The sequence below is a fragment of the Spinacia oleracea genome, chromosome 1 (assembly GCF_020520425.1).
Source record: "Spinacia oleracea cultivar Varoflay chromosome 1, BTI_SOV_V1, whole genome shotgun sequence".
Lineage (NCBI taxonomy): Eukaryota > Viridiplantae > Streptophyta > Magnoliopsida > Caryophyllales > Amaranthaceae > Spinacia > Spinacia oleracea.
In genome coordinates this window covers 108158730-108229594 of record NC_079487.1, presented here as the reverse complement: position 1 = coordinate 108229594, position 70865 = coordinate 108158730, and the positions used below count along the sequence as shown (strand labels likewise).

The window sequence follows — 70865 nt, the reverse complement described above, 5'->3', positions numbered from 1 at the left end:
GAGTTCCCTAATAGGTGTCCACTTTCTATTTTTAGACATCCACTTTTCCCACTTTTTCATAAATCATGATTGATTTTTCTTTCACATTTTGCACTTTTTCCACTTTTTCATCTCCACATACACATTTAGTTGTACTTTTATCAATAAACAATTATTTATTTTATCCTTTCCACCAGAAAAACACTCTATATCATTATTTTTCTTACACACTTTCAATTTTTCTTAATTATCGCGAATTCTCTCAAAGGGTTCACTTATTTAGGAATGGAGGGAGTATTATTTATCATTTATTAATTACTACTCTGTACGGAGTACGTCTTGATCATTTATTATTTATTATTTACTATTTATTGTATTATTTACTAAATTATTATTATTATTATTAATTATTATTTTATTATTCTTATTTATCGCTGCGTACAAAGTACTCCCTGTGTATTACTTTGTATTTATTATTTTATTCTTTATTATTTTATTATTCATTATTTATTATTTCTTATTTATTGTGTAGTTATTTATTTTTATTTTTTCGGTGAACAGATGTAGAATATAAAAAACAAACTCGAAGCATTACAAAAAGTTAGTGGAAGACAAGATACTATTTTAGCCCCCACTCCCTTGGCAATGGAAAAACTAATCTGTAATACCCCGAATTTTTAAAACTCGATTAATTATGCTTAATTATTTTTATTTGGCTTAAAATCGTTCTAAATCCTAAATTCGAACTTTATTTTAATAAACGAAGTTTTATTTCGCTTGAATTTTTAATATTGCTACCCAATTTATTTTTCAGTTTATAATTTAATTTCATATTTACGAGTTTAACGACCTTTTCAAATTTTTATTATTTTCGGATTTTTAGTAATTTCTAAACGTTCTTATTTCATTCGGAAACTAAATTTTATTTTTATAAAGAATTATTTCAAACTTGATTTTTAATTAAACATTCTATTAATTTCCTAAAATAGCACCAAGTTTCAGAAATTTGCCAAGCTGATTGAAATTACTAAAATACCCCTAGAGGACAAAATTGCAATTGCCTTGCCTTCCCTTCCTTGCTCTTCACGTATACAAGGAAGAGACCTCTTTCCCCTCTTCCCTAAAATCAGTCCCCATGCATAGCCAAGTCCAAATTTGCTTCTTTTTCTTCTTATTACAAATTCAACATTTCAGAATTGAATGACAATATCAAAAAACCAAATATTTGTTTCCCCTGCTTGTGCGAACCCCCACCACCATCAGTGGCTGCCGCCACTGAAACCACCACCACCACTGTTATAACCACCGACCAAAAACCCCTCAGAACCACCCTCAAACACCACTGTCCACCACCTTCAACCACCACACGCACTCCACCGTCTTCCCTGCTCCCTCTCCTCTTCACACTCCCCTGCGCCCGGGTTTCGCACCCCTTCCCTGCTTTTTCTCTCCTTCACGCCCAACCGTTAGCACCACCGTGCTGCCGCGCTCCACCCTCCCTCTCCTCTGCGAGTTTCTCGTAACCCTAACCACCCAGAACCACCACCGCAACACCTCCCTTATTTCTCCCCCTTCTTCGCAGCCCACCCTTGCCTGCTCCCCTTTCTCTCTCCTTCGACGTGCCACTAGGGCCGCAAACCACCACACTCCGGCCACCTCACCACCTTTTAAACTCAGCCTCCACCCTCACCGTCGCCTTAAACGACACAACCCAGCCCAACCGCCCAGCTCACCCAAACTCCCCTGCTTTTTCGCCCCTTTTTCGTCCTCCCTCTCCTTTCGCGACGCGCCGTCCATCGGCCACCACCACCTCTGTCTCCCTACCGTCACGATCCGGCTCGGTCTCAAGCTGCTGCAACACCTAGGCCGCCGCTCAGCCGAGCCCAGCCACCCCTGTTTCCCTTCCTCTCCTCCCCTGTTTCGCACCTCTCTCTTTTTGGTCGACTTCCAGAAACCCAAAACCAATCCTTGGAAACCTTGATTCTATTTTTCCTAAACCCATAATAAGTTGGGCTATTTCATTTGGGCCTTTTGGTGAGTTAAAAAGCAAATTATATTTTTAGATTTTCTAAGTTATCATTTTTATGTTTAATAATTCTTATTATATAATTATTTACTAATAAAACGAATTATTATTTTCAGGTTTAATTATCGATTTTACTAAAATAAATTACTAGCTTGCTTTAGCAAAATCGAATTTATATAATATTTTTATGTAAATCGATTTATGAAATTTATAAATATATTTCGATTAAATTTCGTTTAATAATAATATTCTCATTAAAATTCGAAATTTATACTTTTTATTAAAATTTGTTAATTATGAATTCATTGCTTATAAAATTTATTATTTATAAAATATTGATTTCAGATTATTTATCGTTGTAGTACTAATTCAATAATTTAATATTCTGAAAGAAATCGGACTTGGAGTTCAGGAAGAACGATCCATCAGACGGGAAGTATAAAACTACGGTTGAGGTAACGGCTATTGCTAGTACCCGCAATCCCCTTATAAAAGTATTATGAAATCATGACGTTATGATTGAATTTAAGAATTAAATGTTTCGATGTGTTTTATGGATTGTGGGATGAAATATGATTTGTTTGGATTGTTTATTATAATATGATTTGATTAAGTTTTCTCGTAAAATTATGTTTATGAAATGCTTTGAAAGAAATGATATGTTTATTGATCCCAGGATCAAAATGATGTTTTATGAGCTAAATGAGTTATGTTATTTCGAATTGAATTACAAGCCAAGGCTTGGTAAAATTACATACAACATGATAAATGAAAGTGAAAGACCCGGTTTGTCTGGCGGTATATAAACTACCATCTTCCTATCTACCGGTCATGCATGCACCACGGACACCTGTCCACCCATGGATTACGAGCCCAAGCTCCCATGGTTTATGAGCCCAGGCTCAGGGCCCAGGCCCCATGTTACGATGAGCCCAGGCTCTTATGGGCCCAGGCCCAGTGGAGAATTCCTTCACGGTTCGTACTTGCCGACAATTAGCATGTTAAACTGCAAAGTTTATGAATGAATTAATTGTGATGTTTTGTTAAATGTTTTAACCATTCTACTCTCCCTGTGTTATTAAATAAAATGAACTGAAATGAATTTACGTTGCTAGGGTAGTCGTTACTGAGTCTTCGGCTCACCGTTTTGTTTTCCGTTTTAGGTACTGCGAGAATCGATGGAAACGCGTAGAGGCGAGGAATTTCACTTTTATATTATTCACCTAGTTTATGCTTGATGTTTATAATAGTTTAATTTAAAGACTTTTAGTAATTTATGTACTTGTATTTTGGGAATATAAATGATTATTATATTAATTTGGAGGTTTTTATGGCTTATGTATGATGTTGCCTTGTAATTTCCAAGAGGGAATTACGGCAGGTAATGTCCCGACCAAATTAGGTTAATTCCGCTGCTAATTATGCTTGAATAAGTGATTTAGAGGTCGGGGCGTTACAGTTTGGTATCAGAGCAAAGGTTCTGGACCATAAGTGCTAAACCTTACGGGTTTTTGCGCATAGTAGAATTTAATAGGCTTTAAGCAAAGAGTTTTAAGGAATAAGTTCAAAAGAATATGTTAAAATCATGTTAAGTTAAAATGGAATGAGTGTGAGCGTAGGAACGCACGGGATCAAAGGGATTCATTTCTCATGTTATATATGTTTTTCTGATTGAATATGTTATGCAAAATATCGATTATCGAGGTTACTAACGATGCCACGAACGAAGCTCACAACAACCGCAACATTCACGATGACGTCATCCACAATTATGTTTTCCATGATGATTCCTATGACGACCAATCTATACAAGACCACAAGGAGATGATGGAACGATTAGGAACGGAAAGTACGATGTCAACTGAATTAGTCAAAGATTCTCGAAAAACGAAAGTCACTAATGCAAACGAAATTGCGTCACTATTCACCCTCGAATCCACCAATCTATGATCGTAAGCCGATTCGATGGAATTTGAAGACTAGATCAATCATATGGACCCACTATTCGAGACTTTCGAAACGCTCTAACGAATGGAAGTGAATATCATGCTAAAACGAATAATTGTTATCGATGTCGAGGAAAAGATCATTTCGTTAAAGATTGTCATAAACCACCCCAACGAATACCAAAACATCAACATCGACCAATCATGAACGAAACAACAACAATGCTAAGGATAAACCTAATCCATCACCCCCCACCAACATATGTAAGCGCTTATATAATGAAAGGCGAAGACGACGCCAATGCTGATATTATTTTGATTTAGCTCTCTCTCTCTTTAGAGCCAAACTTCCCTTGATTTCATGCTTATCGTCACATGTCATGTTATGAGTTTCCTACCTAGATAGACTAGGCAAAGTTTAAGCATTTCCTTGGAAGAAGTTAAGTTAAGCACGGTGCGAACTCAAAGATTTTGTGGATATGAATGGTTTTGAGGAATTTTGATGGTTATGAAATCTTTAAGGATAGTATAAACGTTAGGAGTACCAAACAAGCATAAGGTTGTATTTCATCAGTGGTTGATCACTAATTAAGTTAAGATTATTCGAAGTTTAAAGTGTTAAAGTTATGAACAAAAGTGATTCTTGGGTTACCTTTCCGATGAATATTCTGATGTTTATAAGTACTAAAGTCTATTATCTGAAAGATTATTAAGTAAGGAAGCTAAGAAGTTATACAGAAAAGTTATGAACCACATGAGTTTTGATAAAGGACCAAATTGAGTTGACACATGAATAAGATCTTGAGGAGTTTACCAAAATAAGCTATCAAGAATTAGTCTGTCAATAAGGTTAAATGATAGAGTACCGAAAGAGCATGAGTTTGTATTTTTATAAGTGGCGAATCACCAATTAAATTAAGGTTATTCAAGGTTTAAAGCGTTCAAGTTATGATTGATTTATGAATTACTTTCCCGCACCCTTGATAATGATTGTTTTGTTATTGTAGGTACCTAAGTGTGTATTCAGATACGTTAAGGAAGCTAAGCTAGAACTTTTAAAAGTTATGCAAGAATATGATTTATGGTGGAAAGATGAAATTGAATTTACACATGAAGTTTTAAGGGTTATACCAAAAGAAGTTATCGGGAATTAGTCTGTTAGTTAGGTTGATGGTATTCTTGGTTTACCTTTCCGCATCTTTGATAGGGATTATTTTTGTGTATTTATGTAAAAGGATTCTTGATAATCTCCATAAAGGAAGTAGAACTAGAGAATTACAAAGATGTTATCTATGATTTATGGTGGAAACATGAAACCGAGTTGGCGTAAAGCTTTAAGGATCTTACCAAGGTAAGTTACGGAGAATTAGTCTGTCTATCAGGTTGATGGTATTAATGAATGTTGTGAAATTCGAAAAGAATTATGAATGATTGAGGAATGCAATGGAGTTGAGAATAGAAAATCGGCAAAATGACATGTCTACAGGACCAGGTAGTCTGAACTGAGTTTTCTAGGAGCTAGATTGTTTCTGATAAAGGCACACTTGGTGGCTTAATGTTATCCGCAAAATACGAGATTCACTAACTTAAAATATTAAGGATAAGTAACGAAGTTCTATGTCTGACGATGTATTCCTAGTCGCGTGATTTGACTCGAACCCCTGCAACGAACGCAGTTAACGAAGTTACTCAACGCAGAAGAAAGATCGGAGATCGAAATCAAAACGTATCGAATAATTAAAGTCAGCAACAAAGATTTCTGCAGCAAATGAGCCATAGAAAATGAAAGTGAAATGTCTCTAATTATTCGCCCATGAACGATATGATGTATGAATGACTATGTTCTCTATGAATGATTATATTATGGTTAATCATGCTCGTGTGTTATATCAAATGATTATGAATGTTATGCTTATGTTGAATTTGAAATTTTCAATTTATGAATTTTGTCTCTATGATATGGATTATGTCTATGCTGGCATGATTGTACTGGTAATCTAATTGTTATACATGGATGCCGTCGTCGATGGAAGTTCTCCTGAGCTCAGAGTACGAGATTGTGAAAATAAATAACTTTTACAATTGTTTAAGTATTGCAATTTATAGATAAGTATTTATTTTCATTATATATACATATATTTTCAGAATTATAATTTTGCATTAAATGTTACTATTTTTGGTAGAAAATATTTTCAAACAAGATATCACAAAGTAAAATGGGAGCTTAGTCTATGCTAACAAGTTTGCCCCTTTTATGTTCTTTGCTCCTCGATCCTATTATATGAAATCAAGTGGAGATACGATAGACGATGGCGAAATGTAATTGACCTTAATGACGATTAAGGATCAATATATACTTTTTGCCCCTTTTGTATTCTTTACTCTTCGATTTTAGGTCTCGAGTTGAAGCGAAGTCCTAAAAGATGATGGCGGAATGAGGGCTAGACATTGTCGGGATTGAAATGAAATTGTGAGATCTTGGTTTTAAAATAAAACATCATACTTTTATTCGAGCGTTTTCAATTTTTCCACAAACATTTTATAAATATAATTTTCAAGTTTCGAGGACGAAACTTTTTCTAAGGGGGTAAGAATGTAATACCCCGAATTTTTAAAACTCGATTAATTATGCTTAATTATTTTTATTTGGCTTAAAATCGTTCTAAATCCTAAATTCGAACTTTATTTTAATAAACGAAGTTTTATTTCGCTTGAATTTTTAATATTGCTACCCAATTTATTTTTCAGTTTATAATTTAATTTCATATTTACGAGTTTAACGACCTTTTCAAATTTTAATTATTTTCGGATTTTTAGTAATTTCTAAATGTTCTTATTTCATTCGGAAACTAAATTTTATTTTTATAAAGAATTATTTCAAACTTGATTTTTAATTAAACATTCTATTAATTTCCTAAAATAGCACCAAGTTTCAGAAATTTGCCAAGCTGGTTGAAATTACTAAAATACCCCTAGAGGACAAAATTGCAATTGCCTTGCCTTCCCTTCCTTGCTCTTCACGTATACAAGGAAGAGACCTCTTTCCCCTCTTCCCTAAAATCAGTCCCCATGCATAGCCAAGTCCAAATTTGCTTCTTTTTCTTCTTATTACAAATTCAACATTTCAGAATTGAATGACAATATCAAAAAACCAAATATTTGTTTCCCCTGCTTGTGCGAACCCCCACCACCATCAGTGGCTGCCGCCACTGAAACCACCACCACCACTGTTATAACCACCGACCAAAAACCCCTCAGAACCACCCTCAAACACCACTGTCCACCACCTTCAACCACCACACGCACTCCACCGTCTTCCCTGCTCCCTCTCCTCTTCACACTCCCCTGCGCCCGGGTTTCGCACCCCTTCCCTGCTTTTTCTCTCCTTCACGCCCAACCGTTAGCACCACCGTGCTGCCGCGCTCCACCCTCCCTCTCCTCTGCGAGTTTCTCGTAACCCTAACCACCCAGAACCACCACCGCAACACCTCCCTTATTTCTCCCCCTTCTTCGCAGCCCACCCTTGCCTGCTCCCCTTTCTCTCTCCTTCGACGTGCCACTAGGGCCGCAAACCACCACACTCCGGCCACCTCACCACCTTTTAAACTCAGCCTCCACCCTCACCGTCGCCTTAAACGACACAACCCAGCCCAACCGCCCAGCTCACCCAAACTCCCCTGCTTTTTCGCCCCTTTTTCGTCCTCCCTCTCCTTTCGCGACGCGCCGTCCATCGGCCACCACCACCTCTGTCTCCCTACCGTCACGATCCGGCTCGGTCTCAAGCTGCTGCAACACCTAGGCCGCCGCTCAGCCGAGCCCAGCCACCCCTGTTTCCCTTCCTCTCCTCCCCTGTTTCGCACCTCTCTCTTTTTGGTCGACTTCCAGAAACCCAAAACCAATCCTTGGAAACCTTGATTCTATTTTTCCTAAACCCATAATAAGTTGGGCTATTTCATTTGGGCCTTTTGGTGAGTTAAAAAGCAAATTATATTTTTAGATTTTCTAAGTTATCATTTTTATGTTTAATAATTCTTATTATATAATTATTTACTAATAAAACGAATTATTATTTTCAGGTTTAATTATCGATTTTACTAAAATAAATTACTAGCTTGCTTTAGCAAAATCGAATTTATATAATATTTTTATGTAAATCGATTTATGAAATTTATAAATATATTTCGATTAAAATTTCGTTTAATAATAATATTCTCATTAAAATTCGAAATTTATACTTTTTATTAAAATTTGTTAATTATGAATTCATTGCTTATAAAATTTATTATTTATAAAATATTGATTTCAGATTATTTATCGTTGTAGTACTAATTCAATAATTTAATATTCTGAAAGAAATCGGACTTGGAGTTCAGGAAGAACGATCCATCAGACGGGAAGTATAAAACTACGGTTGAGGTAACGGCTATTGCTAGTACCCGCAATCCCCTTATAAAAGTATTATGAAATCATGACGTTATGATTGAATTTAAGAATTAAATGTTTCGATGTGTTTTATGGATTGTGGGATGAAATATGATTTGTTTGGATTGTTTATTATAATATGATTTGATTAAGTTTTCTCGTAAAATTATGTTTATGAAATGCTTTGAAAGAAATGATATGTTTATTGATCCCAGGATCAAAATGATGTTTTATGAGCTAAATGAGTTATGTTATTTCGAATTGAATTACAAGCCAAGGCTTGGTAAAATTACATACAACATGATAAATGAAAGTGAAAGACCCGGTTTGTCTGGCGGTATATAAACTACCATCTTCCTATCTACCGGTCATGCATGCACCACGGACACCTGTCCACCCATGGATTACGAGCCCAAGCTCCCATGGTTTATGAGCCCAGGCTCAGGGCCCAGGCCCCATGTTACGATGAGCCCAGGCTCTTATGGGCCCAGGCCCAGTGGAGAATTCCTTCACGGTTCGTACTTGCCGACAATTAGCATGTTAAACTGCAAAGTTTATGAATGAATTAATTGTGATGTTTTGTTAAATGTTTTAACCATTCTACTCTCCCTGTGTTATTAAATAAAATGAACTGAAATGAATTTACGTTGCTAGGGTAGTCGTTACTGAGTCTTCGGCTCACCGTTTTGTTTTCCGTTTTAGGTACTGCGAGAATCGATGGAAACGCGTAGAGGCGAGGAATTTCACTTTTATATTATTCACCTAGTTTATGCTTGATGTTTATAATAGTTTAATTTAAAGACTTTTAGTAATTTATGTACTTGTATTTTGGGAATATAAATGATTATTATATTAATTTGGAGGTTTTTATGGCTTATGTATGATGTTGCCTTGTAATTTCCAAGAGGGAATTACGGCAGGTAATGTCCCGACCAAATTAGGTTAATTCCGCTGCTAATTATGCTTGAATAAGTGATTTAGAGGTCGGGGCGTTACATAATCCTAGTGAAGATATGAGTCGCAGCTCGTGCTCCAATATCCGGAGCCCTAGCTGGAGGACTTCGGTATCCGTTTAAGAAGGGCAATAACATAGAAGTATGTCTCTAAATCCCCCAATGAAGAAAAGGAGAAAGGTAATACATCATACCTAATTTTCGCACACTTAGCCTGATACTTGACCTATTACGATGCGTCGCATCAAGGATAACACGACATGGAACAAAGTCAAACAACCCAGATCGCGTCAAAGGCGATGGCCCAGTTAAGCCCACATACGCATCAAGTTCCCCATCCCAAGAGTATAGTAACACATCTGCAGGACGGGGAGGTTTGTCGTCTCCCCCAAATAACCCAATATCGTCCTCTTTACTAGCTGAGATCCCAGAACGATAGCATATATCTACCAGCGCATCACAAACCACATATATCGATGTTTAATACCACAACACCGGCACACGACACAACATGATCAGGGGCATCACACGCAACCGATAGCATAACACGCATCAATAAGTCTTGCCATTAATAGTCTGACTCAAACCTGAAATCGGGACTGCCCTAAGCCAATCAGGGGCATGGTCACGTTGTTGAGATTCCCACGGAGCCATCTGTCGTGGTGATAATGAAAATGTGGTTTCAGACATTTTAGTAACCTGTGTGAAAAATATATATCTGCCAGTTTCTTCATGAGTTTTGGGGTAACGATTTCACTTGGATTACTCAAAATGTCAGTCCCCATAGTCCTATTAAACACACACAAGACATCTTTGAAAACAGGCCCCGATGTTGTGACATGTTGATCGCCATGTTGATCGCCTTGCTGCACCCCGTGGAAAGACCATAGGGTATGGTCCCCGTAATACAACCTGGCGGGTTTGGAGTAGCAGAATTCAACCCAACGCAAAATAGCAAGACAATGAAGGCGAACTTCTTGTAACATATATGATATTGTGATCTACCAATTCAATTGAAAGCATTTTAAAATTCCACCAACAATATAGAAAGACCATTAACATTACATGCTCCTCGATTAATCGATTCATAAAATGGAAAATCGCTTCGCCCCCTCCAGAAAATCCAACACCAAATTGAAAATCATCCAAGTAACCGCTCAAGGAATGAACAACCATAGCAACACCAACCTTGAAAACCAAGTGCCTCCAAATAGCACCCACAGTTATAGGGCGAATTTTACCACCGGGCTTTACAAGAGGAGTGAGAGGAGCACTAGCAATGTACTCATCCAACTCCTTGGACATTTCCCATAAAGAAAGAGATTAACCACTTGACTGATAGATTCGACTAACACGTAGGATACGGCAGCTCCGCTCAAGCAATCCATAAGGTGTTGAGCTCGCAAACCATCTCTCCCACATGACGTGCCACGTGGAAAACTCTTAATCATGTCCAATACCACATCCTTACAAGAAATAAAGGTATGGTACGTGATCTACAAGAGTATTAGGTAAGGAGGGTGTTGGCAAGAAGGGATGTTTAGGCTTTAGCTCCTCAAGGCCATGGGTAACATCATTATAAGGGGCGATGCTAGAAGAAGAAAGAAATTTGAATGCGCGCGGCAGTGTAATGGCCATCACATATCTTCCTCTTATTATTATTATTATTATTATTATTATTATTATTATTATTATTATTATTATTATTATTTATTATTATTATTTATTATTATTACTACTACAACTACTAACGTTTTTGTTATTATTTTATTGATATTGGAGTATTATTTTTAATTATTATTGTTATTATTGTTAGTATTATACTCCGTATTTTTTTTATTATTATCATTATTATTATTATTACTATTATTTACTATTATTGATGGTATTATTGTTTTTTTGTTCTCTTTGTTGTTATTTTTTATTATTTTTATTATTGTTGTTATTATTGTATTTTTTATCACTATTATTATTATTATTATTATTATTGTTATTATTCTTATTCAAAATTGCAAATGGAGTAGAAAGTACTAGTTGTTACTTCCTTTTTTCCTTTTTGTTAACCCCATTTGCAATTTTGATCATTTTTCAAGAGATTACTATTACTAAAAAGGACCACGAGACCACAATTTTTACTCACATAATTATATTTGATCCCACTATTTTGTATCTTTTCAATTTCACATTTTCACCCACCCAACTCTTAATCTTTGAAGGATAGGGCACGGAGGGAGTACTTGTTAGGCACAAATACTCTCACAATACGAGGCGTGATACAACGATGTCCCCCAGTGGATTTTCATCCCCATACCCACCAAAAAAAAGTAAAAGAAAAGAAATTGAAAAGTGTAGCCCACCCCTTAAATAAATAGGTAAAGGTTGATATATATTGAACGGTTATGTAAGTGTTGTCATTGTTGTATACTCCTATATAATGTCATTGTTGTATTAAAATATGTCATAATCACCCAAAAAGAAGGAAATGGAATGAAATAGAAAAGTAAAGGGGCCACTTAAATGAATGGATAAAGTGTTGCAGATTAAATAAATGAATAAAAGTATTTGTACAAATTATTATATATATAAGTATTGTCATTGTTTGCATAAATATCGTTATTATTGTATTAAAATATTATCATTATTGTATCATTACTATCATTATTATTGATACTTAGTACTTTATTTGATTTTTCAACACATTAAGCGAATACTATGTTACTCCTGGATATGGAGAAAAAATTCATTGGGGGACAGCGCGGTATCACGCCTGATAGTAAAACAATAGTGTTGCTTACCGACACAACTATTTCACTCACAATGTATTATGCTCTCAAGTCTCAACTACTCTGTACTTCACACCTATGCAGGCTGACACGATAGTGTCGCTTATTGACACAATAGTCTTGTTGCTTATTATGACACAACACTCTACTTAAGCTTTCTCTAAAAAAGCACATGGAGGTGATTAGAAATTAATTTTTCCTCTTGCATTAAATATGGGGTTGTAGACTTGTAGTCTTTTAGAACACACGAAAGAGTTAACGGTGATGTTTACATGGTTGGTGGAGTTGCTCTTAAATAATATATTTGTTCAGTTCTTGAATGTTAGTCCATTTTAGAATCTAAGACAATTAAATAAAAATACAATTGTCACATGAAGTTCAATATAATATAACTCATGTAGGTATGAGAGAAAAATAATTGGGCGTTAATGGAAATAAAAGTTTACTGAAGAGTAAATAAGTGGATCTTTGCATATTTATAAGGGTATAAAGAGGATGAATGTTGGACAAATAAGATTTTTTTTTTCAAAAGAGACTAATAAAAAGAACAACTCAATTAAAATATAGAACATTTTATTTTCTGTAATCTTTGCATGAAATTAGTTACAATAAGATTATACGGAGTTTTGTTAACCGGAGAAGGTCGGGCTCCTCACTAACCATTTCACGAAAGGACTACATGTTGTTAAGGCAAGGGAAATCAATCCATTACTATAACTCTAGAATTGGGTCACCTATGGTTATCCGAGTTGTGCCTAGACCAAGAGGGCATCCAGAGAAAACAAGTGAAAGCAAAGAAAAGAATTTAGTTGATTCTGCCCTTTCAACCATAGTTGATACAGTATACATTAAGCCTTCACTGGACCAAAGCAATGATGATTTGGAAATCAGATTGCCTGAATCTAAGGAGAGTGAAGAGAATAGTGAGGTTACAAACAACTTCTCAAATAAGGTCATGGCTAGTCAGTGTCCAGAGGGTGGTATGTGCAGGCTAGAAGTTTCATGTTCCACATCTCCTGCCATTCATAGGCAACGTCAGAAGGATTCTTATAGTGCTAAAAGAAGTAAAAGGGTACCTCGAAGCTGTGCAAAGAAAACCAAGAAGACAAAAAAGACTATGTTATGTACTCACACTGTCTCTGCTTGCAGGTCCGTATGAATAAAGAGGAAGCTTGTTGACATTTCACCGGACGTAGCGAATCGTCCATGGAAGAAGTCCCTTTCTATGTTGTACCCTAGTAGTAGTGTTAGTAATAGTATCGAGTCTTGTTTGATGTCCTCTAGTAGTAGCGGTGAGTCGTGTATAATGGAAGGTCTTAGCAGTGTTGGGTGTGTGGTTGTGCCTCCCGTGAAACAGTGGTAAGCTGTTAGTTGCGGGTGGGAATTTTTTTACGAAAATGATAAAGGTCGCAACATGCGACCTTTAAGCTGTGTCACAATGATGACATGGCATGCTTATGTGTCATGATTTAAATTACTTAACTTATATTTTTTATTATACATGTTATAAAAAAAAGGTAGGAAAATCTTAATATTCTAATTTTTTCCTTTTTTATAACGGCTACCTTATTTACATATTTTCGTAGTAGAAATTGTTGTGGGGTTTTTCCGGTGAGATACCTTGGAGGTTTCTTGGTAACTTTTAAAGATTAAACAAGATTGTATTTTTATAGAGAGAGAAAGTAGAGAGAGAAGGCAGAGCAGCAATTGCTCTAGAATGTATTGATTGTGACCCCTTTTTCTAGGGAAGTGGGAATATTTATAGTACTAGGTTTTTGGGGGAATGACCTAATATTCCCCTTACATGATTGGCTGGGGAATGGGAGGAGGACACGTGTCCTTTCTCCTTACAATTCTCTGGTCCCTTTTGGCAATAGTGGGCTGTTTGGGCCTATTGTGCTTAGTCATTCACTTGGGATACATACTAATTAAGCCCCTTTCCAGGTATAGGTTTTATACATACATTTATACACACTTAAATACATACATTGTAGATACCTAGATTAATACTCATGCCTCGGAGTAGACTTCGTATGATTTCTGCTTAGGGGGCGCAATACGTGCCATGTGTCACGTCCTCATTGGTACACGAAGGCGCGGTAATTTTGCCCACAACATTTGCCCCTCAAGAAGGGCATTTCTGGAAACACATTCCGGGTATCGCTTCTTGACTCTTGATTTGCATCTTCATCTTTGGGTCAGGTGTTGAGATGGTGACACGTGTCACCTTTCTCCATTTTGCCCCTCCCTATATATAGAGGGGGGGGTAAATTTCATTTTTTTACATTTTGTTTTCTCAGAGCTGTCTCATAGGCGATTTCCGGCGTATTCCTACCACCCTCAGGCGATTTCCGGCCACCACGAGACTCATCCTTTCCCTCGTCAAACTCACCCTGTTCTTCGCGAAACTCATCCTGTTCTTCGCGAAACTCATCTTGTTCTTCATCGAGTACTTCGCAGATCTTTCGAGGTTAGTTTTCGCCTTTATTTCTTGTTTTTGTTATCCTCTCGTCATTTTTCTCTTTGTTAGCGGCCGACCTCTTAGTACTAGGTAAGGGTTTAAAGGTTTTATTTAAGATTTTTCCGCCGTTCATCTTTTGTCGGGGCGGACGTCCAATCGCGTCTTTTTCTTCATTGTTGGTCACCCCTAAGCCGTGCTTCGTTCACTATGCAGAAGGCATGGCTAGAACCAAGCAAACGGCAGATCCTACGCGTCTGCGCTTGCGGGAAGAAGCATCGACACCTCCTAGGGAGAGATATTCTTCCACCGCCCCGGCAGTCGACGAAGAATTTGCCGAACTCTTTCAAGAGATCGACGAGTATGTCGAGGCGGGGGAGCAGGCGGCAAGCTCGTCGGAGGGTACAGCGAGCCAGGCAGTGGGGGAGCCAAGCGTCGCTCCATTGTCATCGGCCGCCGAGGAGCAAGAAGCTGCTCCCCAGCTTATTAGGCCCAGAGGACGGGAGGAGGCCCAATTGCTTCCGTCAGAGATTCACCCAGACGTGGGCTGGATGCGGTGGCTAGACAGGCACGGAGCCAAGATGAGGGATGACCTCTGCGTGGGGGAAGGGTACCAAATGCGCGTGCCGGCCGGTCTGGACTCGACCGCCAGCCTGCTTGCCGAGGGAGAATTCCCTGTGTATGCCGCGTCCATCAAACTCGGCATGAGATTCCCTCCACACCCCTTCGTTGTGGAGGTGTTAGATGGTTTTAATATTGGGGTGGCCCAGCTGACCCCCAACTCATGGGCGGATATCTTTGGCTATATTGCCAAATGTGCGCTGAACGACGTGGAGCCGTCCTTCAACGCCTTTCTGCATCTGGTCTCCCTCTCTCGTTCCCCCAGTGCCGCCAAAGGGTGGTTTAATCTGAGCAGCCGTGGTACCTACCAGACAGTGGTCGGCAAGCTCAGCAAGTGGCATATGTGGAGGAAGAGGTGGGTCGTGTTTTACACGGACGACCAGGAGATGTATGAGAGAATGAGCCGCTGGAACTGCAACGCCAACTTCATGGATCGTGACGAGCCCCTTCCACCCCTTACTGCCGAAGAGTGGGATCAGATAATGGTCCTGTTCAGGGCCAACACTTACCACTTAACAGTGGATAAGAGTTTCCATGTGCCGGCCGAGTGGTTGCCGCACATTAGCCAGTTTCGGAACGAGGCCTTTCTAGCGGCCGTAGGCTTAGGATATTCCATGACTCGAGGTTGTATGCCAATTTATGTGCCGCTCTGCCTTGGTCTTATTCATTTTTCTAACTTTGGATTTCTTTTGTTCACAGAGGAAGGAATGAGCAAGTTGTCGGCGGCGGATACCGGGAAGGGCGATATGACCGATTGGATGGCGGACATCTATGAGGCCAAGATGCAAAAAGCCAAGGCCGAGTTGGAGGAGAAGGTGAGTATTCTCTTAGGTTGTTTTTGCAAGTTAAGCTTCCCCCGTCCATTGTCTACAGTGGACGTCTTTTTAGTGACGAGCCGGTATCCTGACATGTGACCCGTGTTTGCTAAGGTTGGCCTCGTCACTTTTTAATGACGGGCCCCTTTGTTAGTGTTTTTCCTGTGGTTGCCAAGGTGCGCCTCGTCACCTTTTAAGACGGGCCACCCCCACCCCTTTTTTACAAGTGACTCGTGGTTGATAGGGTACGCCTCGTCATTTCTGGGACGGGCGTCCTTTTTAATGACGAGCCACTATTCTGTGAGTGACTTGTGATTGATAAGGTACGCCTCGTCATTTTTGAGACGGGCGTCCTTTTTAATGACGAGCCACTATTCTGTGTGACTTGTGATTGATAAGGTACGCCTCGTCATTTTGAGACGGGCGTCCTTTTTAATGACGAGCCACTATTCTATGAGTGACTTGTGATTGATAAGGTACGCCTCGTCATTTTGAGACGGGCGTCCTTTTTAATGACGAGCCACTATCTTGTGAGTGACTTGTGATTGATAAGGTACGCCTCGTCATTTTGAGACGGGCGTCCTTTTTAATGACGAGCCACTATTCTGTGAGTGACTTGTGATTGATAAGGTATGCCTCGTCATTTTGAGACGGGCGTCCTTTTTAATGACGAGCCACTATTCTGTGAGTGACTTGTGATTGATAAGGTATGCCTCGTCATTTTGAGACGGGCGTCCTTTTTAATGACGAGCCACTATTCTGTGAGTGACTTGTGATTGATAAGGTACGCCTCGTCATTTTGAGACGGGCGTCCTTTTTAATGACGAGCCACTATCTTGTGAGTGACTTGTGATTGATAAGGTACGCCTCGTCATTTTGAGACGGGCGTCCTTTTTAATGACGAGCCACTATTCTGTGAGTGACTTGTGATTGATGACGAGGCCCAATATTTGACTGTCCTTTACTTTCTTTTTTAGCAAGCTAAGGACGCGGCTAGGGCGTCAGGGAAGAAGAAGGGGACGACTCTGTCCCAGCTGAAGAAGAGAGCTGTGCCAGCTGGCTCGGAGACTCCGAGTACCTTCAAAAAGCCAAAACCCCTACCCCGCCGTCTCATGAAGAAAGACGAGTCGAAGGTTGCTGAGGGGGGATGCCCTGATGACGATGAGATTGGCGTGGACAAGCCGTCTCTAGTGGTGGACTTGGTGTCCAAATCGAGGTCCGGTGGGCATCCGGACGAGCTGGAGGACCCTCTTTCTGGAATCCCGGCCGACGTCCGCTCTCAGATACCTGCGGAGGTGGCCCGCCGAGCTAGGTCATCGGGCGGTAAGTATTATTCGAACGTCGTTCAGACGTATCGAGCCTCCTCTGGCAGTTCTTCTTACTCTCCGCGTCATCCTAAGGCCGTTGTTTTTCCTATAGCCAAAGACAAAGGGAAGGATGCAGCTGCTGCAGAGGACGAGAACGTACCTGCTACTCCCCACTATTCGTCAAAGGATAGGGTGGCTATATGCCTCAAGGTTTTTAAGGCCGTCCCCGCAGAGTATGTTGCTTCTCTTCCTGGCCGCAAGACTGACGCCCAGTTTGGTGCGATCCAGGCCACTCTTCTCGACGTAAGTCTATTTCCAACTTGCTTGTACTTGTCTTCTCTTTTAGTCATTTACTAACATGTAGCTCCTTTTGCAGTTGTTCTGCCGCATGGAGTTCTGTAAGAGTTGGAAGACCCGCACTGCTGAGGAGCTCAAAGCTCAGGTGGCTGAGTCCACCCACCATGGCGACTATGCGTTCAAATCCATTGAAGAGGTCCGCCTGCAGATGCAGACGACCATAGACCTTCAAGCAAAGGAGGTGGCTGCGTTGAGATCTGACAAGGCCGAGCTGCTTAAGAAGATCTTGGCGCAGGATAAAGACATGGTGGCAATGGTCGAGGAGGCCAAGACAGCGGCGGCGGAAATACGGACGCTTCAGGACCAGTTGCGGGAGTACCCTCAGGTCAAAGAGGCGGCTGAGGAGGCCGAGCATCTTCGTGGGAGCTAGAGACGGCCAGATCGCAAGTTCGCACCTTGCGTGAGCGTCTCCTGGAATCCTATGATCAGGGGGAACAAGCGACCAAGGACGCTGTTAAGCACGCCTGGGAGAGCCACATGTCAGAGTATGATCTTGCGTGGTTCCAGCGGCGAATGGAACATAGTGCCGCTGTGTTGGCTGCTGAACGTCTTGGTCAGTCGCCCCCTGAGTTTGTATCCTCCGATGACGAGGACGATGCGGCCGCTCCCTGATTTGCTTCCTTCTGTATTATTCCAGCAAAAAATTTATTTAAGTGTTCTCATGCCTAAGGGAAAAAAAATTATTTTGTTATGTTTTGGCGCCGCTGGCGTCTGTACCATTGTGCCTGCTGAGCACTCAACAATTTGTTTTGAATATTTGGCCACCTTTGCACGCCTCTTGCGGGCGTTGTTCTATAAATAGGCTATTTTTGTTCTTTTATCTCGCATTTATTTGTTCTTCATAATTTGATTATTCCTTAGTCTATAGGCTTAATCAATAGGTATGGTAGCCAAGGTGCAACTGAGTGTACACTAAGCACGTTGGTGCCGCAGGCAACTGAGCATGCGCTAGGCACTAATATGGTCGTCTCTTTCTTTGGCGAGTATGTCTATAACGTTATTGATTGACGCGAGTCAATCAATAGGTATGATTGCCGCTAGACATGCTCGTCAAATGGTCTGGACGGCCAAATATTCGTGCCGCCGAACTTCTGAGCAAACAACCCCTGTTTCGAAGTTGTTGGTGCCGCAGGCAACTGAGCATGTGCTAGGCCTCACTGTGGTCGTCGCTTTCTTTGGCGAGCGTGTCTATAACGATATTGATTGACGCAAGTCAATCAATAGGTATGATTGCCGCTAGACATGCTCGTCAAATGGACTGGTCGGCCAAACGTGCATGCCGCCGCACTTTTCAGCAAACAATCTGTCTCAAATTATTGGTGCCGCAGGCAACCGATCATCCGCTAGGCACTACTGGGGTCGTCTCTTTCTTTGGCGAGCATGTCTATAACGTTATTGATTGACGCAAGTCAATCAATAGGTATGATTGCCGCTAGGCATGCTCGTCAAATGGACTGGACGGCCAAATATTCGTGCCGCCGCACTTTTGTGTGAACAACCTGTCTCAAAGTTATTGGTGCCGCTGAGCTTTTGAGCAAACAACCTATGTTTCAAAGTTGTTCATGCCGCTGAGCTTTTGAGCAAACAACCTATGTTTCAAAGTTGTTCATGCCGCTGAGCTTTTGAGCAAACAACCTATGTTTCAAAGTTGTTCATGCCGCTGAGCTTTTGAGCAAACAACCTATGATTTATGGTTTATTTGTGCCGCTGGCACTTACTATGCCGTACTGGTCGGCCAGCGGCTTGCTATATTGGGAAGGGAGTTGGATAGGTGATCAGCCTACAACTTGGTGCTAATCTGGGCCACTTCTTAGGCTTCAAACAATTAGTCTTGCCGAGAGTTTTTGCTAATCTGGGCCACTTCTCAGGCCGTCATACAATTAGGCTTTGGTTATGCATTGGAGTGTATATTTTTATATTCATTGTTCGAGCAATAAATATTGTGAGACAAATAGAGTAGTATTATTTATAACTTTGCAAGGCGAATTTAGCCGGTTACAAAAGTAATTACTACCCTACTATGACCATTAGAGGCCGCCCCTTGGGCAATGGATCGTGGTAATTAAGACAAGGCTTAGCACATATCTAGAAGAAATACTTCTTGAGATTGTCGGCATTCCAAGTGCGCAAAATAGGGCGGCCTTGCATGTCTTGAATGCGGTAGGTTCCATCTCTAACCTCATCATAGATCTCGTAAGGTCCCTCCCAAGTGGGCGTCAGCTTACCCTGTTCATTTGCTCGTCCTGTGGACTCCATTTTCCTGAGGACAAAATCTCCCACTTTGAGCACTCTATTAGAGACTCTCTTGTTGTATTCTCTTGCCATCCTTATCTTGTACAGCTGTTGTCTGAGCGCTGCATTTCCTCTAACCTCGGGCAGAAAGTCCAAGGCTGCTTTCATTGTCTCCCAGTTAGCATTTTCGTCGTACAGCATGACTCTCAACGTCGGTTCACAATTTCTATGGGCAGGACAGCCTCGGCGCCATAGGCTAGCAAGAAGGGTGTTTCACCGGTTGAATTCTTAGCCGTAGTGCGGATGGACCATAAGACATTTGGCAGCTCATCAGCCCACAGACCTTTGGCTTCGTCAAGCTTCTTTTTCATTCCTTCAGAGATAATTTTGTTGAACGCCTCAACCTGACCATTGGCTTGGGGTCGTCCGACTGATGCAAAACAAGTGTGTATACCGTGATCTGCCAGCCACTCTTTCAGCTTAGGCGTCTCAAACTGGGGCCCATTATCAAAGACGATAGCCTGTGGAATCCCAAAGCGAGTCATGATGTTCTTCCAAATGAATGCTCTCACATCAGTAGTTTTTATGTTTTTGAGCGCTTCTGCCTCCACCCATTTGGTGAAGTAATCAACAGCAACGATGACATAACGCCTTCCTCCTGGTGCGGTCGTAAATGGGCCTAGAAGATCCATCCCCCATTTAGCGAATGGAATTGGGCTTGTAATGGGCGTCAGAACTCGTGCTGGTTGGTGTATTAGGTGAGAAAAGCGCTGGCATTTGTCACACCTCTTGACCAGTGAGATTGCGTCCTCCTTAAGAGTCGGCCAGTAATAGCCGGTTCGAAGTGCCTTTTCAGCCAAAGCCCTTCCACCAATATGCGAGCTGCACAATCCCTGATGAAGGTCTTCTAGAATTTCCTTCCCCTTCTCAGGTGTTACACATCTTAACAAAGGACGGGAGTAGGCCTTTTTATAGAGGGTGCCGTTCCACATTTCAAACCAAGAACATTTCTTTTGAAGTTTTGCCGCTTCCCTTGAGTCTTCGGGCAAGACTCCCTTCATTTTGAAGTTCACTATGTCATCCATCCATGTGGCCGGACGTTCTGTCAAGAGTTTCCACCTCCATTTGCTCAACACTTTTGTGCTCTTTTACCTCCCAAAACACGTGCCGAGGGGTATCACAAGACGCGGAACTTGCCAACTTTGACAGGGCATCAGCTTGGTTATTTTCCGAGCGAGGGACTTGCCTTACTTCAAAACTTTTCAGTGGCTCTACTTCCTGATGGACGGCCTGCATGTATTTGACCATAGTCGGATCCCTAGCTTCGTAGGTCCCATTAACTTGGCTTACAATCAGTTGGGAGTCAGATAGTGCTACAATATCCTCGGCGCCTGCCGCCTTACACATTTTAATGCCACAAAGCAGAGCTTCATATTCGGCTTCATTATTCGACGCCTGGAAGTTAAATCGCATAGCATACTCAAAAGTATCTCCTTCTGGGGAGTGACAGATTATCCCTGCTCCACATCCATTCTGTGTGGATGAGCCGTCTACATACACTGTCCACACCGTGTTTGTATTCTTGGCAAAGTCTGGCCTCGTCATTTCAACAATAAAGTCGGCACATGCCTGCCCCTTGACAGCTTTCCTCGGCTCATAGGTGATATCAAAGGCGTTCAGCTCTATTGCCCAATTTAGCATTCGTCCTGACGCCTCCAGCTTTGTGAAAGGCAATTTGAGCGGTTGATCTGTGTAGACCACTATTTTGTGAGCTAAGAAATAAGGACGGAGCTTTTTGCTGGCCATGAATAGAGCTAAGCCAAACTTTTCCACTGTAGGGTATCTAACTTCAGCATTTTGAAGAACATGACTGACAAAGTATACCGGCATCTGTATTCCCTCCCTTTCTGTCAGTAGAACGACACTCAACGAGTGCTCGGACACAGCGAGATATATGTACAAAGTCTCTCCTAGCAAGGGGCTAACAAGACGAGGCAAGGTATGTAAGTGCTCCTTTAATCTGACCAATGCCGCCTCGGCCTCGTCCGACCATTCAAACTTGGCCTTCTTTCTGACAGACCAGAAAAAGTAGTGGCACTTGTCTCCAGCCCTGGAAAGGAATCTGCCCAGGGCGGCCAAGCAACCTGTGAGCCGCTGGACCTCCTTCACTGTCTTTGGTGAGCTCATATCAATTACTGCCTGGATTTTGTCTGGGTTGGCTTCAATTCCTCTTTCATCAATCAAGAAACCTAAGAATTTGCCTGCCGTCACCCCGAACACACACTTCTTAGGATTCAACCTCATGTTGTAAGCTCGAATAGTCTCAAATGTCTCCTTGAGATCAGTTATGTGCGCCGCCCTCAGCTTACTTTTTACGATCATATCATCAATGTAAGCTTCAATATTTCTGCCGAGCTGCTTAATGAACACAGTGTTAATAAGATGCTGAAAGGTGGCCGGTGCATTCTTTAACCCAAACGGCATCACCTTGTAGCAGTAAAGGCCTTGTTCAGTAACAAATGACGTTTTTTCCTGGTCGTCAGGCCACAACGGAATCTGATGAAACCCTGAGTAGGCATCCATAAAGCTCATCATAGCATGCCCTGCTGTAGAGTCGACGAGCCGGTCAATCTTGGGCAATGGGAAACTGTCCTTTGGACATGCCTTATTGAGGTTGGTGTAATCAACACACATTCTCCAGGTACCATTAGGTTTTTTGACGAGGACCACGTTAGCAACCCAGTCGGGGTACTGACTAGGCCTGACGAACCCAGCCTCCATCAGCTTTTGTATTTCCGCGGCTGCCGCCTGATTTCTATCTTCCCCATGGTTCCTTTTCTTCTGACGAACCGGTTTAAAGTTTGGGTCCACATTCAGCTTATGGACGGCCACAGCAGGGTCAATACCCGGCATTTCGTCCACCGTGAAAGCAAAGATATCTTCAAATTCTCTCAAAAGGTGGACCAACTCTGCCGCCAGCGGGTCGTCAGGAGAAATCCCGATGGGCACTACTCTGTCAGGTTTATCTGTGTTTAAAACCACATTGAAATGGGCCCCAACAGGCTCTGGGCGTCTCTCTTCCATGTGCCCTGCTGAGATAGTTAATGTTTCTTTGACGACCTTGGGTTGCGTGTCGCCACATTTTCGTTTGTTGCTCGATGTCCCTTTCTCTTCACCCGTCCCCCATGCTTCTGGACTTAAGGTGGTTAGGTAGCAATCTCTAGCTTGTTGCTGGTCACCATGTATAGTGCTGACACTCCCATCGTCACAAATGAACTTAAGAAGCATCAGATGAGTCACAATGACAGCCTTTGCCCTATTCAACGTAGGACGCCCCAAGATGATGTTATATGCCGTCAGATCTTTCACTATGAGAAAACGGACATCCATTTGCCGAGATTCCTTTTTATTTCCCATCCTCAGAGGAAGGGTAATTATGCCGACTGGGTGGATGACACTACCTCCGAAGCCTATAATGGGATAGTGGATTTTCTCAATCTTTGAGGAATCATGTTGCAGCCGATTCAAGCACTCTAGACTAATTATGTCCGACGAACTTCCTGTATCAACCAAAATACGCCTAACCCTCAGGTTAGCAACTTTTAACTCAATTACCAAAGGATCGTCATGCGGGGTGGAGATTTTCCCACGGTCGGCCTCGCCGATTTCAACTTTTGGAAACGGGTCAACTGTGGCCTTGCCGGACAGCATCACTTACCCCAATCGCTTGGCATAATCCTTCTGGCCCCTCATGGTCGGCCCGCCGGCGGCCAATCCTCCGGAGATGACTGCTACGCACTCTGGGTCGGTACGATTCCCATCTTCCTCCGAGGGAGGGGATTTGTTTTTCTTGTAGAAGGGTTTGCCAGAACCTCCCGTGTTCCTGCTGATATAACTCTTTAAGAATCCCTTGGTGGCTAGGCCGTCCAATGCCCTTTTCAAGCTCTTACATTCATTGGTGTCATGCCCAATGTCACTGTGAAAGTGACAGTACAGTTTGGGGTCCCTACTTTCTGGTGGCGACTTCATGCGAAATGGACGATCAATGTCATATTTGGACCCGACGTCCATCAGAATTGTGTACATGTCTGTGTTATATCAAATCGCTCCCGATCATAAGTTCTGGGCCGTTTCTGACCTGCCGCTCCGGGGGCCCTGTCTGACTCTTTTGCAATAGCCCACGTCCCGTTAGGCCGGTTCTTCTTTTCGAATTTCTCCTTTTTTGCCGCTAGCTCGGCGGTATCACTTCCTCTGGGATCTTTCGGGACGCTGCAAATCTCTGTTGCATGAATGAAGGCCTCGGCCTCATCCAGCACTTCTGCCATTGTTCGGACGCTTTTCTTTACCAGATCAAACTTGAAAGAGCCCTTTTTAAGCCCTCGAATGAAGTTATCGAATGCAACACCATCTGGCAAATCCGGAATTTGCCCTGCCTCTAGATTGAATCTTTTCACATAACTCCTCAGGGACTCGTCCTTCCCTTGCTGAATCCTACTCAGATGCATGCTCGTCTTCTTCTCTTCCTTGTGAGCCATGAACCGAGTAGAGAACAATAGCTCGAGCTCCGAAAAAGAGCGAATAGTTCCGGCTGGAAGTCTCTCAAACCACTTAGAGGCTACTCCTTTGAGTGTGCCCGGAAAATACTTACACCAGGTTGAGTCAGTTGTTCCTTGGACATACATGTGATGCCGGTAAACCAAGAGGTGCATGTCCGGATCTGTGGTACCATCGTAAGCATCAATGTTGGGCGGCTTGACTTTGGGTTCCCTCGGGGCTCTCATGATGGAGTCTGCAAAAGGGGTGGTGTGCCCTAGGGCCATGTTGGACACCCCCTCCTGAATGTGATACACAGGATCTTGACGCCTTGAGTAGGGTAGCCGTTGGGAAGACTCGCGTCCGCGAGTTTGACGGGTTGGACGGGTGACCCCTGGACGCGCCTGGCTCAGATGCGTATAAGTTGGATGAGTGAGAGGTCTATCCGGCATGACGGGGGTTGACCCCGTGTCAGAAAGTTCAGACTCAGAGTCAGGCAGTTGCTCTGCGCGTGGCTGCTCACGTCCTCGGGACGTTTCTCCGATCAACCGCCGTGGCATTCGGCGTGGTAGGTAAGACATTGCCTGATTGGGCTGACTTGCTGGCGGCTGTCTCCTCAGGTCCTCGCCTGTCAGCCTAGTCCAGACATTTGGGGGGCGCAAAGAAAGTGTTGGCCTATTGCTTGCCGGCCTCTCATGATTTGCAGCCACAGCAGTGGTGTAGATCAGCATACTCTTCTGTACCTCAGCATTAACTGTCTTTCCCACATCAACTTGGAACTCGGCCAAAATAGCCCGAAGAGCACCCACAGAGACAGGCATATCAGGGTTCTCTTCTATTACCGTATCCACCCGAGGGTCCAGGTGTCCTCCAGGAGGGGTGCGATTGGCCTGGTCGTCCTCCTCGCTGATCACCTCTACCTCGGCAGTGTGACGAGGGGTGTGCCCGGCCGCAAATATACGCGCGGCATCTTCGGTGATTCTTGTGGCCGGCGTATGATGCTCAGTCGGCATTTCTCTTTCGAGGGGTGGCCGCTCTACTCGCGTAGGCCGCCCAGTATCGTTGTCCTGTCGTTGATCTTCCATGTTACCGTACCTCCCCACAGACGGCGCCAAATGTTGTGGGGTTTTTCCGGTGAGATACCTTGGAGGTTTCTTGGTAACTTTTAAAGATTAAACAAGATTGTATTTTTATAGAGAGAGAAAGTAGAGAGAAGGCAGAGCAGCAATTGCTCTAGAATGTATTGATTGTGACCCCTTTTTCTAGGGAAGTGGGAATATTTATAGTACTAGGTTTTTGGGGGAATGACCTAATATTCCCCTTACATGATTGGCTGGGGAATGCCTCGGAGTAGACTTCGTATGATTTCTGCTTAGGGGGCGCAATACGTGCCATGTGTCACGTCCTCATTGGTACACGAAGGCGCGGTAATTTTGCCCACAACAGAAATATTGAATTAATAGTAAAAATATTATGATGACGCATAACCTACGTGGCGCTTATATGTACCAATTAAACTGCGACACGTAAGATTGCGACAACTAAATGTTGTCGCAACTTGCGACCTTTATCATCGTCCATTTTTTTATTCTTGTTTCATGTTTGTAATTACTGTCAAAAAAAAAAAAAAGATTATACGAAGTACTTCGTATTTCTCATAAACTATATATAATTATATGTGGAAATATGGTCATATTACTCATGTACTCATATTAAAGTCCACATCTATAGCCTACAGGCCAACAACCTGCAGGAACATTTATTGGTCACAAAACCACCAAATGTGTTATACAAGCTCAGGGCCCATGAGCCATAGCCATAATTAGGCTCGTTAAGTTCACCTTATTTCAGAGCCTTATTACTTATTTCAGATTTAATCATATTAGATCAGATCAGATCAGATCAGAAAAATAAGTTTAGATCAGATTAGATCAGAAAAAATAAGTTCGGATCATATCAAATGATTATTATTATTATTTATTATTATTATTATTATTATTATTATTATTATTATTATTATTATTATATCATTTGTTATTATTACTATTATTTTATTGTTATTATTATTGCTTTAATAAAAAAAGATATTGTTGTCGATGTAATTATGATCTACTTAGTATGGAGCATTACTTAACGCATAAATAAAACATTAACAAATTAAACCATGTACAGGTCATAATCGATATGTCCAAATTAAATCATGTCCAGATCTATACATATCATATCTAGACCAGAACTGATTTATACAGATCATGTCTAGACCAGAACCGATTTGTACATATCATGTCTATATCAGAACCAATCAGTACAGATCATGTCTAGATCATAACGAATCTATACAGATCATGTCTATATCAGAAATGATTTATACAGATCATGTCCACATCAAAACTGATGTGTACAGATCATGTCCATATCAGAGCAGATTTGTACTGATCAGATAAAAAACATATCATGTATAGATCAGAACCATTTTGTACAGATCATGTCCTCCCAAATGTTCATGCTCTTAATAATTGAGTGGTTTGAACAATTTTACCAACGGTAATAATTTTATAACGGTAATAAATAAAAAACGGTAACTTATTTGTAAAAAAGAAAACACCAACGACTATTTTTTTCTCTCTATAAAATGAACCTAATTTTAACCATATTTCATACATTCATCTTTTTATGATGAACTTGAAGCACAAATGTTCCTGAAACTAAGAGATGAGTTTAGTAGTAGGTTTTTACTTTGAATTATTAGTAGTAACTACAGTTTTTATTATTATTATCACCGTTAGGGTTTATTACTGTCATTTTTTCTCACTTACTGTCATGGTTTTTAATTACTATTAGTGTATTGTATTAATTAACGTTAGTAGTAATGTTTTTATATTCTCAATGTTAGGGTTTGTTATTGTCATTGTATTGCAATATTTTTAATTATTATCAATGTTATTTTAACAAAGTTTATTATTGTCAAGGTTACAAATCGATTTATTTTATCAAACACTTGAACACTTGAAATTATCATTATTTCTAAATTAAATATTTTAATAAGAAAGATAATATGTGGTGGAGAGGAAATGAGAGAGGATTTCCATTGATGTGTGGAAAAATATAGAAATAGAAAGAGGAATGAGATAGTGGAAAATGATATGGAAAAAAAAAGAATATGATGTGTCAAAAGGAGAAAGTGAGAGAGAGAGTAGAGAAGAGGGATATAAGTATATCCTCTCCGATAATCCTGCTTGGGTTTATCAAGAAGTATAAATCATTTTCTAGAAATACGTTATTTGGCCTAGTTTTAGATTCTGGGTTCTAGAAACACTTTTAGAAGCTTGGCCAAGCACTACCTAATGCTCTAATGGTCAATCTTTCGTCACATGTTGAAATCATAAACTTTACATCATTTAATAATTATGTTACTACTCCATCTGTTCTTAAATATTAGTCCCCTCTTGACTTTTTCATCCGTTTCAACTCAATATTTAAACATAAATATCTCCAAATGTGTATGTTAAAAAATATAAAATTTTGATATTATTAAACTACAAACCGAGACGAACAAAACAAGATTACACATGACTATATTTTGAAATACGACAATACGTATTAAAAGTAAATTAGAAGATTCTCTTCAATTGTGAATAGTGCCAAAATTCCAAAAAGTACTCCGTATTTGATAACGAAGGGAGTACTTTAATACGAGTACAAATTATCGACCTTCACTACCCACCCACCCCCAAACAAGAAAAAATAAGCAGCCCCTCAATCCCTATTTATTTCCGACCAATAAGTCAGAAATCAGGAGAAGTAAAGTTAGCACATTAAAGACATCATAAACATATCCAAACCCATACCCTAATTAAAAAAAAGAAACATATCCTAATCCATCAAACCAAATCCTTTTTTTTAAAAAAAATAATTTTTATAAGGATGACAATGGGTCAGATCGGGTTGGATTATACGAATTTTATGTCCGACCCACCACTATTCGAACTCGTCTTTTTTTAAGTTGGACTCAGACTCGAATTATATTTATCGGACTTATGTAGGATTATTTTACCTTGGATCGGGTCGAGCTTAGTCGGGTCGGATTATTTAGCAATTAAAAAATAAGAGATGAGGTGGCAGTAGTAATAGAATTCGAGTCGGATTTATCAGATTTTCCACAAATTGCACCTCCTACAGATTTCAGATCAAATTTTAACTTTTTGGATTCGGATTGGATTTTTTATTCATCGGATTAAGTCAGTTTCAGATCGGACTTAGACTGAATTATCATCCCTACATTTTTTCATTGGAATAAAAAATAATATGAAGTATAATGCTCATGGAGTTCTAATGGTATAACAAGATTAACCCAACTCATTCTTTCGCAAGATAATCTTTAAATTTTCATTGCTCATACTCCCTCTATACTTTTTTAATTGTCGCTTTAACAAACTTCTTTTATTCCATTTTAATTGTCCTATTTGGATCATCGATATTAACTTCACATTAAATTGCTTAAAAATGATGGCGGTTATTTATGATATTGTGTGGGTATTATAAAATTATACACATAAAAAAGTGAAGTTAGATAAATTTACGAGGAATATATATAACATTTCCAAGAGAATTTCAACCATTGTGATGAATTTGACCCCATGTCTTTCCATAATGATGTTCCAGTATCTATTTTTCACGTTTGTCAATGCACATTTTGTATCATTTAAATATCCGATTAAACATTAGCAAAAATTATAAAATTTTGATATTGTTAAAGTACTCATTGAGATGAATCAAACAAGACCCCACGTGAATACGTTTTTTCTTATATATTTGAAATAATTTAGAAGATTATTTCAATTGTAAATAGTGTCAAAATTCTAAATTAAAACATCATTGTAGAAGAAAGAGAGTCTAACTTTACTTAAAATACAACGTAATAATATTTACTTAAAATTCTAAATTAAAACATGATGCAGAAGCGAAAGCTTGCCTTCTTGCCCTAACCTGGGAGTCAAATAGACACATTAGTCAATTGCGGGTTAATACGGACTCAGCTGCTCTTATTTCGTATCTTCGCATGGGGAAAGTGAGTGATATATCGATTGTAGGTACTATAAGAGACATCAAGGCTATGGGATCCAGCTTCCGACAAAGCACCATTCTAAAAGTTCAAAGACAGGAGGTGGATAAAGCTCACAATGTAGCCAGAGGATGTAGGATTTTGGGACACTTGGTCTTTTAATATTGTTTCCTTTTGTTCTTTGTAGCGTTTGTCAAAAAAAAATAAAAAATACAAAGTAATTAAGTAAACATCATCTTCCTCCCTCTATATTATTTGACAAATAGGGATCTTTTACTAAAATGACTACTTTTACAATTTTATTTACCAAAATGGCTATTTTTTAATTTTATTTCCCAAACTAGCTACAATTTATTTATCATAATAGCTACTTTTACAATTTTATTTACCAAAATGGCTATTTTTGAATTTTATTTCCCAAACTAGCTACAATTTATTTATCATAATAGCTACTTTTACAATTTTATTTACCAAAATGGCTATTTTTGAATTCTATTTCCCAAACTAGCTACTATTTATTTACCAAAATGACTATTTTGACTTTGATGCAAAAAAAGAAAAACCATTAAACCAGTTTGGTTTGATTTTTTTTTTTTTAATAAGTGAACCGTGTTTTGGGGGTTTTTTAATGTTTTTTTTAAATATTTTTTCTAAAAAGCAAGTAAAAATTATTTTCTTTAGTTTATGTTTTAGATGAACCACTCCCTTGTTTACCTAATCCTACGAGATGTCAAGAGTTTGGGAAAACATAATACTCTTACACCTAACTCTTTATTTTGCTTTTCCTATTTATTCGAACTAATTTGAAGAAAAAAATCAATCCTAATTCATGTTAGGGTTGTTGGGTGATTTGACAAGTGTATATATGTTTTACACTTATAAAAGAGGAATATTAAGTTTGCTAAAGAGAAACATTAATACCTTTAAACTTAAATTTAACAACTCCATAAACTTAAATTTGAGGACTTCATAACTAACCATTAGCCCGAAAAATTGTCCAAAAAAACCAGTTGTCTTCTTAGCAGAACTCGATACTTAAGAAAAAGCTGAATGACAAACAGGACAATGAACCCAAAGAAAGGTAGAAAAAGAGATGTCCGTACGCATTCAAATAATAGACTTTAACTCTCAGTCAAAGTATACAATTCTAAAATTTGTTCAAGTAAGCAATTTAATCTGCGAGAACCGGAGCTTTTGTCATACTAGCAATAAGAATGCAAGTGAATCAATTTCCATAATTTAAATCACTTCCCACTATCAGAGAACCATATAGAAAAAAAAATAGCAAATTCATACCGACCCCAACCACGATTAGTAAAATGTTAGTCAGAGATCGGTTTCTTATTAGAATAGAAACCAAAATTCCATAACATTGAATATAATTGCGTCTCAAATATTAATGCATGAAAAATAAGCTTTAAACGTTCAAAGAGAGAGAAAATTACATACCTGACAATTTTCCTCTTGGAATCTTCAATCATAAACCATTAGCGTTTATGAATGCCGATAGACAATTGGGGAAATTGGAAAATGCCATACTCCAATAACGTTTACTTAGGCATTAGAAAAATAAAAAGAACCCAAAAGATATACATAAAAATAAGTCCCTAAAAAAAACCACGTTGGTTCACTATTTTTTTAAAAAAAACTCAAACCAAACCAGTTCACTATTAAAAAATACAAACTTTTGTATAAGGCGGTCTTACGAAAAAGACCGCCTTGATGGCAGCCAATATGCCACGTAACATCTGATGTGGCATGACTCATCAACCTTTTATTTTAATCAAAATATAAATACACATTTTCTTCCCATTTTCATTTGAAAACCCTAATTCCTTTCTCTCTCCTCCAAAGCTCTCTGTCTCTCTCTCCTTCAATGCCGTCAACTTCTCATCAAAATTGACGACGGAGGTGGCGAAGGCGGTGGCGGAGCTCCTTCCCGTTCCACCGAGTAGCACGAGATGAAGGAGGAGCAACGGTGATTCTCTTCCTTTTCGACGCCACGGAGGAGCAACGGAGGTGGCTTGTTGAGGTAATTCCTCATCTCTCTCCTTCATCTGAATTTCTCTTTTCTATCTCCTCTGAAATTCTTCAATTTTTTCGATTTTGATTTTTGAAACCCTAATTTTTGATGATTTGAATAGAAGAAGCGGCGGCAGTGGTGGTGGTGGAGGAGGAGAACAGCGAAGTCGATTGTGGTGTTTAGCAGCGGGATCCTGGTGGCCGGCGGGATGGGGAAGCGAAAACCAGAGCGGCGAAGGAAAGAGAGGAATGAGAATCCGGCGTCGCCGCCTTGCCATCGTCGCAATCGAAGGTTGTCGGAAATCTAATCTCCTTTGCGCAACCTATAAATTTCCGGCTTCTCTCTCGCTCGAACTAAATCTTCAAGGTATGTAATTCATTTTTTTTATTGTTGTCGATTTTGATGGTTCAAGCTATGGTTATGCTGAAGTTTTTGGATTTTGATTTTTGATGTAATTAGGTCAACTCTTGAGATTTTGTTTTTGATTCGATTACGTTTTTGTTTCGCTTCGATTAAATTGATTAGGTTTTTGTTTAATCCTTTAGGTTTTTGGTGTCGATTAGATTGGATTGATTAGGTTTACTTTTTTCAGTTTTTTCAGTTTATGTGGATGTAATTGATTTGTTCTTGTTTCCGGCAGGAAGAGGAGGCTTTGCAGTGGTGGCGGTCTGGCTGATGGTTGTGCAGTGTTGCTGCTGCCGTGTGATGCCGATTATTGTGATAGAATCGCTGCAGACTGGGGATTCGTAGCTGGAAGCACTGGTGTTTTAGTTTTAGTTAAGAATTGTAATGTTTTAGTTACACTTTTTTTGTATTTAGTTAAGAATAATTATGTTTTAGTTTTAGTTATAATTCTGAAATAATTGTTGATGGACTTATTTTCTATGTTTTAGTTATTAATTTTTAAGTTTTAGTCACGATTTTTTTGGTTTTAGTTAAGGTTTTTTGAGTTTTAGTTACGTATTTTTGAATTTTCATTCAAGGCTTTAGTTATGATTTTTCGAGTTTTAGTTATGATTTTATCGGTTTAAGTTACGATTTTCTTGGTTTTAGTTAACATTGTTTGAGTTTTAGTTATGTATTTTTGAGTTTCAGATAACGAATTTCAGATTTTTAGTTAAGATACAAAATTTTAAGCATTGAAAATAATTAGTTAAGCAATTGAATCAATTAGTTAAAAATGAAACTAATAAGTTAAGCAATTGAATCAATTAGTTAAAAATGAAACTAATAAGTTAAGCTTCAGAACCAATTAGTTAAGCAATTAGTTAAGTAATGTAACATATTAGTTAAAGCATGCAACCAATTAGTGAAGCACTGAAATCAATTAGTGAAGCACTAGAATCAATTAGTTATGCACTGGATTTAATTAAGTTATCACTGGAACTAATTAGTTAAGTTTAAAATTCAATTAGTTAAGCAACGAAACTAATTAGTTATGCAACGAAACCAATTAGTTAAGTACTGAACCAATTAGTTAAGCACTGAAACCAATTAGTTAACCAATGAAATCAATTAGTTAAGCATTGCAACTAATTAGTTAAGATTTTATGAGTTTTAGTTAATAATAAGTTTGTTTAAAATTAATAACTATTTGACTCATAAGTTTAACTATTTGTCTTTATACCTTAACTATTTTGTTATTCAACTAGTTATGATTTTTATTAATTTTAGTTATGTTTTACACTAGTATAGTTATATAGTACCAAAAAAAAATTGAAAATTTTAATTTCAAAAAAAATTCGAATCGAAAAAATAAAATTTAAGCCTGAAATTCAATTAGTTAAACCTGAAATCCATTTAGTTAAGCTTGAAGTCCAATTAGTTAAGCATAAAGTCCAATTAGTTAAGCCTGAAAAAAAAAATCGAAAAAAAAATTTCAAAAAAAAAAAATTTCAAAAAAAAAATTTCCAAAAAAAAAAATTACATGCTGACGTCAGCATGACGTCAGCACACGCGCCAACATGGCTGCCAGCAAGACTGCCAACAAGGCGGTCTTTCCTGTGAGGCGGTCTCACACAAAAGTTTCTCATTAAAAAAAGATCACTAAAAAAAAACTCAAACCAAATCGGTTCATTAAAAATAAATAAATAAATAAAATCAAACCGGTTCACTAATAAATAAATAAATAACTCAAATCGGTTCACTCAAAAATACTGAAAGCGGTTGATTGGTTTTTACTTGAAAAGTCAAAATAGTAGCTAGTGCCTAGTGGTAATTAAAAATAGCCATATTGTTAAATAAAATTGTAAAGTAGCCAATTTGGTAAATAAAATTGTAAAAATAGCCATTTTGGTAAAAGATGCTGTTTTAAGTGACAATTGTTTTGTGGCAAAGGAGTATTACATAATTAAGTCATGAACTTTGGTCAAAAGTACTTTCTCCCTAATTAGAATATATTTTCAAATGAAATCTTAATTATTACTCCACTTTTATTACGATACAAAAATTGAACCTAGCTTATGCATGTGGTTTGGATTTTCTTACCCACTCTATTTAACCCCCCAAATTAGAAAAACCAGGATTAGAATTTTCAAAACTAAAACTACTATAAATTTAACACATCAAAATTATAAACCCACATTTATTTTTGTGCCTAAATTTCCTACGAATTAACTAATTCATCATAGTACGTATAAAATATATGATGACATTATTATCAAAAGATTGGAATATGGATACCATTATCATAGTTTTCAAGTATGTAGCATTTTTCCTAGCTGCATACTTGACCCTTAAACATACCATCCTACGCAATTTCAAGCTTAAGGACAAGTTACCACCATCTCCATTTCTTTCTTTCCCTATTATAGGCCACCTATACCTCTTTAAGAAGCCCATCCATCGCTCCCTAGCCCGATTGGCGGCCCATTATGGCCCGGTCCTGTACCTCAAGATGGGAGCTCGGAACGTCCTCTTACTCTCCTCTCCGGAGGCGGTTGAGGAGTGTCTTGTTAAGAGTGATGTCTTTGTTGACCGCCCTCGTCTCCTCCCTGGGAAACATGGTGGTAATAACTATACTAACATCGCATGGTCCCCTTATGGGGACCATTGGAAAAACCTACGGAGGATTGCAGCCGTTGAGATATTATCTCCTCAACGACTGCAAATCCTGTCAGGGATCCGGGCCGAAGTGGCCCGGTCCTTTATCCGTAGGGTGATAAAAGAAAGCGCCGAAAATGGCGGAATAGTGGAGATGAAGTCCGCTTGTTTTAGGCTCACCTTAGATAACATGATGAGGATGTTAATGGGGAAGAGTAATTATGATGAGGAGGCGAGGGAGGGGACGACGGAAGCTTCTAGAAGGTTCCAACAGATTGTGGAGAGTAGTTTTAGAGTGAGTGGGGTGAATAACTTGGAAGATTTCTTGCCAATTTTGAAGTGGTTTAGGGTGTTTTTAGGATCACCTGAGGAGTTTATGGAGAAGTTGACAAAAGAAAAGAATGAGTTCATGCAAGGATTAATGAAAGAACATAGAGAGTTGGAAAGTCAAGGACGTTTGTCTGATGGGAGGAAAAGGGCAATGATTCATGTATTACTGTCCTTGCAAAAGGAGGATCCTCAATATTATTCTGATGACATGATTGGAAGCCTCATTTTGGTAAGTAACATGCTACTCCAACTCTCTTGTTAATTTTTTTTTATTTTCTTATTTTGTTGCGGTAAAGAGAGGAATCAAAAATTGAATTTCATTCTTCAGTTAATATAACATACTTTGTCTGAAATCTGAATTAAGTTGTTACATTATTCAGTGGTTTCTTTGTTAATTATGGCCTGAGGGGGTCAACCTCCAGGCGGAAAACTTTGTAGTGTAGTTTGAGTATAATTTGTGTAAATAACTAAATATCATATGAAGTACTCCCTCAATTCTTAAAAGATTACCCAATTGTAATATTTTGGGTCAAACTTTGAAAACTTTGACCATAAATTCGTATATACTTGTAAGAAATAATATAGTCATGTGAGATATTGTTAGATATATTTCAATGTATATTTTTGAAATATCAACTTTTTACAAGTTTTACGCGGGTAGAATTAGAGATATTCACGTTTTAGTCATATCTTGGAAACCGTGAAAAAACAAATAGGATAATCTTATTATATTGCTTAATTGTTATGTTTCCCCTCTAATTAAAGGGTTCAAGTTGCCATTGACATGGTGGATATTAAATTTACACACTCTATGTATGTAACAGGCACTATTTCAAGGTGGAACAGACACTTCAGCAGCAACAATAGAATGGGTGATGTCGCTCCTTGTAAACAATCCCGACGTGTTGAAGAAAGCACAAGAAGAGATGGATAGAAACGTCGGAAACAGTCGTTTAGTAGAAGATTCGGACAAGAACAACCTCCCTTACCTGCAATGCATCATAAACGAAACACTACGAATGTACCCAACAGGTCCAACAGGATTACCTCACGAGTCAAGGGATAATTCCCAAGTAGGGAAATACAATGTCCCAAAAGGGTCAATGCTAATCTACAACATATGGGCCGTACACAACGATCCTAAAATATGGGACGAGCCACGGAAATTCAAGCCAGAGAGATTCGTAGGGGTTGAGATGAAGAGTAAACAAGTAGGTTACAAATTCATGCCGTTTGGTGCTGGGAAAAGGATTTGCCCAGGTGAGCACTTGGCTGGCAAGGTCATTTGGTTGGGGGTGGCAATATTGATCCAATGCTTTGAATGGGAGAGAATTGGAGAGGAATTCGTTGGTATGGAAGAAAGTGGTGGTGTTTCTTTAACCAAAATTGAACCTCTTCGGGCTAAGTGTAGAACTCGCCCTAGCATGATGGGTGTCTTATCCCAATTCTAAGTCATTGGCTCGTCCACTATACCCAAAATATGTGAAAATTATTAGGGTGCATCCATCCAATGGTATTTTTATGCTTATAGCTGATCTCCCGTCATATTTTCTTCTCACATGTAAGGAGAAAATTTAAGAAGGTGTACAGTGCACCCTGATACATGTAATATGTTCTAAAATATGATGTGTTGTTGTCTTTATCATTGTTGTTGTATTGTCGAAGTTAATAAAACAGGGTGGTCGAGTCGGGGAGGGGAGTATAGTAACCTCATCATGTATGGTCAATGCATATATGTGTATAGCATCGACCCGTCTTTGTGGCTCATTCACAACAACAATAAAATAAAGTATGTATATTATCAACAAGATGTATAATGAGGTTACTCATACTCCGATATAATAAGGTTATTGTAATAAGAACCCTCAAGATATCAATTACATTAAAATATTATATACGAGGTTCCCACTCTCCATTGTTTATTATTTTTCACTTCTCTATAGGTCCATGTAGAATGTTATTGAAAGAAAAAACTTGTTGTCTATTGTCATTGATGGTAAAGAGAAGTAAACTACAACTATTAGGATACATTCCTAAACAATGTAAATTACTCCGTACATTATACATCGCATCTCAATACGACTTTGCATAACGTAAGTTTCCTTACCGTAACAGTTGGGGTCCAACTGATATTATAAACAATGGTCCATGGGTCTACTTTGTCCACTTGCATTATTATTATATGAAAATTAACTCACCTACTTTAATCTTTGTGTGGATCAATATAACACCTAAAAATTATGGAGGGAGTATCATATTATTTGATTACATAATACAAAGTAGTTCGTACAAATTAATTGAAGAGACAAATTAAGAAGAGTGGAAGATTTTGACTAGAGACCTAACAAAAATTATCTTTTGTCAATTATATGCAACAGAAGCCTCGAAAGATTGAAATAAGTTATCTACAGATATGGATGGAGATATGTCAAGAAATAAACAGCGTATTGTTCTCACATTTGTGCAACTTTGTCTCTCTTTACGACTTTTACAGTAGAGCAAACAGTCATGGAGTAATACAAAATTCATTTGTCGATGTAAAAGCAAATAACTCCAAGTGTTTGGCTGATGGCTAAAAATGAAAGATGGCTCATCCTATTGTCAAATCACAACAACATTCATAATCTTTAAAGGGTAATGTACATGATAAGATAGTCGCATGTAATTATCAGATGGATCTCTATCTTTGAATTTTACACAAGGCAGTAAGTGTCAATACGCAGCCAACCCTGGATGAAACCTACATCAATACGCAGCCAACCGTAGACGAAAACTAAATCCATAAGCATCCAACTCTAGAAAGCATTCACATTTATTGCGTTGAAAGCTATGTGCGTAGAAAATGATAACAAAGATGGTAGATTGATTTGAATGAATACATTAGTAACATGACAACTATATATGTTTATGTCCACATTTCAGCAGATCACAGTGAAACCAGCTCTACATGATGCCACTTGAATAACCATAGACTATGTTACTAGGACTTGTTATGGAGTGGCCATGACTCCATGAGCATGGACACTGGACTTCATCCGTGGCGTGGGTCCCAGCAATATAGATCGACATTTTTGTTACATGTTTCAAATGGCTTCATCTCAGTCTCTCTTTTCTAAGTCTTTCTAATTCCTTCACCATTTGCCAGTGTTCCATGGACAGACTTGTCTCGCCAAAGCTCAATGACATAAGTCTACTCATTGTCAGCAATCTGCAACCATAAACAAACACTATAAATGCTCACTACCTCATACTCGTATTACATTCAAAAAAAAAACGATTGACTAGACAATTCGTGTAAAACTGTAATGAGGAGGTTATGGCATCATGCATTCCTTGCAGACCTGCTAAAATCTTGGCTCCCTAAGCTCCGGTCTGCTTGCCTAGCTGCCACTAGATCTTCTTCGACCACCTGTAGTAAATGCATAACCAAAATCAACTTTCTGCAGCACTAATGAATAAACTTATACGCAAAAAAACCCTTGGAAATTATTTTATCAAGATAAGCCACTGTAGAACAAGTGATACCTTTTGCATTTCAGGAGTAATTGAATGTGATAGTGATCGTAGGTTGGCTAAGTACCATCTCCAAGACTGTACTATAGCTTCCTCTACAATTTCTGGGGGACTTGTTGATGAAGGCTGAAAAGGGAGTACTACATCGGCTGGCAGAATGTTGGATTTCCCCTCAGATAGAACAAGCAGTTGCACATCTGCCGTCATCTCCATTTTGTAGTACTGGAAATCATATTCAACCTAGGGGGCAGAAGGTTATTTTAGTAGACTGAATATTTTTATTCTTACTTAAAAGATCACACCAATACACCATGCAGGATGTGGTCCGAAAATGTTGGGTTTACACACAATAAATTTTGACTATTACCTGCTGTGATTCTGTCAAGTTCTTCAATGATCTTGCATTTTCAACTCCCATCGGGTTCAGGGTCCCAGCCTGCAACTCAGTCTCGTCGATGATTAAGTGTGACCCTTCTGCCAGCTGAAGAACTCCAGACACCAATCTGTTATCCAACCATAGAAACAGAAAGTGTAAGAACAAGGTATATAGGACAGCAATTGGAATCAGAAAACGTAGGGGAAAGAGCTTCGTTTACTTATTTGCTTGATAATCCTTTTTGGGGGCAAGTGCGGCATTGTTAAGGTACTCGATTGTGAGAGATATTTTCTGTGTAAAAGGAATAAGTTCCTTCATTGTGGAACTAAGCTGACTGCCAAAGACCGATGTTGTTTCCTTGCTAAAGTTAGTGAAATTAAGCGCAAGCTTCCCAACAGGGACACCATCAACTCTGGCATGGACCTACAAATAAGGATACCTAATCATGATGCTGGTAGAAAAGCTTCTCTCATAAAGCTTCTTAAACTCTGAATCAGAAGAAAAGATCATGGATGGGAACATAAACGCAGGTAATTACCTGAGATAAGAGGTGTAACAACAGAAATTGAGCTGCCATCCCGTCATTTCCAAGGACAGCAGTGAGATGACTAAGCAAGCTTTCCCTTGTTCCTCTGATCAGTGAGGGATTTGACTGCAGAAGACAATTAGTTAGTTCAAGAACCCAACACAGTGAAAATGAGTAATAAAAATGATATTCAAGAGGGTATATAGGTAATTACTTCTGCCATGGCTGAACCATCAACGAAATCGTGGACCACAAGCTTCTTGTGTACAAGACAGTGGATACGTGGTACCTGCAAAATGAACTGGTTATTCACTGGAACCAGTTTTCATGGAAAACATTGCAGATGTCCTCATTGATGGTCAAGTTTTCACAGATTAATTATAGGATTTGTAACAAAATTCAATATTCCATGAAAGTCTCACTCTGCATCTTTAAAGAAACTAAAGGAAAGAGATTTAAATCAAGGTTGAGTTGAACAAAAGGTCTTGCGCGCACAAGGTGCACAATAAATTTATTGTACACCAATATAACTTTTACTCATTTTCTTGTAACTTTAACCTAGTTTTGATTAACTTTTATATTAGTAAAAAAAGTTAATAGATAAACATTTCAAAGGGTTATATGATTAATTTTATACATTATTAGTGATTTTGAAGAAATAAGTTTTATTAAAATGAAAAAAAAAAATCACTAAAAAGTAGATAACTTTTACATATATAAGCTTGACTTTTAAGCATTTTGAGTTAACTTTTACTCTAGTGTACAATATTTATTGTACAACCCTTGTAAATAAGAATTTGTGTGAGCTGAAACAAAAGCAATGACTGGACTAAAAGTATCTGTTATTAAATCATTGGTTCACCGTTCACCGCTAGACTAATGCTTCATTACTTGAGCAGCAGTAGCAAAAAATGCTACTCCCCAAGAAGTCAAGTGCATTGTACGTAGTACGTAGTGGAGCAAGCAAATATTAGAGGTTTCAAATATAAAATTAACAATTGGGAACAACTGTTATATCGGAAATTCTGTGCAAACCTTGCTAGGGGGTAACTGAACCAAGTCATCTTCAAAAAGGTCGTTTGACTGCATATCAGACTCATCCTTGCTTAGTGCTAGTTCTGGATCAAAACTCAGGACTCCGATAAACTCAAAAATCTCATTCATTTTTAAATCAGATTCAGGGGTGTCATAGATCTGCCCATGAAAAAGTGTACAACAGTTAAATCTTCCAGCACAAAAAAACTTTATCAATACAAAGGCGATTGGAAAACTTTAGGATCAGCATACCTTAACCAGACAAGGAAAAGAATTTCTCTCTGACTCAGGTGATCCAAAGAAAGGAGTGGTTCCTTCATTTACCATGTCTTGTTGCATTGCAGACGAGGAAGGATGCGCCTCATCTCTCTGAAGTTGGAAAATTCACACATTTAAATAGATAAGAAAAGTCCAGAAAACTTTAAGAGGAAGGGGGAAAACAGGTGCTCCAGCTACAGACTGATCCTAAACTTGCAGTTGAGCATAGAAATATAGAATTACTCAAAATAAGCTACAGATATGGAATTATTTCGCAGGAGGGGAGAAGTTTCATAATACTCCATCTTCACACAGGCAATAATAATTTATTCTCCATAGTAGCACCCTCAGTAATTTGGTATCTGCAGCGTGCTATGATGGCTAATGGGCTATAGATAGTTGTACTTCAAAACTATCATGTCAAAAATAAGCTTTGAAGGCATTGGCCCATTCATCTCTGCTATCTAAAAGGGTTCCATAATGAGACCATAAATTCAACAAACTCCAACCTGGACACCAGTCACCTAGTAGACCAGAAAATTCAAATCATAGAATACAAGATACGTATTACTAACCATCTTTTTGGTAATCGGAGAATCCTGACAGCCCTGACTTGACCCCTGCCAAGAAGAAGGAAAAAGCGATTACATAAAACAGTCAGTGGAGCACAACTTAGACAATACATAAATCTAGAGTGCATTCATGACCTTCAAAATTTTAGGTCTAAGTAGTTATCGATCTGTAAGATGCATACTGTAGTACATCGGCATAATACAATAAAACCTACATGAGTCTTTTGATAGGATGTTGTTTCAATAACAATGTTCTCATCTCCCTAAAAACATGTCATTTAAGAGCAGGAATCAGTAATCGCTAATGCCACCTCTTGTTAACATACTCAACTTAAATAAGCAACTATGAGTTAAACAAACATCTTTAAATATCAAAAGCCTTACCAACTCCATATGATCAACAGCTTCATCATCATCCCTAGGACGCTTCTCCCTTTGTTCAGAAGGGAAAGTCTTTTGCTGATTTGACAGAGCTTCCAGAGGTTCTGCCCATGAATTCAGCCCCGGGACCTAAAAATATTCACCAAACAAAATTAACTACTGCTTAGAAACTACATTTTCCAGGCTCTTATTCTCATCTAAACACCACAGAAGATACTACTCCCTCGAATCCAAGAAACGTAGGTTATTTTAAGCAAATTTCTTTTGATACCGAATTCTATGTCACTCTACATACATCAACGGGACATCAATAGTCAAGTCTATATCACGAATATCGTATTAGAGGCAATTCGCAAATACACTATTATAACTATATTAAAACAAGATGTTGATGAGAAAATGTAAAAAACTATCGGTGTTCTTGGATATATATATAGAGTACAATTTTATGTCTATACCAACTAAACTATGGACCAACCACTATCAATTCAATCAATTTCCCGTCTTTCATCAGATACCAATCCTCAGAAAAATAAATTATAGCAAGGGAAGTTATAGTTAAGAAAGAAACTAGAAAAGGGAAAACTCACAGGAACACAATAGAGCAAGCGACGCTCCCATAACTTCATATCAGGGGACATATCCATTTCAATTTGAGAAACATCTGAGAATTTATTAGTCCTCCAAGTAGAACCATCCTTCAATTTTACAAACAAAAAACAACATTAATTTCTACAAAAGAAAACCATTACTTTTGTGAAAATCCTTTTACAAAAAACCGGGACCTTGTAAGCACCAACATAAACTTCATTTCCTAGCATATCTTGGATCATTCCTCGAAATCGAACCAAAGAATTCGGCGGTAAATGCTTAACACTCTCAGCATTAAGAATCGGAACCTTAAAATCACCAAAAAGAAAACAAAAATTAATACTAACTCGTAGAATGTAAAAAAAATAATTGAGACTATGAAACCCTAAAAATCGAAGGAAATGAGTACCTGAGAATGGCCTCCGTCATCGAAAAGGAATTGGCGGAAGAGATCAGCGGAGCCCCAATCGCCGCCGTTTGAGGTGGAGGGATTGAGGCCGGAGGAGACGGCTTTGTCGAAGGTTAATCGGACGGCTCCGAGAGGGTTTGCGAGGCAGTCGTACGGTAGTCCTACCATCTTGATCTTTCTCTCTCTTCGTCAAACGGTATCCTGTGTGTTTGGTTGAGTGGACTGGTGGAAGAGCGGCGTGGAGGAGAGGGGAGTGTATGTAGGTGGGATTTTCCCGCTATTTTTCTAGGCAATGGAGGTTTCCCGCCATTTCCCGATCGTTGAGGTTTCTAAACGCGGGTTTCTGTGGAGTATTAGGACAAAACGCTTCGTATGGTTGACTCTCTCACTTGTTTAGAACGTTATTTATGGGAACTGTGAATGAATTCCATCCATTCTTTTTTTAGTGCAAATTGGGGAGGATGTCAAGATTGATTCGAAAGTGTGTATATCGTATATAAGTTATTAGTCTTTATTAAAGAATTTACAATATTAGTATGGCTGTCTAATTGGGTCATCTGATCGATTATAAACGATTCGGGTCACGTCAAAATCAGTTAATGTCGAGTCAATATTTCTATTCGGGTCGATTTGATTCAGATAACTTTGATTCTCGTGAAGTCGAATCATAAAATGTTTCGGATTGAACTTAATTTCGATTCCTGTCAATCTCGAATTCGGTTGGAACTGATTCGGGTTTAAAAAGTGACTAGGCCTAATGAGTCTGCGATGGTGGGATATTATGATTTGTGGATACCATCGTACATTCGTACCACAACTCAATGGGCTGGATTGTTCAAAGAAAAAAACAAAAAACAAAAGTAAGCCCATCTAAAAGTGGTCTTCTTTACTTTTTCTTTTTAAAAAAGCAAAGGAAAAAAAGAGGTGGCCTCTTCCTCAAGAAAACAAAGACTAGCAAAATAATAACCAGAGAGGAGTTTGGGCAAAAGAGTAACAAAAGTAGTTGCAGAAACACAGAGAACTGAAAGATTGAGATTGTTGAAGCTACATTTTATCCATTATTGTAAGTATTATTCTTCCCGTCTCTTCACTCATTCAATTTAGGATTTTACTTTCTGGATTTCTGGCTACATAATTTTGCTGATATTATATTGCATTTGTATTTTGCATTGATCTATAAGATGCATAATCGATTCAAATGATAAATTCAAAATACAAAGAACTCAAATTGGAAAATGGAGCTCGAAATACGGAGTACCGAATTAGCATGTTATACTTTTGATTAGATTCTACGATTTTAAATTTCAGTTTAGCGTAGCAACTGTGAATTTGAACTGGGATTTTCTTAATAGCATACACTGTTGTAAATTTCTTCGAATTTAGTTGAACTCTGTTTGTATAAATCTGGATTATCTTGAAATCTATCTTTGTTTTATGGGGTTTTAATCTCTTCTGATATATTTCTTGTATTGTGTTTTGATGGATAAATGAGATGATTTTCTTGAGCAATGCCGTAGATTTTATTGATGAATGAGATCATATTGTTGGAGGATAATGTGTAATGATGTGTTATTATGTTGATGGTAGTGAATCATGTCTCGGAGGTATGATAGCCGAACGACGATATTCTCTCCGGAGGGTCGTCTTTACCAGGTGGAGTACGCCATGGAGGCGATTGGAAATGCTGGAAGTGCCATAGGGATTTTGGCTAATGATGGGGTTGTTTTGGTTGGTGAGAAGAAGGTTACTTCAAAGCTTCTTCAAACCTCTACTTCAAATGAGAAGATGTATAAGATTGATGATCATGTAGCTTGTGCTGTGGCTGGTATTATGTCTGATGCAAACATTCTGATAAACACAGCTCGAGTCCAAGCTCAGCGTTACACTTTTTCGTACCAAGAATCCATGCCTGTTGAGCAGTTAGTCCAGTCCCTTTGTGATACCAAGCAAGGTTATACACAGTTTGGTGGGCTTCGACCTTTTGGTGTTTCCTTTCTGTTTGCTGGGTGGGACAAGAATTATGGGTTTCAGCTTTATATGAGTGACCCGAGTGGAAACTATGGTGGGTGGAAGGCAATGGCAATAGGAGCTAACAATCAGGCTGCACAGTCGATGCTTAAGCAGGACTACAAGGATGATATTAACCGCGAAGGTGCTGTTCAGCTTGCGTTAAAGGTCCTTGGTAAGACAATGGACAGCACAAGTCTTACCTCAGAGAAGCTGGAATTGGCTGAAGTTTATCTTCTGCCTTCTGGGAAAGTCAAGTATCAGGTACACTCTCCAGAATCCTTGAACGAGTTATTGGCTATAGCTGGATTGACTCAACCTGCTGCAGAAGCCTCTTGAGTGTCATTTAAATCCCTTGCTGTCAGATGCTATAATGTACTCATTATTATATGCAAAATATGATTTTGTTATGGTTGAATCTGTCTTTGTTGGTTCGGGAATTAAAATCGCAGACTCTCCATGTATTAGATGTTGCTGCTTTATGTTGTTACTCTGTTGTATTGTTTGTCAATCTCAGCTTTGCGCATCCATTACTTAACCAATGATCATTGATCCCTTCTAATAATCTCAGAAGATATATTGCTTTGTGACAATGTATACTGCAAATCACGATTTTAGCAAGTCCTGCTCACGGTTGCTATTTTGTTTGAATTAAGTGCCGTGTGTCACTGATTTCTATAACCTCCCGCTTCCTGTATTGAAAGTATGAAACTACTGATATGTGTTGTTGTAATGTGAACCATTTACTTGCAAGCTAACTAGATGTTGATGCTGCTTCTTTAGTATGAAACTTACCAGAAGAATTGCTTATCAATTTCTGGTTTCAGAGTACTGAGATTATTTGTTAACAACTAACCGTGGTTCCGTTTGGTAGGGTGTAAAACGTTTTCATGGAAAATGATTTTCCCCTTTTCAATCATTTTACGTTGTTTGGTTTGGCAAGGGATGGAAAATAATTTTCCAAAACTCTTTAAAAGGTAGAAAAGCTTTTTCCATTTGAAAGGAAGGGAAACCACTTTTCCACATTTCCTCCTTACCACCCTCTCCCTTCTTCCCCTCAATCTTCACCATCTTCTTCAAAGTAACTAAACAAAGGAAAACTAGTTTGGAATTGTGTTTTCCTTTGAAGATGTTTTTCATGGAAAATCATTTTCCATTGAAAATGTTTTACACCAAACCAAACGGAGTCTTAGACCCGAGGCTCGGGTACAGAAAGTCTGAAACCAATGCAGTCTGGCCTAGACTAGTACTAAGGTTTGATCACTAATTTACAAGAGGCTTTCAGGTACTTCTTTTTGCTCGAAGTTCTATTGATTAATCAGAATATCTCAACCAAAATTAATTTAGTCTATATATTTCACAATATCAATAGTACCACCAATTTTTGTGGCAAACAAATGGAACAAGCTAATACAGCAAGTGCGTACAAGAAAACCAACATTGAAACATTACATGTAGATTGTAGAACAATGAGTAGGAAATTACATACAAGTATACTGTATATATTGCTACCAAATGATTGACCTTTATGAAACAAAATTCTTCAGGAACATTAGCAGCTCCGGTCATCTGAAGAAGAGATTAGTAAAAAAGTTGCCAGAATTCTTTTTGTCAAGACAAGCAACATGAACATATCTCCCAAGCTTGTCCTTTTGCCTTGCTTCACCTGCTGTATCTTTCTTGCACACTTTGCAGGTTTTGTCCACCCATCCTTCCTCCACATATTGCCCATCCACTACATGACCAAAATTCAAGATTAAGTAAACAATACGGCGAATAGCTAACATCTAACAGCGGGTGAATTGTTGATAGTGCATACCTTCGACATATGACTTGAAGAAATCCTTGTATGTTCCTCCGATTTTCCTCCGAAGAGCTCCATACTAAACATCAAAGGAAAAAAATACCAAAGACCTTAGAATCAAAACTACGTAAGGGGAACAGTAAGGCCATGTTTGGTTCGGAGTTGCTAGCTGATTTGACTAGCGGATAACAATTAGCTGTTCGTATTATCTGGTTTGACTAATTGGTTAAATTAGCTATTAGCGGTTTGTATTAACCGGAACTGTGAGTAATATTTTAGGATAACAATAATGTAGAGTATCAAAGTTGGTAGTGGAAGTAATTATAGGCAATAATAGGATAAATTTGTCATTTTCTTTCACTTCCTCAAACCTCTAATTATGAAAAGCTTCTATATTAAATTTTTTCAAAGTTAGCATTTTACCAAAACTATCTTCCAAACCTCTCGTAACCAAACACTTTCATATTCTAATTAACTTTTTACCCAAACCTTCCCTAACCAAACACTTTTAATTAGCTTTTTCTAAAGGTCAAACCTCTAATTCATTCCAAAAAGCTCTTTTTCTCTCGAAATCCTCCTAACCAAAAAGAAAAGCCCAGAATAAAAAGTTAAACCAAGATTAGTACCTGTTCTTTACTCATCTGACGGCCTGAGCCAGTCGTTTCTCTAGCCTCCTCAATAAGCTGAGCATCCTCAACTGACCTAGCTTGAGCAAAATCCAAAGCATCGGTGACACTCGTAAAAAACGATTGCTTTGTCTTCTTTGGTTGCTCCTCGTCGTCTTCCTTCTTCGCCGAGACTACTCTTACTGTGTTACTCTGTCTATAACTTTGTCTGAGCATGGTTTTAGGAGCTATTATGGATTGTTGGAAGATCCCATTTTGGGAAGATGATAGGGGCAATGTTCTGAATCCCATCTTTCCTTTTTGTTCTGTTAAGATGTTTGTAATAAGAATTTTAAGACTATAGACTATATTACTATATTATATATGTGTGTATGAAAATTGTTATTTTTAGAAAATAAGCAGTTCAAATTTGTGGGGCTTGTAAGTTAAGGTTGCTAGGTGACAAGAGCCACGTTCTGTGGGAGATTAGTTACCACTCAGAAAATCTTGGTTAGGAAACAAAGAAGACGTGGCTCTTTAGCTTACTAGTCAATTGGGAGGCTTTGCGTCAGATTCTTTTGTGTGCCATACATTTTTGCAAATTGCAAGTATTTCTACCAAGGAATTTCAACCTTTTCGTAGCCTTATTTTTTAAGTTATTGGCTTAAATTTTAGGAAAAAATATATTTTATCATCGGAATAAATTTAAAAATTATTTTTTACAACCAAAAAAACTAAAACTTGTATTTTACCACTAAAAAAAATTAAAACTTGTTTTTTACCACCTGAAAAATGAAAAAATATACTTCTTATATGTAGAGGGTCACAATAACGGTAATAATTCTTATATGTTCTATTCTTACACGATTTAATGTATTTAACTCTCTTTTCTTCCCCAATTTCCTTATGTTCCAAGAATTTACATAATTGTTTCACCACCATTAATTGACAAAATTGACAAAGTTTACTGAAAATAAAGAGCGAAGGGTGGAAGAGTAAAAGAAAATCATACAAAGTGTAAAAAATTAAAGGAACATTAAATTAGGTAACCATACATAAATGTTTCATTTTTTTTTTTCCAGATGGTAAAAAATAAATTTTAATTCAATTTTAGGTGGTAAAACACAAGTTTTTAATTTTTTAGGTGGTAAAAAATAATTTTTATAGGTAGTAAAAAATAATTTTTTCTAAATTTAATGATGTATGTACTCGGTACGCTGGTTAGAAGGCTTGAAGAGTAGCAAACTGAATGAAAAATATGAGTTTTGTCCTCCTCACCATATTAAGAAGCCTATTTCCCCATTAAGGAGGGTGCAATAGCCTACAAAGAATTACAAATAGAGGAGGGGGGATTCAGACCTCTGGCCTATCAATTATCATAAACAAACCCTTAGTTTTTGCCACTGGGTCAAAACAAGTAAAATGCTAAAACATCAGAAAATTTAAACTTTACAAACCATTTCTTTTTAAGCAGACATGAAACATGCCCTAAACTTCCCGCTATTACGTAACAGTGCACAAAAACAGCCTGCTCGCTCTCTTTTCATGTGTATTAACAAAACCGATTTAAGTTAAAAACTAATTACAAAGCATAATCCAAGTCCTAAACAACATAGACCATGCCAACCTCAAGAAGCGACACTGGTGGCACCCTGAGCGCAACATCAGGTCCCCTGCAATTCCTTCTAAGAAAATTGTACCCAAAATTAATGGCAATCCTCTTGAAAAAAGATGACCCTTGTTTAGCTCTAACATGGGAATGCCCTATTATAAATGCACTCCCAGCTTGCTGAGCATCCCATAGATCATCTAATTCTTGAAGCATCTGACTTTCTCTCTCATCACATGACCATGCTTGATCAGCAAATCTTACTCTTCGTTTCACAGGCTCCATTTCCATAATATCCCCCATGCTGTCAACTGTTGGCAGTCCAATGGACACGCTTGCTGGTTGCGGGTTTTCATCAATCTCATACGGTGGTTCACGGGAGTATCTCACGGTACCTGCCACGGCTAATCTACACCCATTAGATTCGTTTAACCGGGCCTCGTCATAATCAAAGGACTGCTGGGCTTCTCCTTGGTCCCGAACCCAATCATAACGGATGAACTCGTCCAACTTTGTAGCTAGCTCAGACTCGAATGAATCTATGTCTTGGTGGACGTCACGGTATCCATATCGGATTATGCACCGATAAGATCGGTGAGTTGGGGGCCCCACACGGCTAATAAGGTATCTCTCAGCTGGGGGAATGTAGGGAACAGGAACAGACTTCACACACACAAACACCAATACCTTGTGGAATGCAGGGAGATTTGTGACAAACCGAGAGAAGTTTGCCGGGATGCCAGAAGTGAGGTCGGTAAAGACCATGCCAATGCCTGGGACCCGCGATATTCCTAGGCTTGGACCTAAGGCTAGCAACCATTCCAAGGAGACTTTGTTGTGGAGGTCAAATTCGTACTTTTTGATGGTGGCGTAGTGCCATACAAACATGATGGTCATAAGAATGAGGGCTAGCAGGATCGGAAGCCAGGCACCCTCGGCAATCTTTACAAGAGAAGCCGAGAAGTAGAGAATTTCGATCGAACCGAAAAAGAGAAGGAAACATAGAGCTAAAATTGGAGGTTTATGCCAGCATAAAACCATGACCAAGGACATTAGGCAAGTAGTCACCAACATCACTGTCATCACTGCTAATCCTGCAGGGCAAATGAGAATTTGAAGTTTCTTAGCATGCCAAAAACTAAACTGAAAATAAATATGGTAGAAAAAAGTTTAGCAAGAGTAACAAATGCGAAAATTAAAGTACCTGATGCATTCCCCAAATGTTTCGTATCTCTGAATCCTATTGTAACAGCAATACAAAGTACCATCAGTATCCAGTTTATCTCAGGAATATATATCTGGCCGTGTATCTTATCTGAGGTGTGAACCACTTTGACTCTGGGGAAACAACCAAGTGATTGGCTTTGGTTAATGATTGAGAATGTCCCACTTATAATTGCTTGACTTCCCACAACTGAAGCAAGAATTGCTACCAGAATTACTGGCCACTTGACCTTCTCTGCACCATAAGTTTCAGCGTCAATTTTCTTACTGCTAAATCAAATAACATGAGATCTTCCTACAATGTGTAAGACTCTAGACTTCTAGAGGCAAACTCAGTTTAAGCATTACTTCAACATCTAAGTTATAAGGTAGTCATATCATCAGTAAAATGTTTCCTATAAAGATATTGCTTCAGCCTCTATGTATGCTTTTTGCTTTAGCAACAAACTTATTTTGGAAGAAATAAGACTTGTTAATTGTTATAATGCTTAGTGAGGTAGAAAATTGAGGTACCTGGCACAGAGAGGTAAAAACTGATTGCATCAGCATTCTCGTGATGCATTGACAAATATGCTGCTTGACCCATATAAGCTAGTATGAGCGTAGGATATACCAGAAAAGTGAAAGCAATCTGCAAGAGACGGGCGGTCAGAATTCCTGGTTGTGGCTGAGTGCATTAAAATACAAGAAAAACCATAGACAACAGAACTTCTGCTCAAAATGACTGAATAACTCTTCAAACATGGAAATTGCAATATTTACCTGAATTGCCATATAAGAGAAGTGGCCTAAATCAGCAAACATTGCCTCAGAACCTGCAAAGAGGAAGGTTAGGATCTTTGTGTAAACTTAATTAAGGAGACTCTCAGCCCGTTGCTTGTTCAATATGAGGAGATGAGATTATTTTTTTTAAAAAAAAAAAGGTCGCCACACTATAATTCACGGTGGCTAATTACTAACTTGCGAGCTAATGATAGGGATATAAAAGGGCACTAATAAGAGGTCAATACTTGGGTCCGAAATACATCTGGGTAAAGATGAAGTCATCAGCGAATTTCAGATTGATAATAGGTATAGTACTTGAGAGAATAAGGTAGTAATTTCACCTGTAATGCACAGCAGAACACCTCCCAAAGACATCCATCCGCTTATTGTAGTCTTCTTCAAGAACTTGTACATATAATATGGTGAAATAGCTTGATAAACATGTGGATTCCAACGAAGGATATTATATAACCCCAGACCACTTATGCATAATAGCCAGATCAAAACTATAGGGGCAAAGACGAATCCAACTCGATGTGTTCCATAATGTTGAAGAGCAAAAAGGCAGACTAAGATGAAGCATGTGATTGGAATCACAGCATCTGCAAATGAAGTGTAATAAAATCGTCATTAAAATGTGTTCAACTTGAAGTAGAAAAGCAGTTCAACTAGGGTTAGAAATATATTAGCTACACTTATGAAATACCCGGTAATTAAGAAGTTGCTTCTCAAGTAGTATTATTACACTCCCTAAATGATCGGACACTAACTAAATTTAGTAAGTAAAATTAAACCTATCCCATATTACCCTTTAATGACAAATTTAAATTAAGATCTCCTAACACTATATTTGGAAAGCAAAGATGTAAATCCTCTTAATTATAATCTGCAAATACTAGCATATAATGCCGTACAAAAGTGACTTAAATCCCCAAGGTTTTCAAAGAAGTAACTAGTCCTTCAACCATGATATCTAGTAAGTAACCACCACAATGGCACAATGTGTATGTTTTCCCACACACATTATCACCACTCAAATTGTGGGCTCACTAACACCAGTGCCAACACATCGAAAGTCAAAGGAGCACAAAAGATGGTATAGTCTGCTCATTCCATCCCAAAACAACAGGCCACAACCCACATTTGATTTTTTGGTCAAATTTATCAAGTTTACCAATAATTTATATAAAATTTAAAACTTCTATTAATTTTACAAGAGTATTTCTTTAAAAAATAATCTTCAATATGTTTCTTTTTATTTTTTAATTTTTTTTTTATTATCTGAAAGATGAACTGCCCTTGAGCAAACTAACATAGTGCGACTCTGTGCCTTAGAAAAACTAATCCAGTCATTTTATTTTCTACCCAGTTCATTACTAAAAATCTAAGAGCTCCATCTGTGCTTGACACTCCTTCGACTATTTCTCTGTTTTCAAAGTTGTGTTTTTTGATAATTCGTGGACAGGAACACCTACCTTTCACTAGGACCGCAATTTCTAGTCCAACTTGGGAATAACTTAGGGAGGAAAAAACGTACTTAATGAATAAAACGTAGACCACAGGTTTCCAACATACATGATAGGTGGAAAACTTTATCAACAGTCTTTTTCGATATCAATATAAAGCAGTGTGGTCATCATTTCAAGCCAAATACCCAGATAGCTAACTATTAACTTAAAAGAGATCCAGTGGACCTCCTAGCAAAATATTCTATAAACAAAAGACGAGAATAACAATAACGAAAATTCTAAGCCAAGTTGCAGATGTGCCTAACAAGAAGTGACCAAGCTAAGACAATCCAAATTATCCAATACTATAAAACAGTGATCACAATGAAGTACTGAGAATGTTTGCTTTGAAAAGTAACTGGTCAAATTAGTTGATTGTCACGTGACTCACGTTAATTGGACATAATACAATTTTCTATGTCATGTTCGTATCAAGAACAAAAATTAGCTTGGTTTCATAATGATTCTGGTAATAGAGTGTATGACATGCTACAGATACAAGCTAGACTTCGAAATCTATGAACAAAGAAACAATTTGCATACTTATGATCAGAACATTCTAACAGACAATCTAAAATCAGTGAAAGAAGAACCTCAAACGAGTTTAGAAGGCTTACATTGATGATTCTCATGGGACATCAATGACTCGAGGCCAGAAACAGCAGTGAAAACTACATTTAAAAAGCACACAACATCAGCAGAGAGGCAGGCAAGAGTATTCTCACACATGTTACTCTTGATCAATAAAGAGAATCTTCAATTTCTCTCCGACAAAACATTAGAATCAAACATGGAAAGTAAAGAAAACATTTCATTCCAACAAAATAAAATCTTCAATCTGAAACTAGAAAGACTGTTCCTAAATATCTATATTGCTCGAAGTCAGACACGAGTATGTGTCCAAGTGTCAAACTCGGCTATTCTTATTTTTTAAAGTTACATCTTGTATGGTCTAAAACAAAGTGTCCAGGATCCGACACAAGTTCTTAAGGCGAAACAAAGAGTCCGAACAACAAAAGCCACGGAAAAAGCTAGCCAAAGACAGAAAATTATACCAGAAATAGCAGGAGTAAGGAGTCCATCTCCAATAACCATACAAGTACCAAGAAGAACCAATACAAGCAATGCAGTCCGCAAAGACTTATGCTTCTCAAGCACCATTTTAACCTTAGAAGTGCTATTACTCTGAGGAGGATGCTCCATCTTATATGTACTAACATCTTCATCAGATGCCTGTCTATTTGGCAAAAGACTCACTTTCGCATGCCTACATATCAATGAATAAAGCGCAAAAGTACCACCTTCACACAAAAAAAATTGGTATAATTATTTACAATCTACCTACCATTAACAACAAATCAAAAATGGTATAAAATCTAACACAATTTCAAATTTAGGTGAACAAAATCTTACCTTCACCATTGTCATCTGCTCTTAACACTATGAAAACATACTTAAACAAAGGGATTAAAGTAAGAGTCCAGAAAACAAATGAAAGAACACCAAAAATTTCTTCATTTGTTTCAGAATGATGAATGTCATCTGCAAATGTACTCTTGAACACATACAATGGAGAAATACTCAAATCCCCATATACTACTCCCAAGCTTTGATATGCTAATACCAATACTGCTTTCCAAGATTTGTCCTACCAAAATAAAATCCAAAAAAAAAATTGAAAATAATTAAAACACAAAATCAGGATGAAATTAAAGGGGTGGAAAGTAATTAGTACCTTATTATTGTTGGACCCCCAGCAATTTCTATTAGTGTCCATAATTTTGTGGGTGTAAATTCTTCAACTAACCCAGATGAAATGGGAGGGTTTGAGTGTTCTATGAGCTTCTAGAACAAAAACCAAGATTCAAGAGGCAATTTTTTGAGATACCCAGATTAAAATAGAACAGCCCATATCTTCAAACTTGAAACTTTCATCTCACCTATGCGCAAAAACAATATACTACTATAAATATTTTAGGAATAGTCTTTTTCAGTGACAAAAAAATTGAACAAAAAGTAGCAACTTTATGGGGAACCCACACAAAATCATCAACTTTAAGACGTCATTTTAGCAGCTAGATGACTGCATTTCTGAGCATAGCAAATCAGATCGATATAATAACAAGATTCACATTTTCATTATTGACTAAAATTTAATCAGATTTTTAAGGCGGCAATGTTTAAAAGAAAGAACACGAGTACGTAGCAACTAAAAATCGATAAGGAGTGACGGACTTACCATGGAGAAGGAGAACCGGAAAGGTTGCAAATTTAAGAGTGGAATGTGAGAGAAAGAAAGATTGTTGGAATGGAATGAAAAATTACAGTAATTAAGAAGGAATGTTAAAAAACGGCAGTTTAATTGTAAATTGTTGTAGCATAATCACGTGAGCTAACGACAGTTTTAATAACTAATGCCATCATACCAAAGGACCCCCCACCAAAAATAATGGTCATTTAATTCACCCATCTATTTCTCTTAACATTGGGGCCCTAATTTTCTCCTCCTAATAAATGCTTAAATTTCACTCCATTAGTACATTTAGTAGATAGTCCATTACTATTACTTAGGCTTGTCACATTGTGGTATGTAATGCATCGTGTAGTCAACTAGTCATGAATCATCATCACAATACGATTGTGTCAATATAGTCTTTTTCCCGATCCGAATAAACTACCAAATCAATGTAAATAGGACAGAAAATTAAATAATGTGACTACTCCGTATCACATAGTCTTATACAACCAACACAAGTTGGTGGAGCTGATGGAGGACTTACCTTATGATTTGGAGGTTACACGGTCTAGTCTCATCAGCTGCAAAATGCTTACGAGTGACTCAAGCAAAAAACCGCGTAACTGGACTGACTAACTTGTGTTTTCGTAGTTAAATTGGATGATTTGGGAGGTATGCTCCACACGTTTGTTGAATCCCCACCTCTTGTACTTAGGAATCAATTTAAACATGTGAGTAGGTGGTTCTTGACTACTTGAGTTACTCCTTAATTAGCTAACCATCAGTTGGACAGTTGATATTCCAAAGTTAAGAACCGACTATTCGATGTATGGATAATGTGCCCCAGCTAGAACAATCACATTTTTTACATTTATTTTCTACATATATATTTACAATAATCTTTCTACAAGTCTACCTCTTCAAACTTATATCCTTGTTTTTAGTTAGAGGAACACATTATTTTGTTCTTTTTGTTGCAAAGATGAACACATTATTTGTTCTTTTTGTTCCACAAATTATTTGTAGTGTCACGAGTATCGTACTTGGCATGGAACATTGAAGTGTGTTAGTGAGATTTTGTCTGAGAGAATAGCATCATCACGTGATATATACACATAGCAAATATAGCCGTTAAAAAAGTGTATAATTGTAAAATTTTGTTATAAAAGTAACATTGTTGATGTTGTATCATTACCTTTTACTCGTATAATTTTTTTCTTTTGGTAGTAACATAGTTGATCGATAGTAATAGAAAGTATATGGTGGCGTGGGGTACTCAATATATCTTTAATTTGGTGGGTTTCCTATAATTTTTCTCAAATGAATGTACATCTATCGTTACTTATCAATTCCCTTGACAACTTGACGTATCAACAAACCTAATGCTATGCATCTCAAATTGTTAAATTGTTGCATATGAAACAATTACGTTTTAAACTCTCTCATTCAACATCGGCCAACAGAAAAGAAAAACTACTAGCTTTGTACTCCGTACATGTTACAAATAAAGTGACATAAAAAGAGCAAAATAAAGCTAGAAAACTGAATTTACCAAATTGTTGTAAAATGTTTGGCTTAAAAACCGAGAAAGGTAGAACAATAAAGGTGACAAAGATTGAGGAGAGAGAAAATAAGGGAGAAATTGTAGTGATGGGCAAACCATGTGAGCTCCATAATCCATGCATGTCAAGCACAAGAGCTTAGGGTAACCATGCTCTTTCTCTGTCTCACTAACACACTCACTATCCACGTCGATCTTTCTTCTTGCCTTCATTTTTGCTCTCTTTTAAGTAACTTTTCCTCCGTTCTTCAATGTTGAAGTATATACAAGTACAAAACAATATTTATTGGTTAAAATATAAATATAATTGACTTTTTATTTTGTAAGTTTTGTGTATAATAAAAGATATTATCCCCAGGGGCGGATCTACTGTATTTGTCTACCCTGCTTTTTAATTGAAAAATCATTCTAATGGACAGGGTAATTAAAAAAAGAAAAAAAACACAAATTTGTTTAATATAGGGAGTTGAACCCATGACCAATTTGGACATTTACATAGCTAGATTTCCTCACTAACCACTCCAACATCTTGCCTTCATGTTTCTTTGTTGCATATTATATATATAAACCTTATTTTAGTTGGCCAAGTATTTAAAATTCAATTTTTTTGGGGGGTGGCACGTCATATTTGATTTTTAATTTCTACTTCGTATATTTTTAAAGTTTTTTTTGTTATTTGCTCTATAACAGGGAGTACTCCGTATACATTTATATTGTATAATCTTTAAAATCTTAGAATTTACAAAATAACGGTGAACGGTGAATTGATAAATTTTATTTAAACATTATAATTAGTACTCCGCAAATTGTCATTTTTATTGTATCCCTTTTAAAAAAAAAATATTGTACTTTTGTGTCTACCCTGTTTCAAAATCCTGGATACGCCACTGATTATCCCGTGAGATTTTTTAAATTATTCACAATGATTATATTCAAAATTTTCATGATTTTCACTAGCTATTACCGAGTACATAATTTGAGATGACAAAATTTGCGATTGAGACCATAAGAAGTGAGTAGAAACATAAAGGAATGAAGAAATTAATGGAGTTTCTTTATCTTAGTTGCATTCTTTTTATTGAGAAGTTTGTTCATGTTACAACGTACTACTCCATACAAAATATGTTGTTTTACTCCGTATTATGGTAGTGCAGCTTAATTTAACTACGGAGTATCGTGGATGTTGACTAAATTTAACTAGCTTTTGAGCCCGTTCAATGAAAGGACAATTATATAGTGGTTGTTAAGCTGTCTTTTAAAATGCTAATTTTATCGAGGGCTTGCGTTTTTAGTGGGAATAGATGAGTCATATAGAGGTGAAAGTTTTTAAAAAAAATTAGTTGGTGAATTAATTTGAGTGTTACAGAGGGAGATGGAGTGACCGAGTGGAAGCGGTTGAATGAATATATGAATTAAATTGTGAATTGATGTTTAATGAGAAAGATGAAGTGAAATAGGTGTAGAAGCTGTAAAATATTTCGTATTACAAACAACAAAATGCAAAATTGAAAAAAAAAAAACAAATTTATGGATGAAAGATATATGAGGGTGACATGTGTCAACTAATCATATATGGTAAGGTGATACGTGTCAACTAATCATATATGATAGGGTAACACGTGCCAACTAATCATATATGGTTATCCTTTTTAAATACTAGGTATTGAGGTATTGATTGGTTGAAGTGTTAATTGGACGATGGCATGTAAGCAACATTTGACAAAATTATGTGTTGATCGTTGACTTAAAATCTTATTTGAAAGCTAGGGTAAGTTGAATAAGTCTGCTTTCAGCATTTTAAACATAACTATCTTTTGAACTACGTTCAACATCCTTTTCCTTTTCAGAACGTTAGCTTTCGATCATGCCTTGAAATTGCTAACAAATGCCTTGCAAGCGGGTGATTGCAAGACCTTTCATCTAACGGTTATGCTAGCAGGTTAGTACTTAGTAAGAGCCAGGGCCGTCTTATACGATATGGAGGTCATGTGATAACTGCTAAGTATGAAAGTGGACCCTTAAAATTTTAATATACATAATTGTATGTACTAAATCTTTTTTTTTTTCTTGATTTGTAATTTTATTCTTTTTGGGCCACTACATGCTAAAAAAGAATACATTGAGAATTGAAAGAAATGGAAATAATAATAAAAAAAAAATATTAACACATATAGAAAACCAAAACTTACCAATGATCCAAGTCCCTCGAATGGAAAACCATTTACTAATTACTAATTAAATTATAATTAAACCATGCTTTTAATCGAGCAATCCACCATATTCCAACAGTTTGCAATCAAGAGAATGAATTTTATGATATTTAAATAGGAAGATTTGCCAATTACTACCTAGGTGTTTAGTGACTTTGCGAATTACTACCTAGCTTGTTAAAAGTTGCAAATTACTACCTAGGTATTTAGTTATTGTTGCCAACTACTACCTTAGCCTATATTTCGGTCAATTAGTCAATAATTATATCATAATCAATTGTTAATCATTCTTTAATTATTCTAATTAATTAATTAAAAGTTTTTAAAAAATCCAAAACTAATTAAATAAGATAATCCGAAAATAACCAAAAAAATTTAAACTCCCTCAAACAAAAATTTTAGAAATTACCAAAAATATTTGAGATTTTTTTGTTGGAAAAAATATTTTCACAATTTTTTTTTCGGGATTTATAATTTTGAATTTTTTTCCGAAATTACCCAAAAAAAAAATTAATTTTTTAAATATCCAAAACAACAATCCGAAAAAAAAAAGTTCAATTTTTTTTTGATTTTTTGGATATTTTTTAATTTTGGGTAATTTCTGGGATTTAATTTTGAGACTTTTTTTGGATTTAAATGTTTATTTATTAATTAAAATGATTAAATTATAATTAAATGTTAATTATAATATCATTAGTGGACTAATTGGACTAAGGTAGCAATTGATAATAATAACTAAACACCTAGGTAGTAATTTACAATTTTAACAAGTTAGGGAGTAATTCGCAAAGTACCTACAAATCTAGGTAGTAATTGACAAATTTTCCATTTAAATGTACGTAAAACTGGAATAAAAGAGAGAAAATTGAGAGAAAGAAAGAGTGATATTAGGATTGGTTAGATCGTCTGGAGCGGATATTGTAATTAAGGGCCCAAAAAAAATGGTCTGGCGAGAGTTTACAAAGGTTCAATCTCCGATAATTTGCTGTTGTTTGGCTATCCCTCATAAAATACCACTATGTCACAGCAGCTACATCAGTTTAAAATGTACTTTAAATATTCTTTAACTAAGATATTGGGGTCCTGGATTTTGGGCATTTTTTTGGGAGGCCAGTGTTGTAGACTGGGATGCACAACTAGGGTTGGTAATTTCAACCGAATTCGATGGATATACATCCACCCGATTCAGATTATATGGACGAAAACCCAAAAATAAGCGGATGGTTGATGGATGATGGATGGATCGGATGATGGATGGATCGGATGACGGGTGGGTCGGATATGGATGAAGGTACATCCTACCCCCCACCCGATCCATCAACCTATTACATTATTTGTATGATATAATTTATCATCAATTACTTTCATAATATATTTATTTATTGTAAATAAAACTATACTAGACATAAGCGTAACGTTCCCTTACTAGGATAACACAAAGATAAATCTAAAGATTTGCAAAAGTTATGCTATGGTTTTTCAAAAAGAAAAATATTCATGTGGACTATATGTGGACTATATGTGGACTAAATATTCCTAATTGCAATATGTGTCAGTTTAAGTTGTTTTTATATATCTTCAAATATATTTCACCCGATTCTCACCCGACCCACCCGAATCACCCGTGGATGATGGATGGATCGTATGTGGATGAAGAATTTTACGGATGATGGATGGGTTGGATGACAGATGAAATGTCATGGACAGATGCGGATTGAGCCTTAGCTCACCCGATCCAAACCCGATCCATTGCCACCCCTATGCACAGCACAACCTATTAGTCGACACTAGTAAGAGCAACTTTAATGATGGCTATAAGGTGGTTTAGCTAAATTTGTCATATCAAAATTCTAATTACAAAGTTTCCATTGGTTGGTTATAATATTATACTTCGTACTACGTAGCTCTCTATAATATTTAATTTTATTATAATTAATTTTTTTATTTTACCTTTTCTATTTTTATCTCAGCTACCTGTTCATATGAGCTACACTAATTCGATAGCTGCTTACGTAATTCATGTATCAATGATTGGCTATCTGCTCATATATCAATGAGAAGATCAATGTGTATGGACACTTTTGTATATATCTCTTTTGGTGTACGAAAACGAGAAGATTTATAATATCAAGAATGGGAAATGAAGAGTCAAAATGGATATTGAATAATGACCATCAATGGGAACCGCTACACATTGAAGGCTAAAATATAATGATAGAATAATGCTTATTAAGGTTAATCAATTCGCAACGGTTCCGGAATAATTTTGTAACAATCATAATTCCGGTAACAATGGTCAACCCGGAAAGGGAAGGGTTCCGCAAAAGAAGGTAGGCCCACAGCCCACCTGCACATCATAACGCCCGAGCTCAACCTGGCCAGCCTACATGCATGTGTGAGTGTGTCCACCAAGGCTCCTTACTGCTTTATTAGACAAAAAACATACCCATACCCCAATATATAAATTAAGAAACTAGCTTCTGAGCCCATTTAATGAATGGGCAATTATATAGTGGTTGTTAAGCGGACTTTTAAAGTACTAATTTTGTCGAGTGCTTGTGATTTTAGTGAAAACATATGTTTTATATAAAGGTAAAATTTGAAAGTTGAAAAATATATAAATTAGATGGTTAATTAATATCAAGTGTTAAAGAGGGAGATGGAGTGGAAGAGGTTATATGAATTAAATGATGAATTGATGTTGAATGAGGAAGATGAACTGGAAAAGGGGTACGTGTTGAAGCGGAAAATACTTCGTATAATAAATAGCAAAAGGAAAAATTGAAAAAAAAGAACAATTTAATGGTGAGAGATGAGGATGACACATGTAATCTAAAAATCCATGGTCTTCCTTTTTAAAGACTAGGTATAGATAATAGATAGATAGATTAGTTGATTCTAGCAATGTAGGACATTTCTCACTTTACACATTTCACTCTTTTGTTTTGTTTTCTCAACAAGAATTTCCAACGCATATGTATGCATAATGCATATATAAGCGAGTCCATTACCGATTACCCACGTATAGTAGGGACAAACGAAGTAAACAAGAGAAAGAAGAGAAACAGTTATATTCATTCGATCTTGTTACGTAAATGCACTCTAGTAAGACTTAAGAGTACATACAAATATGGTAGGTTTAATAGTTGCCTATTAAAGCTAGTATCATCGGACCAAACATATATTGGCACACCGCAACCGCACACGTATAACAAAACAAAATCCAAAGTACACTCCAAGCCATGACTATCCAAGTCACAGACCACAAGGAAATTTAACAAACATATAATATAAAGTTGAATTACGAGAAGCCGGCCGTAGTCGAATGTACGTGCATCATAGATAAGAATTTAGAATTGAAATGGAATTCACAATCACTGGCATATGTTATTTGTGCAGGTCAACCCAGTCAAAGGGCAACATGGGAAAAAAATAGGATCACATTCATGCTGAGGTTCACCCGCGCAAGGTCCTTCTTCACATACAAATTCATCTCCTCCAATGTTATGGCATATAAGGTCACCACAACATTTTGGAGATGTACCCTTTATAATTTCCACAGGGTCACATGGAAAATCATGTTCTAGACACATCTGAGCTTCCACCTTCAAGCTAATTAGCTGGACCACCATCACTATAATTTCCATATCAAATTAAGGTCAATATATAAGTAATACCTATATAGTATGAAAATATATACGTCCTACTTATTAAAGTGTGATCGACTTCCAAACTAAAAGTAAAAATGAAAAAAATTATGGAAAAAATGAAATTTATTTGTCATGAACTACCTTAATTATAAGTACCAATTTTGTGAAAAACTAACTTATTATACTATGCATAAAATTATTTTATAATTAACTTAATGTAGAAAATTAAGGAAGAATGCAAACTTTAAGAGAAAATGAAGAGAAATGAAAGGAAAGAAGGTAGTTTATAATTACAACATTTTTTTATATAAACTAGTTTTTCATAGAAACCAGTTTTTACAGGGTAGTTTATGACAAAATTTCCGAAAATATCGATATAGAGTAATAATTATCGAACTTTTATCGGTGCGTACACGACTACACATAAATACATACGTGATATAAAATTAACAATATAATTGAAGATTAAAAGGATGAGAAGAAAACCTGATAGCAGAATGAAAAAGGAGGCTTGCATGATTCTTTTATCCATTGCTAGTAATTATTAGTAATTCTTATTTCTTTTAATTGTTTGGGAGGATGAATTTCCAATATATGTAACACTTGCTATTTATACTACTAATCCTCTACCGGACGGACGGCCGTTAGGCCGGCTGGTGTGGTTTTTTAATGTCCTGCCGGCGGTTTTATTGTATACTTGTATTTGATTCAGTCCTCTCAGCTCATACGACATGTATCCCGCTATGTGTGTACGTACGTTGTTGGGTGACATTATTGGTAGTACTACGTTGTATAATATTTAAATGAAGGGAAAAACCGTTTTTTCGTTTTTTAATAGATACATTATTTTACTTTTCATACTATTTATTTATAAACTTTAACTATATTATTATCAATACCGTAATACGTAAAGAAAAAAATCGTATTTTTTAATTGCTATTGGGTTAATCTGTATATATATTTTCAAAATATCCAATTTATAACTTTTAGTAGTATACAATTAAAAATATTAATAATTAAATAGTATAGAAATTTAAGATGATGCGAATAAAGTATGATACCAACACTTTTGATGAATCAAGAATTTGTATAAAAAAATATATTTATCATCAATTAGTAGATTTCTTCAATTCAAGCACATGAGATTCAGCTACTTTTCGGTAAGACCGCCTCACAGGCGCGTGTAGGAAAGACCAGGTGAGACAACCACGCGCGCGTGGGCTCACGCGCGATATAAATCGATTTTTTTGTCTGGTTTCTCACTTTCCCCTTCTCTCTTCTTAGCCTCTTTCTCTCTCCTCCAAAAATCTCTGGATCTCAGCCCCCTCTCTCCCTCTCTCCTCCAAAACTCAAGCACTACCTCCTCGTCGCCGTCCCTACAAAACCCTAGCCACCTTCATTCTATCTTCTCCTTCCTCGATCTCTCCTCCTCTCCGCCTCGTATTCTCCGCCGACCATAGATGCTCGCGGCCATGGATTCCGCTTGAAGTTTTCAGGTTTTCGGTTTTATTTCTTTGATTTTGTTGAATTGCGATTTAGGTTTTTGATGAATTTGGTAGATATGACAAGAGGTGGCGATGACGGTGGTGGAGATGCGGCTAGTGCTGCTAGGAAGACGGTGGGTTTCGATAAGATGGTGGAGGTGCGGTAGAGTCAAATGACAGAAGTAGGTGGTGGAGGTGCAGTTGGTGGAAGCTTGCTGCAAGGAACAACGAGAAAAGAAGGAGAAGACGAGTCTTCGGATCGACACCACGACGGCCGGCGACGGCGACGGTAGCATCATGAAGCTTTAATGTTTGAGAATAATGTTATTTTTATCTGGTTGGGTGTTAGAAGCAGGAACTGAGGAGTGAAGAATTGTCAGTTGTGTTCTAATTCCATTGAGTTATTCATGGTTCTAGTAATAAATTGTATGGTTTTAGTGATAAATTGTATGGTTTTAGTGATAATTTTCTTATCTTTAGTTACGAAATGGTTTTTAGTTATATTTTTTGCATTTGAGTAATTTTTTGTTTCTGAAATTTTGTATGAGCTGGTGAACTTTGTTATTCATGGTTTTAGTAAAAAAAAATGGTTCTATGCTATTTCTCGTGACGTTTTTGTTATTGTTTTGGCATTTTTTCGGTTCAACAAGTGAATATGGGCATGACGGTTCAGATATAGACACAAATAGTCTTAGATTTAGGAATGATTGATATTCAGGTCAGAATATTCGAGTCCCTTAGACAGCCTCTAAGTTAAATATTAATACACTTAGAGTTTTATTGCTTAACTAATTGAACGTAAGACTTGACTAATTGATTTCATTGCTTAACTAATTGAATTTTAGGTTTAACTATTTGGTTTTATTTCTTAACTAATTTGTTTCATTGCGTTAACTACTAAATATCATTGCTTAACTAATTGAATGTCATGCTTAACTAATTGGTTACATAGCTTAACTAATTGAATTTCAAGTTTAACTAATTGGTTTCATTGCTTAACTAATTGAATGTCATGCTTAACTAATTGGTTGTATAGCTTAACTAATTGAATTTCAAGTTTAACTAAATGGTTTCATTGCTTAACTAATTGAATGTCATGCTTAACTTAATTGAATGTCATGCTTGACTAATTGGTTTCATTGCTTAACTAATTGAATTTTAGGTTTAACTATTTGGTTTTATTTCTTAACTAATTTGTTTCATTGCGTTAACTACTAAATATCATTGCTTAACTAATTGAATGTCAGGCTTAACTAATTGGTTGCATGGCTTAACTAATTGAATTTCAAGTTACTAATTGGTTTCATTGCTTAACTAATTGAATGTCATGCTTAACTAATTGGTTGCATAGCTTAAATAATTGAATTTCAAGTTTAACTAAATGGTTTCATTGCTTAACTAATTGAATTTCATTGCTTAACTAATTGAATGTCATGCTTAACTTAATTGAATATCAGGCTCAACTTAGAAAATCATAACTAAATTTCAAAAAAAATCATAACCAAACCAAAATTATTATTAACTAAAAAGAATTTATTTCCACCTTAAAACGAATTCAATCTTCACTAATTGGTTCCATTGATTAACTTATTGGTTTAATAGGTTAACTAATTATTTTTATTGCTTAACTAATTGAATTCCAGGCTTAATTAATACTTTCTTTATAACTATAAATTTATTGGTTCCGTTGATTAACTAATTTATTCAATTGCTTAACTAATTAGTTCCATTGATTAAGTAATTGGTTCCATTGCTTAACTAGTTGGTTCTATTCTTTAAGTAATTGGTTCAATTCCTTAACTAATTAGTTCCATTGATTAACTAATTGATTGCATTACTTAACTAATTAGTTTCATTACTTAACTAATTGGTTGCATTACTTAACTAATTAGTTTCATTAATTAACTAATTGGTTGCATCACTTAACTAATTAGTTCCAATGATTAACTAATTGGTCACGGTGCTTAACTAATTAGTTCCAATGATTAACTAATTGGTCATAGTGTTTAACTAATTGATTTTGTTGCTTAACTAATTAATTCCAGTACTTAACTAATTGGTTATATTGCTTAACTAATTGAATTTCAAATTAACTAAAACAAAATTATTTTAATTACAACAAAATTTTTCATAACTAAAACGAAACTATTCTTAACTATAACAATTGTAACTTAAATAAAATAAAATTATTCTTAACTAAAACAAAACTATTCTTAACTAAACTCATAAAATCACAACAATTTTTTATTAAATCATAAATAAACCTCAAAAATTTATTGTTAACTAAAACAAATTTAATCTTAACTAAAACGACTTTATTCATAACTAAAACAAAAAATAGTTTCAACTAATACAAATTTAACTTTAACTACAATGAATTTCTTCTTAACTAAAACATAATTATTCTTAACTAAAGAAAAAACGACTTTATTGCAAAAGAATGTAACAAAATGATAAAATTTATAACTAAATATTACAAAAGTATTGTTAACTAAAACCAATTTAATCATTTCTAAAATACATAAAATAAATCAATAACAATGTTGTTAGCGTGGCGGCCTTAAGATCTCATGCCGTTGAAGCCTGTGACAATAAATCGGACCTCAATGGTGTGGCTAGGGATTCTTGACCATCACAGGCTCACAGCACTACATCACAGTGTGCACCTTGAGTACGTGTTGGTTGTGTTTCTGAAAACCAATCTTGTACCAGAATTGTCGTGGCATTGCAGCTCCACTGAACTGTGGCTCATGTGTCATTACAGCTCCACTGAACTGTGGCTCATGTGTCATTGCAACTCCACTGAACTGTGGCTCATGTGTCATTGCAGCTCCACTGAACTGTGGCTCATGTGTCATTGCAGCTCCACTGAACTGTGGCTCCTGTGTCAAAAACCTCAGCTGCAGATATCAACAGAATAGATATCACAAAATAACATAAAAAAACGCAACAGCAAGAAACAAAAGCAACAACTACATTAAGGCACTAAGCCAAGTAAGAAATTCTTTTGCAGACACGAAACCAAAGCGGCAGGTGTCACAGTAGACTCTGCCGCATAGCTCATAAGGCTTCGGCAACTTAAATCGTTCAACAGAAACAATTACTCCTATTTAGTACACGCAAAATTCAAACAAAAAATGAGGGAAATGAGACTGTAACAGCTGATTCAACAACTGAAAAATACTACTGTGATTCAACATCTTCAAGTTGACATACTGAATTCTAATTAACTCGAACCGAATCACTAATTGCAATTAGTAATTAACATAAACCCTAGAAAAGAAATGAAACCAATTGATTTGAAATAAAACGCCAGAATTCCTTATTTAGATAATCGGATATTCAATTAAGGTTTAGATTTCAATTTGGAAAAGGAACTGAAAGAAAAAGGACGCTCAAAGTGAGGATAGAAAGAGAGAGATATACCTTGGATGCAGCAGCGACGAGAGGAATTGCCGGAGATGAAGCATCTTTCACGGAAAATCCACATCGGTAACGACCATCACAATCGCCGTCACGCGGTGGCTCGCCGGATACTAATAATCAAACTAGGAGACAAAGACTTCGACGGCGAAACCGCGGCTCTTCTCCTTCCTTTGGCCCACCGATCTGAACAGCAAGTCAAAATGGAGAGAATAATTAAGGATGGAATGAAGGAGAATTGAAGAGTTAAAGAATTGAAGGAGGATGGAGGATGGAGGAGAGAGATGGAAGATTTACCTCAACAACGCGGAGGTACGGATGGCGACGACGAGGTACAGACGACGGCGTCGGCGGCGAGGTACAAACGACGACGGCGGCGCGGCAATTCGAGGAGAGGGAGAGGCGGAGAGGGAGAGAGTCCCGTTGATGAGAGAGAAATAATTAACAAATAAAACGAAAAGAAATGGACAAAGAGGATTTTATAGTATCTGAATTGTCAGACCCGCCTGTGAACCCGAATACCCAAGATCCGCGTGTTGATCCGTGAGAATTGAGCCCAACTCAGTTATAAGGTGGTCTTACAAGAAAGACCGCCTTATACAAAAGTTTGTACATGAGATTTTGCTAAGACGAGATAACACGATTATCTAGTCTACTCTAATTTGACTTTTCGTATTTGATGATCGGTTACCGGTTTATAAACTCAGTATAATATATGTGCCACGTAAATCTTCTCTCGATAGAAATATGTCATATTATCAACTAACTAGCAAAGAATGATTCTTCATTGAAATAATCCCTCTTGTACTACTTATTGCATGTCAGCAAATTAACTGAGTTCTCCTGGCCATGTCCAGTTGTTTTTCTTTTAGTTGATAATTGAGGTATTCTTGTGGCCTGCAGATGCAAGTCGTGTAGCTTACTGCGTATTTAGAAATAGAGGGAGTATCAGTTACGACTTATAAAATCACTTTCAAATTCATTCGGGCACTACCTTTTACAAAACAAGCTCAATCCCGTCCCTTTTGTGAGTTATTCAATGACAAATTATTTGGACCCGTTATAATTCATCACACAAAGTCTTGACAACTATCTGTCGATTGCCTTTTTTGGGACGGGATTTGTCCATTACAATGACCCCTCTCACACGAGCCTGTGATCCCGTCTAAACTGATCTTTGGAAATCTCGTCAATAAATAATATTTTCTTGTTGTGGGGTCGGTCACTCTTGGGTTTGAATTAGCAAATTATGCTTGTTCATGACCAGAGTCTTTGGGTTAGAGTTGACCTTACAAGTTGAAAGATTCTAAAACGACTATTATATTTTCATTAACTAACGACATAATTCTAAGCATATACTCCATATCATTAAAATATACAATCGAAGTATAATATATGTGTACAAGGTTATTGTTGGTTATACTACAACAGTTGATGAAGCTCCACCAGCAAGACAAGCTCACCACTGCAAGGCTGCATTTGGTCACACTGGATTACACCCCATATAACATAATTTAGTTATATTGTCAGCTTATGACAACTAGTTTGTCAGATAGTGCCAACTAGGATGTTTATGATTGGTTGATAGTTTTTATCTTGCTTGCTGATTGGTTATGATAGCAATGCAGTAGAGTAGTATATATTGCTAGCTCTTTCTTTTTTGTTGGATTATGAGAGTATTACTCCTAATTTTTATCAGTAAACTTTCTCTCTCAATATAAGCTTCTTTGCAGTTTTTTTAATGGTTGCTTGAGCACCAAAATTCCGAGTTCTTATTATCAGTAATTTGTTTGATTTCAACATGGTATCAGAGCGAATGCTTAAGATCCAGAATCAGCAAACTTTGCTGAATTCAGAAGTTCATTTATGTTCTTCAAAATCCGAGTTCATCACTGTTTTGAGGTCTGTTAATCCTCTTATCGAAATCTGTATAAACTGTTGTTTGTTGTTAGCAATCTATTCTTGCTATTGATAGATTTGCTACTTTTTCTCCGAGATTCTGCTATTTTTCTGGTAATTCTACATTCAAAACTGTGAATTAGTACCTTAGTCCGATTCTTCTTCAATTAAAAAAAATATGGCACAACAAACACCACTTCCACCCAATCAGGATCCATCTATCTAGCCCTTTCTACTTACATCCTATATATAGACAATACTGCAAATCAGTTGGTTTCAGTGAAGTTTAAAGGAGAAGGAGAAGCTTATGGAGACTGGACAAGAAGCATGATGATTTCCATGTCTTCTAAGAATAAACTAGGGTTTGTGAATGAAACTATTTCCAAACCTGATACTGATGATACTACATATTTAGCCTGGATGAGGTGTAATGACATGATGATTGATATCCTGATTACTATTTAATTTAGACACAACCATTGCCAAGAGTGTGATGTATTTGAATACAACTAGAGAAATTTGGGTGGATCTAGAGGAGAGATTTAATTTGGTTTTGTTTATGGACCTCAATTATTTGTTTTAGAACAACAAGCTTCTGATACTACTCAAGGAACACAAAATATATCAGAAATTTTTACTGAGATCAAGTCTATTTGGGATAAGTTGAGTGCAGCCAACCCCTTGCCATGTTGTACTTGTAATATGTGCACTTGCAATTTAACACAGAAGATCTATAAGATGCAACAGGATCATAGACTTATGAAAGTTCTCATGAAGTTGAGTGACCATCTAGCAACATCAAGGGGAAACTTAATCATGATGCAGCCTCTACCAACCATTTCTCATGCCTATAAAATGCTGGCTCAAGAAGAAAGGCAGAGAGAGCTCAATGTACCTTCAATTCAGCATCATGAGAGTCATACTTTTGCAGAAAATCGGAGGAGGTATAATGATTACCAGAATAGAGGCAATTACAGAGGGAAACAAGCCAACAACAGTCATATGGTAGAAATGGTTTTCAGTACAACAACACTGCTGGATCTGGAGGAAACAAAACTGTTTACAAAAGACCAAGCTATTATTGTGATCAATGTAAAGTGAGTGGTCACAATATAGAGAGATGCTTTAAATTGCATGGTTTTCCACCAGGTTTCTCAGGCTTCAAGAATGACAAAAGAGTGGCAGCTGATGCATACTCTGAAGAAGGATATGCAGATGATATGATCTCAGAATACCAATAACAGTAGTATGATAGAGAACAATCACAACCAACTGGTTTTCTAGCTTACTCCTAAGCAGTGCACACAACTGTTGAGCCTCTTAAACAAGCAACATAGTGAGAAACCGCCTACTGCAGATGCTCATCTTGAGGAAGGAGACGCTTCAAGCCATGCATTTATGGCAGACGTACCACTTATTGTTTCCTTACTTGTTCACATTCTAATTGGTTATTAGACAATGGAGCTTCAGAGCATATGTGTGCAAGTCTGAACATGTTTGATACTTATGAGCCAGTAGGAGATGGTGAGTCCATTACTATAACTAATGGAAAAAGGGTAGCAGTACATCATAGAGGGAAAATCACTCTAAATGAAAATATACAATTAAAAGGTGTCTTACATGTGCCTGAGTTCCAATACAACCTGTTGTCTGTAAAAACGTTGTGTTCAGATCATCAATGTACTGTCTCATTTACTGCTGACAAATGTTATATCTAGAGCCATTTAATGAAAATCTCTCTTGGTAGTGTGAAATATGGCCTCTACAGTGTTGATACAGAACATGATGAAACCATCAAAGCCTCAACAACAACATGTCTAACAGCTGCATCTCCAAGACAATCAGAAGCTGAGGTTTGGCGTTTAAGGTTAGGGCATATGCTTTTTCTGAACATGAAGCATTTTATTGATATTTTAACTTCTTTTAACAATAATGCTAGCATATGTCAAATCTGTCCAACAGCTAAACAAGCTAGAAGTTCTTTTCCTATTAGTAGTATAAAGACCACTAAGATGTTTGAAATGATACACTTAGATACTTGGAGTCCATACAAAAACAAGACACATAATGGTTGTACAATGTTTCTCACCATTGTGGATGATTTTACTAGAACAACATGGACACATCTTTTGAAATCTAAACTGATGCAGTGCTTGTGATTGAATCTTTTCTCAAAATGGTAGAAACACAATTTGCTTGTAAAGTACTTTGCATAAGATCTGATAATGCCTTAGAATTATGTGAGGGTGATATGAAAAGAATCATGCTCAATTGGGGTATCCTACATCAGACTAGCTGCAGTGGAACACCACAACAGAATGGGGTTGTTT

General features: G+C 37.3%; 5 protein-coding genes across 6 annotated transcripts; 2 read left to right on the top strand and 3 right to left on the bottom strand.

Annotated features, from left to right (window-relative positions):
* The first annotated feature begins 33948 nt into the window (after positions 1 to 33948).
* Positions 33949 to 36630, top strand: LOC110786785 (cytochrome P450 81Q32-like). Its single transcript, XM_021991365.2, has 2 exons — positions 33949 to 35118; positions 35714 to 36630. Exons 1-2 carry the CDS (start codon positions 34162 to 34164, stop codon positions 36338 to 36340), a joined length of 1584 nt encoding a protein of 527 aa, XP_021847057.1. The 5' UTR covers positions 33949 to 34161; the 3' UTR covers positions 36341 to 36630.
* A 1053-nt stretch (positions 36631 to 37683) lies between these two features.
* LOC110786784 (mini-chromosome maintenance complex-binding protein) lies at positions 37684 to 42936 on the bottom strand. Its single transcript, XM_021991364.2, has 14 exons — positions 42551 to 42936; positions 42336 to 42449; positions 42141 to 42248; positions 41554 to 41679; positions 41173 to 41217; positions 40592 to 40708; positions 40340 to 40498; positions 39519 to 39593; positions 39317 to 39430; positions 38999 to 39201; positions 38770 to 38905; positions 38415 to 38642; positions 38231 to 38298; positions 37684 to 38097 (listed from the first exon to the last, which is right to left on the bottom strand). The coding sequence occupies exons 1-14, from the start codon at positions 42716 to 42718 to the stop codon at positions 37983 to 37985; spliced, it is 1776 nt and encodes a 591-aa protein (XP_021847056.1). The 5' UTR covers positions 42719 to 42936; the 3' UTR covers positions 37684 to 37982.
* A 518-nt stretch (positions 42937 to 43454) lies between these two features.
* On the top strand, positions 43455 to 45095 carry LOC110786783 (proteasome subunit alpha type-4-like). Its single transcript, XM_021991363.2, has 2 exons — positions 43455 to 43613; positions 44138 to 45095. The coding sequence occupies exon 2, from the start codon at positions 44144 to 44146 to the stop codon at positions 44894 to 44896; it is 753 nt and encodes a 250-aa protein (XP_021847055.1). The 5' UTR covers positions 43455 to 43613; positions 44138 to 44143; the 3' UTR covers positions 44897 to 45095.
* Positions 45096 to 45883: 788 nt separating this feature from the next.
* LOC110786742 (uncharacterized) lies at positions 45884 to 47353 on the bottom strand. The gene is made up of 3 exons (XM_021991318.2): positions 46988 to 47353; positions 46377 to 46440; positions 45884 to 46292 (listed from the first exon to the last, which is right to left on the bottom strand). Exons 1-3 carry the CDS (start codon positions 47276 to 47278, stop codon positions 46123 to 46125), a joined length of 525 nt encoding a protein of 174 aa, XP_021847010.1. The 5' UTR covers positions 47279 to 47353; the 3' UTR covers positions 45884 to 46122.
* Positions 47354 to 48339: 986 nt separating this feature from the next.
* LOC110786782 (potassium transporter 2) lies at positions 48340 to 54466 on the bottom strand. Of its 2 annotated transcripts, XM_021991362.2 has the most exons (10): positions 54312 to 54466; positions 53808 to 54012; positions 53486 to 53720; positions 53128 to 53373; positions 52690 to 52743; positions 50906 to 51166; positions 50562 to 50614; positions 50313 to 50430; positions 49780 to 50034; positions 48340 to 49669 (listed from the first exon to the last, which is right to left on the bottom strand). In XM_021991362.2, the coding sequence occupies exons 2-10, from the start codon at positions 53847 to 53849 to the stop codon at positions 48570 to 48572; spliced, it is 2364 nt and encodes a 787-aa protein (XP_021847054.2). In that variant the 5' UTR covers positions 53850 to 54012; positions 54312 to 54466; the 3' UTR covers positions 48340 to 48569. The 2 variants fall into 2 exon arrangements, with proteins under 2 accessions (XP_021847054.2, XP_056695006.1); XM_056839028.1 differs by lacking the exon at positions 53486 to 53720.
* Positions 54467 to 70865: the final 16399 nt, after the last annotated feature.

Coding starts and splice junctions, on each gene's coding strand:
- LOC110786783 (XM_021991363.2), top strand. CDS start 44,144: ATGTCTCGGAGGTATGATAGCCGAACGACGATATTCTCTCCGGAGGGT.
- LOC110786784 (XM_021991364.2), bottom strand. CDS start 42,718: ATGGTAGGACTACCGTACGACTGCCTCGCAAACCCTCTCGGAGCCGTC. Junction 38,906..38,998: donor AAGGATTATCAAGCAAATAA/GTAAACGAAGCT, acceptor GTTGGATAACAG/ATTGGTGTCTGGAGTTCTTC. Junction 38,643..38,769: donor ACTTGACAGAATCACAGCAG/GTAATAGTCAAA, acceptor TCTGCCCCCTAG/GTTGAATATGATTTCCAGTA.
- LOC110786785 (XM_021991365.2), top strand. CDS start 34,162: ATGATGACATTATTATCAAAAGATTGGAATATGGATACCATTATCATA. Junction 35,119..35,713: donor TGATTGGAAGCCTCATTTTG/GTAAGTAACATG, acceptor TGTATGTAACAG/GCACTATTTCAAGGTGGAAC.
- LOC110786742 (XM_021991318.2), bottom strand. CDS start 47,278: ATGGGATTCAGAACATTGCCCCTATCATCTTCCCAAAATGGGATCTTC. Junction 46,441..46,987: donor GTCAGATGAGTAAAGAACAG/GTACTAATCTTG, acceptor TTTGATGTTTAG/TATGGAGCTCTTCGGAGGAA. Junction 46,293..46,376: donor CTTCAAGTCATATGTCGAAG/GTATGCACTATC, acceptor TTGGTCATGTAG/TGGATGGGCAATATGTGGAG.
- LOC110786782 (XM_021991362.2), bottom strand. CDS start 53,849: ATGGACACTAATAGAAATTGCTGGGGGTCCAACAATAATAAG. Junction 53,721..53,807: donor GGGGGTCCAACAATAATAAG/GTACTAATTACT, acceptor TTATTTTGGTAG/GACAAATCTTGGAAAGCAGT. Junction 50,431..50,561: donor TCTCTTATATGGCAATTCAG/GTAAATATTGCA, acceptor CGTCTCTTGCAG/ATTGCTTTCACTTTTCTGGT.